Source organism: Lolium rigidum, chromosome 2 (assembly GCF_022539505.1).
Source record: "Lolium rigidum isolate FL_2022 chromosome 2, APGP_CSIRO_Lrig_0.1, whole genome shotgun sequence".
In the NCBI taxonomy this organism is placed as follows: domain Eukaryota; kingdom Viridiplantae; phylum Streptophyta; class Magnoliopsida; order Poales; family Poaceae; genus Lolium; species Lolium rigidum.
This window is the reverse complement of record NC_061509.1, coordinates 250,535,143-250,607,231: the sequence shown is the minus strand read 5'-3', so window position 1 is coordinate 250,607,231 and position 72,089 is coordinate 250,535,143. Positions and strand designations below refer to the sequence as shown.

Genomic DNA, 72,089 nt, shown 5'->3' with positions numbered 1-72,089 from the left:
ATGGGATTGGCGGCGGCGGCGTCTGATACGTCCCAAACGTATCTATAATTTCTTATGTTCCATGCTACTTTTATGATGATACTCACATGTTTTATAAACACTTTATGTCATTATTATGCGTTTTCCGGAACTAACCTATTGACGAGATGCCGAAGTGCCAGTTCTCGTTTTCTGCTGTTTTTGGTTTCAGAAATCCTAGTAAGGAAATATTCTCGGAATTGGACGAAATCAACGCCCAGCATCTTAGAATTCCACGAAGCTTCCAGAACACCCGAGAGGAACCAGAGGGGGGCCAGAGGGCCACCAGACGCCAGGCCGGCGCGGCCAAGAGGGGGGCCACGCCCCCCTATTGTGTGGCTGCCTCGTCAGCCCTCTGACTCCGCCTCTTCGCCTATTTAAAGGTCCCTGACCTAAATCTTCGATACGGAAAAGCCACGATACGAGAAACCTTCCAGAGCCGCCGCCATCGCGAAGCCAAGATCTGGGGACGGAGTCTCCGTTCCGGCATGCCGCCGGGACGGGGAAGTGCCCGGAAGGCATCTCCATCGACACCACCGCCATCTTCATCAACGCTGCTGTCTCCCATGAGGAGGGAGTAGTTCTCCATCGAGGCTAAGGGCTGTACCGGTAGCTATGTGGTTAATCTCTCTCCTATGTACTTCAATACAATGATCTCATGAGCTGTCTTACATGATTGAGATCCATATGATGAGCTTTGTAATCTAGATGTCGTTATTCTATTCAAGTGGATTTTACTTATGTGATCTCCGGAGACTCCTTGTCCCACGTGTGTAAAGGTGACAGTGTGTGCGCCGTGTGGGTCTCTTAGGCTATATTTCACAGAATACTTATTCACTCGAGTTATGATTTGAGTTGGATGTCTCTATGAAATTGTGGTGTGTTAGTACCTCCTATGAATGCTCAAAGTGACAGCGTGGGGTGTTCATTAGTACTTGAGAATACATCTTTAAGGTTTGCCTACATGATGAATTAGAGTTCGTTATCTTGCCAGAGAGTAATTCGGAATAGCATAGTGAAGTGCTTATTTATATTCCATTATGATTGCAATGTTGAGAGTGTCCACTAGTGAAAGTATGATCCCTAGGCCTTGTTTCCAAATACTACAATCATCGCTTGTTTACTGTTTTACTGCATCTTTACTTCCTGCAATATTACTACCATCAACTGCACGCCAGACAAGCACTTTTACTGCGCCGTTACTATTGCTCATATACATCCATACAACTTGTATTTCACTATCTCTTCGCCGAACTAGTGCACATATACATCTGACAAGTGTATTAGGTGTGTTGGGGACACAAGAGACTTCTTGTATCGTGATTGCAGGGTTTCTTGAGAGGGATATCTTTGACCTCTTCCTCCCTGAGTTCGATAAACCTTGGGTGATCCACTTAAGGGAAACTTGCTGCTGTTCTACAAACTTCTGCTCTTGGAGGCCCAACACTGTCTACAGGAATAGAAGCGTGCGTAGACATCAAGCACTTTTCTGGCGCAGTTGCCGGGGAGGAAAGGTAAAAGGCACTCATACTCCGGTACCAGGTAACTAAGTACTTTTCTGTTGCCGTTGTGTGTGTGCTCGAAGCTATTTCCTTTAGATCCTGCAATTGCATCTTTTTGTTTCTTGTTAAACACTAGTAAGGCATAATGGAAAACATCTCGTAGAGCTTTTTATACTATTTCCTGAGTCAAGACATGAATGGTTCAATGCGAAAATTAAAAAACCTATGGAATCTTATTTGCATGCTAGTAGCAATGATATTAGTATGAACGCTTTGAACACCATTGTTGCTAATGATATAGAAAATTCTAAGCTTGGGGAGGTCGGTTTTGATGAAAATGATCTCTTTAGTCCCTCAGGTATTGAGGAGAAAGTTTATGTTGATTATGATATGCCTCCCATATATGATGATTATAATGATAGTGGTCTTTTGGTGCCGCCTACTATGGAGAGTAAATTTTATTATGATTATACTATGCCTCCTACACTTGATGAGAATAATAATGATAGCTACTTTGTTGAATTTGCTCCCACTACAACTAATAAAATTGATTATGCTTATGTGGAGAGTAATGATACTTTTATGCATGTGAATAAGAATGCTTTACGTGATACTTATATTGTTGAGTTTGTTCATGATGCCTCTGAAAGTTATTATGAGAGAGGAAAATATGGTTGTAGAAATTTTGATGTTACTAAAACACCTCTCTATATGCTGAAATTTTTGAAGTTACACTGGTTTTATCTTCCTATGCTTGTTACTTTGCTCTTCATGAACTTGTTTATTTACAAGATTCCTATGCATAGGAAGCATGTTAGACTTAAATGTGTTTTGAATTTTCTTTTTGATGCTCTCTTTTGCTTCAACTCTTATTTTTTGGGAGTGCATCATTAAAATTGCTGAGCCCATCTTAATGGCTATAAAGAAAGCACTTCTTGGGAGATAACCCATGTGTTTATTTTACTACAGTACTTTTGTTTTATATTTGAGTCTTGGAAGTTGTTACTACTATAGCAACCTCTCCTTATCTTTATTTTATTGCATTGTTGTGCCAAGTAAAGTCTATGATAGCAAGGTTCATACTAGATTTGGATTACTGCGCAGAAACAGATTTCTTGCTGTCACGAATTTGGGCAGGGTTCTCTGTAGGTAACTCAGAAAAATCTGCCAATTTACGTGCGTGATCCTCAGATATGTACGCAACTTTCATTCAATTTGAGCATTTTCATCTGAGCAAGTCCAGTGCCTCTAAAAAATTCGTCTTTACGGACTGTTCTGTTTTGACAGATTCTGCCTTTTATTTCGCATTGCCTCTTTTGCTGTGTTGGATGGATTTCTTTTATTCCAGTGTTAGGAATGATTGTGTCACCTCTGAACATGTGAATTTTTGATTATGCACTAACCCTCTAATGAGTTTGTTTTAAGTTTGGTGTGGAGGAAGTTTTCAAGGGTCAAGAGAGGAGGATGATATACTATGATCAAGAAGAGTGAAAAGTCTAAGCTTGGGGATGCCCCCGTGGTTCATCCCTGCGTATTTCAAGAAGACTCAAGTGTCTAAGCTTGGGGATGCCCAAGGCATCCCCTTCTTCATCGATAACTTATCAGGTTTCTTCTCTTGAAACTATATTTTTATTCGGTCACATCTTATGTACTTTACTTGGAGCGTCTGTTTGCTTTTGTTTTTGTTTATGTTTGAATAAATTCATGCTTGTGTGGGAGAGAGACACGCTCCGATGTTGCGTATGAACACATGTGTTCTTAGCTTTACTTTTAATGTTCATGGCGAAGGTTGAAACTGCTTCGTTCATTGTTATATGGTTGGAAACAGAAAATGCTGCATGTGGTAATTGGTATAATGTCTTGAATAATTTGATACTTGGCAATTGTTGTGCTCATATGGATCATGTTTAAGCTCTTGCATCATGTACTTTGTACCCATTAATGAAGAACTACATAGAGCTTGTTAAAATTTGGTTTGCATGATTGGTCTCTTTAAGTCTAGATATTTTCTGGTTGAGGTGTTTGAACAACAAGGAGACGATATAAAGTCTTATAATGCTTACAATATGTTCATATGTGAGTCTTGCTGCACCGTTTTATACTTGAGTTTGCTTCAAACAACCTTGCTAGCCTAGCCTTGTACTGAGAGGAATACTTCTCGTGCATCCAAATCCTTGAGCCAAAAACTATGCCATTTGTGTCCACCATACCTACCTACCACATGGTATTTCTCTGCCATTCCAAGCAAATACCTCATTTGCTACCTTTAAACAATTCAAAAGCTATTATCTCTTATTTGTGTCAATGTTTTATAGCTCATGAGGAAGTATGTTGTGTTTATCTTTCGATCTTGTCATTTACTTTTGATAGACTTTCACAATGGACTAGTGGCATATCCGCTTATCCAATAATTTTGCAAAAAGAGCTGGCAATGGGGTTCTCAGCCCCAATTAATTAACTTGCATTAATAATTCTCTTCACATGTTTTGCTCTGATTCATCAGTAAGCAACTTAATTTTGCAAATAGACACTCCTTCATGGTATGTGATTGTTGGAAGGCACCCGAGGATTCGGTTAGCCATGGCTTGAGAAAGCAAAGGTTGGGAGGAGTGTCATCTAAAAAATAAAAATATATAAACTAAACTAAAGTACATGTGTAAACAAAGAGAAGAGGGATGATCTACCTTGCTGGTAGTAGAGTACCCGCTACCATTCGTTGACAACAACAAACACCTCTCAAAACTTTACTTTTATGCTCTTTATATGATTTCAAAACTTGAAAAGCTCTAGCACATGATTTAATCCCTGCTTCCCTCTGCGAAGGGCCATTCTTTTACTTTATGTTGAGTCAGTTCACCCACTTCTTTCTATCTTAGAAGCAAACACTTGTGTCAACTGTGCATTGATTCTTACATGTTTACCTATTGCAGTTGTTATATTGCTTTATGTTGACAACTATCCATGAGATATACATGTTACAAGTTGAAAGCAATTGCTGAAACTTAATCATCCTTTGTGTTGCTTCAATGCCTTCTACTAAGAATTTATTGCTTATGAGTTAACTCTTATGCAAGACTTATTGATGCTTGTCTTGAAAGTACTATTCATGAAAAGTCTTTGCTATATGATTCAGTTGTTTAGACATTGTCTTTACCATTGCTATGAATCGCTGCATTCATCTCATATGATTTACAATAATGTTGATCAAGATTATGATAGCATGTCACTTAAGAAATTATCTTTGTTATCGTTTACCTACTCGAGGGCGAGTAGGAACTAAGCTTGGGGATGCTTGATACGTCCCAAACGTATCTATAATTTCTTATGTTACATGCTACTTTTATGATGATACTCACATGTTTTATACACACTTTATGTCATTATTATGCGTTTTCCGGAACTAACCTATTGACGAGATGCCGAAGTGCCGGTTCTGTTTTCTGCTGTTTTTGGTTTCTGAAATCCTAGTAAGGAAATATTCTCGGAATTGGACGAAATCAACGCCCAGCATCTTAGAATTTCACGAAGCTTCCAGAACACCCGAGAGGAACCAGAGGGGGGCCACAGGGCCACCAGACGCCAGGTCGGCGCGGCCAAGAGGGGGGCCGCGCCCCCCTATTGTGTGGCTGCCTCGTCAGCCCTCCGACTCCGCCTCTTCGCCTATTTAAAGGTCCCTGACCTAAATCTTCGATACGGAAAAGCCACGGTACGAGAAACCTTCCAGAGCCGCCGCCATCGCGAAGCCAAGATCTGGGGGACAGGAGTCTCTGTTCCGGCACGCCGCCGGGACGGGGAAGTGCCCCGGAAGGCATCTCCATCGACACCACCGCCATCTTCATCAACGCTGCTGTCTCCCAAGAGGAGGGAGTAGTTCTCCATCGAGGCTAAGGGCATGTACCGGTAGCTATGTGGTTAATCTCTCTCCTATGTACTTCAATACAATGATCTCATGAGCTGCCTTACATGATTGAGATCCATATGATGAGCTTTGTAATCTAGATGTCGTTATGCTATTCAAGTGGATTTTACTTATGTGATCTCCGGAGACTCCTTGTCCCACGTGTGTAAAGGTGACGAGTGTGTGCACCGTGTGGGTCTCTTAGGCTATATTTCACAGAATACTTATTCACTGAGTTATGATTTGAGTTGGATGTCTCTATGAAATTGTGGTGTGTTAGTACCTCCTATGAATGCTCAAAGTGACAGCGTGGGGTGTTCATTAGTACTTGAGAATACATCTTTAAGGTTTGCCTACATGATGAATTAGAGTTCGTTATCTTGCCAGAGAGTAATTCGGAATAGCATAGTGAAGTGCTTATTTATATTCCATTATGATTGCAATGTTGAGAGTGTCCACTAGTGAAAGTATGATCCCTAGGCCTTGTTTCCAAATACCGCAATCATCGCTTGTTTCTTGTTTTTCTGCATCTTTACTTCCGCAATATTACTACCATCAAGCGCACGCCGGCAAGCACTTTTACGGCGCCGTTACTCTTGCTCATATACATCCATACAACTTGTATTTCACTATCTCTTCGCCGAACTAGTGCACCTATACATCTAACAAGTGTATTAGGTGTGTTGGGGACACAAGAGACTTCTTGTATCGTGATTGCAGGGTTGCTTGAGAGGGATATCTTTGATCTCTTCCTCCCTGAGTTCGATAAACCTTGGGTGATCCACTTAAGGGAAACTTGCTGCTGTTCTACAAACCTCTGCTATTCGAGGCCCAACACTGTCTACAGGAATAGAAGCGTGCGTAGACATCAGCGTCTCTGGAACTTTTTCCGTATCGTGGCTCTCGGTAATAGGGTTTTCGCGACGGAGAGTTTAAGTAGGCGGAAGGGCAGGGTCGGTGGAGGCACGAGGGGCCCACACCATAGGGTGGCGCGGGCCCCACCCTGGCCGCGCGGCCCTGTGGTCTGGGCGCCTCGTCGCCCCACCTCGTATGCTCTTCGGTCTTCTGGAAGCTCCGTGGAAAAATAAGACCCTGAGCGTTGATTTCGTCCAATTCCGAGAATATTTCCTTTGTAGGATTTCTGAAACCAAAAACAGCAGAAAACAGCAACTAGCGATTCGGCATCTCGTTAATAGGTTAGTGCCGGAAAATGCATAATAATGATGTAAAGTATGTATAAAACATGTGAGTATTGTCATAAAAATAGCATGGAACATAAGAAATTATGGATACGTTTGAGACGTATCAAGCATCCGCAAGCTTAGTTCCTACTCGCCCTCGAGTAGGTAAACGATAACAAGGATAATTTCTGAAGTGATATGCTATCATAATCTTGATGAATACTATTGTAAAGCATATGAAGTGAATGAAGTGATTCGAAGCAATGGTAAAGACAATGATTAAACAACTGAATCATATAACAAAGACTTTTCATGAATAGTACTTTCAAGACAAGCATCAATAAGACTTGCATAGGAGTTAACTCATAAAGCAATAAATTCTTAGTAGAAAGTTTTGAAGCAACACAAAGGAAGATATAAGTTTCAGCGGTTGCTTTCAACTTCAACATGTATATCTCACGGATAATTGTCAACACAAAGTAATATGATGAATGCAAATAAGCAAGTATGTAGGAATCAATGCACACAGTTCACACAAGTGTTTCCTTCTAAGATAGAAAGAAGTAGGTGAACTGACTCAACATAAAGTAGAAGAATGGCCCTTCGCAGAGGAAGCATGGATTACTATTTTTGTGCTAGAGCTTTTATTTTGAAAACATAGAAACAATTTTGTCAACGGTAGTAATAATTCATATGTGTTATGCATAAGACATCTTATAAGTTGCAAGCCTCATGCATAGAATACCAATAGTGCTCGCACCTTGTCCTAATTAGCTTGGATTTACATGGATTATCATTGCATAACATATGTTTCAACCAAGTGTCACAAAGGGGTACCTCTATACCGCCTGTACAAAGGTCTAAGGAGAAAGTTCACATTGGATTTCTCGCTTTTGATTATTCTCAACTTAGACATCCATACCGGGACAACATAGAAAACAGATAATGGACTCCTCTTTAATGCATAAGCATTTAACAACAGATAATATTCTCATAAGAGATTGAGGATTAGTGTCCAAACTGAAACTTTCACCATGATTCATGGCTTTAGTTAGCGGCCCAATGTTCTTCTCTAACAATATGCATACTCAAATCATTTGATCATGATAAATCGCCCTTACTTCAGACAAGACGAACATGCATAGCAACTCACATGATATTCAACAAAGGTGTAAAAGTTGATGTCGTCCCCAGAAACATGGTTACCGCTCAACAAGTAACTTATAAGAAATAAGATACATAGCAACATATTCAATACCACAATAGTTTTTAAGGCTATTTTCCCATGAGCTATGTATTGCAAAGACAAGGAATGAAATTTTAAAGGTAGCACTCAAGTAATTTACTTTGGAATGGCAGAGAAATACCACATAGTAGGAGGTATGGTGGACACAAATGGCATAGTTTTTGGCTCAAGGATTTGGATGCACGAGAAGAATTCCCTCTCAGTACAAGGCTTTGGGCTAGCGAGGTTGTTTGAAGCAAACACAAGTATGAACCGGTACAGTAAAACTTACATAAGAACATATTGCAAGCATTATAAGACTCTACACTGTCTTCCTTGTTGTTCAAACACTTCACCAGAAAATATCTAGACTCTAGAGAGACCAATCATGCAAACCAAACTTCAACAAGCTCTATGGTAGTTCTTCATTAATAGGTACAAAGTACATGATGCAAGAGCTTAAACATGATCTATTTGAGCACAACAATTGCCAAGTATCAAATTATTCAAGACAATATACCAATTACCACATGAAGCATTTTATGTTTCCAACCATATAACAATGAACGAAGCAGTTTCAACCTTCGCCATGAACATTAAAAGTAACACTAAGAACACCAGTGTTCATATGAAACAGCGGAGCGTGTCTCTCTCCCACAAAAAGAATGCTAGGATCCGAGTTTATTCAAACATAAACAAAAATAAAAACAAACAGACGCTCCAAGTAAAGCACATAAGATGTGACTGAATAAAAATATAGTTTCACTAGAGGTGACCTGATAAGTTGTCGATGAAGAAGGGGATGCCTTGGGCATCCCCAAGCTTAGATGCTTGAGTCTTCTTGAAATATGCAGGGATGAACCACGAGGGCATCCCCAAGCTTAGACTTTTCACTCTTCTTGATCATATTGTATCATCCTCCTCTCTTGATCCTTGAAAACTTCCTCCACACCAAACTCGAAACAAACTCATTAGAGGGTTAGTTCATAATCAAAAATTCACATGTTCAGAGATGAAATAATCATTCTTAACACTTCTGGACATTGCACAGAGCTACTGAAAGTTAATGGAACAAACAAATCCATCAAACATAGCAAAACATGCAATGCGAAATAAAAGGAAGAATCTGTCAAAACAGAACAGTTCGTAAAGACGAATTTTTCTGGGGCACTTAACTTGCTCAGATGAAAAAGCTCAAATTGAATGAAAGTTGCGTACATATCTGAGGATCATGCACGTAAATTGGTAGATTTTTCTGAGTTACCTACAGACGGGGCTGCTCAATTTCGTGACAGTAAGAAATCTATTTCTGCGCAGTAATTCAAATCTAGTATCAACCTTACTATCAAAGACTTTACTTGGCACAACAATGCAATAAAATAAAGATAAGGAGAGGTTGCTACAGTAGTAACAACTTCCAAGACTCAAATATAAAACAAAAGTGCAGAAGTAAAATAATGGGTTGTCTCCCATAAGCGCTTTTCTTTAACGCCTTTCAGCTAGGCACAGAAGGTGTGAATCAAGTATTGTAGAGAGATGAAGCATCAACATCATAATTTGTTCTAATAATAGAATCAAAAGGTAATTTCATTCTCTTTCTAGGGAAGTGTTCCATACCTTTCTTAAGAGGAAATTGATACTTAATATTCCCTTCCTTCATATCAATAATAGCACCAACAGTTCGAAGAAAAGGTCTTCCTAAAATAATGGGACAAGATGCATTGCATTCAATATCCAAGACAACAAAATCAACGGGGACAAGGTTATTACTAACCGTAATGCGAAAATTATCAATCCACCCCAAAGGTTTCTTTGTAGAATTATCATCAAGATTAACATCCAAATAACAATTTTTCAATGGTGGCAAGTCAAGCATATTATAGATTTTCTTAGGCATAACAGAAATACTTGCACCAAGATCACATAAAGCATTACAATCAAAATCATTGACCTTCGTCTTAATGATGGGCTCCCAACCATCTTCCAACTTCCTAGGAATAGAAGTTTCAAGTTTTAATTTCTCTTCTCTAGCTTTAATGAGAGCATTTGTAATATGTTTTGTAAAGGCCAAATTTATAGCACTAGCATTAGGACTTCTAGCAAGTTTTTGTAAGAACTTAATAACTTCAGAGATATGACAATCATCAAAATCTAAACCATTATGATCTACAGCAATGGGATCATTGTCCCAATATTTTGAAAAATTTCAGCAGTTTTATCACAAACAGTTTCAGCAGTTTTAGCAATTTCAGGCAGTTTTGCACGCTTTGCATTAGGAGTAGAAACATTGCCAACACCAATTATTTTACCATTGATAGTAGGAGGTTTAGCAACATGTGAAGTATCAACATTACTAGTAGTGGTAATAGTCCAAACTTTAGCTACATTATTCTCTTTAGCTAGTTTTTCTTCTCTTTCCCACCTAGCATGCAATTCAGCCATCAATCTAATATTTTCATTAATTCGAACTTGGATGGCGTTTGTTGTAGCAAATGACTTAATATCTTTATCTTCATTAGGCATAACTTTCAATTTTAAAAGATCAACATCAGCAGCAAGACTATCAACCTTAGAAGCAAGAATATCAATTTTACCAAGCTTTTCCTCAATAGATTTGTTAAAAGCAGTTTGTGTACTAATAAATTCTTTAAGCATGACCTCAAGACCAGAGGGTACACTTCTACTATTGTTGTAAGAATTACCATAAGAATTACCATAACCATTACTATTATTAGAAGGATATGGCCTATAGTTGTTACCAGAATTATTCCTATAAGCATTGTTGTTGAAATTATTACTTTTAATGAAGTTCATATCAACATTCTCTTCTTGAGCAACCAATGAAGCTAAAGAAACATTATTTGGATCAACATTAGATCTACCATTCACAAGCATAGACATAATAGCATCAATCTTATCACTCAAGGAGGAGGTTTCTTCAACAGAATTTACCTTCTTACCTTGTGGAGTCCTTTCCAGTGTGCCATTCGGAGTAATTAATCATCATATTATCAAGAAGCTTTGTTGCCGCCCCCAAAGTAATGGACATAAAAGTACCTCCAGTAGATTGAATCCAATAGGTTCCGCGAAGAAAAATTCGATCCTGCATAAAAGGTTTGGATGATCATCCAAGTAGTTAGTCCATGGGTAGGGCAATTCTTTACCAAAGATTTCATTCTTTCCCATGCTTGGGCAACATGTTCATTATCCAATTGCTTAAAATTCATAATGCTACTTCTCAAAGATATAATTTTAGCGGGAGGATAATATCTACCAATGAAAGCATCTTTACATTTAGTCCATGAATCAATACTATTCTTAGGCAAAGATAGCAACCAATCTTTAGCTCTTCCTCTTAAGGAGAAAGGAAACAATTTTAGTTTTATAATGTCTCCATCTATATCCTTATACTTTTGCATTTCACAAAGTTCAACAAAATTATTAAGATGGGCGACGACATCAGAACTAACACCAGAAAATTGCTCTCTCATAACAAGATTTAGTAAAGCAGATTTAATTTCATAGAATTCTGATGTAGTAGCAGGTGGAGCAATAGGTGTGCATAGGAAATCATTATTATTTGTGCTAGTGAAATCATACAACTTAGTATTCTCAGGAGTACCCATTTTAGCAGTAATAAAAAACAAGTAAAGCAAACTAAATAAAGTAAAGTAAATGCAAGTAACTAAATTTTTTTGTGTGTTTTTGATATAACAACGCAAACAAGACAGTAAATAAAAGTAAGCAAGTAACTAAATTTTTTGTGTTTTTCTGATATAAAGAAATCAAATAAAACAGAAAATAAAATAAAGTAAAGCAAGACAATAACAAAGTAAAGAGATTGGAAGTGAGAGACTCCCCTTGCAGCGTGTCTTGATCTCCCCGGCAACGGCGCCAGAAAAGAGCTTGATAACGCGTGAAGCACACGTTCGTTGGGAACTCCAAGAGGAAGGTGTGATGCGTGCAGCAGCAAGTTTTCCCTCAGTAAGAAACCAACATTATCGAACCAGTAGGAGTCAAGGGCCACGTGAAGGTCATTGGTGATGGAGTGTAGTGCGGCGCAACACTAGGGATTCCGGCGCCAACGTGGAACCTGCACAACACAATTAAAATACTTTGTTCCAACGTAACAGTGAGGTTGTCAATCTCACCGGCTTGCTGTAAACAAAGGATTAAATGTATAGTGTGGAAGATGATGTTTGTTTGCGAAGAACAGTAGAGAACAATGATTACAGTAGATTGTATTCAGATGTAAAAGAATGGACCGGGGTCCACGGTTCACTAGTGGTGTCTCTCCCATAAGATAAATAGCATGTTGGGTGAACAAATTACGGTTGGGCAATTGACAAATAGAGATGCATACATATCATGATGATTACTATGAGATTTAATCAGGGCATTACGACAAAGTACATAGACCGCTATCCAGACATGCATCTATGCCTAAAAAGTCCACCTTCGGGTTAGCATCCGCACCCCTTCCGGTATTAAGTTGCAAACAACGAGACAATTGCATTAAGTATGGTGCATAATGTAATCAACACAAATATCCTTAGACAAAGCATTGATGTTTTATCCCTAGTGGCAACAAGCACATCCACAACCTTAGAACTTTCCGTCACGTCGTCCCGAGATTCAATGGAGGCATGAACCCACTATCGAGCATAAATACTCCCTCTTGGAGTTACAAGTATCAACTTGGCCAAAGCCTCTACTAGCAACGGAGAGCATGCAAGAACATAAACAACACATATATGATAGATTGATAATCAACTTGACATAGTATTCAATATTCATCGGATCCCAACAAACACAACATGTAGCATTACAAATAGATGATCTTGATCACGATAGGCAGCTCACAGGATCTAACATGATAGCACAATGAGGAGAAGACAACCATCTAGCTATCGCTATGGACCCATAGTCCAAGGATGAACTACTCACGCATCAATCCGGAGGCGAGCATGATGATGTAGAGCCCTCCGGTGATGATTCCCCTCTCCGACGGGAGTGCGGAGGCGATCTCCGAATCCCCCGAGATGGGATTGGCGGCGGCGGCGTCTGCGGAACTTTTCCGTATCGTGGCTCTCGGTAATAGGGTTTTCGCGACGGAGAGTTTAAGTAGGCGGAAGGGCAGGGTCGGTGGAGGCACGAGGGCCCCACACCATAGGGCGGCGTGGGCCCCACCACGGCCGCGCGGCCACGTGGTGCGGGCGCCTCGTCGCCCCACCTCGTATGCTCTTCGGTCTTACGGAAGCTCCGTGGAAAAATAAGACCACGGGCGTTGATTTCGTCCAATTCCGAGAATATTTCCTTTGTAGGATTTACGAAACCAAAAACAGCAGAAAACAGAAGCGGCGCTTCGGCATCTCGTTAATAGGTTAGTGCCAGAAAATGCATAATAATGATGTAAAGTATGTATAAAACATGTGAGTATTGTCATAAAACTAGCATGGAACATAAGAAATTATGGATACGTTTGAGACGTATCAACTGCTAATGGAGGTGTTTGGCATGCTTCAAGGGTAAACCCTAATCCGGTATAATCATGCATGTTGCGTTCGTTAGCTTGGCAGATTAGTTAATGAAATAGGTACCGGTAGAAAATATTTGTGTAGTTAGTCGTCGTTGGTATTTTTATTTATTTACAAGGGTAGGTGCTAGTTTTTTTAACGAGTCTCTAATTTGTATAGGTGAGCAGATATGTTAGAGTAAAATTCGTTGTTTATTTCGGTAACGGTACAGTCCGAACAACTCCGATGGGAGCTGATCTAAACGAGTTTCTGTATGAGGAGTTGCATTTGTCAAACCAAAAAACATGACGAATTTCTCAGTTGAAGGAGTGGTTGACCGTGAAACCATTTGCATAGGTGCGGGGGGGGGGGGGGACTGCAACACAAAAAGTAACATTAAATCACATTTTCCAGAATTTATCACTCTACTTTCCCTGCTTAAATAAAATTATGTCAAAACATACCAGCGGTCTGGTGGACGACGAAGCTGAACTTCGGGGTGAATCATGATCATAGTTCGCACACATGAAAAAATTCATGTCAAACTGATTAGAGAAATCATCCACCTGCTTAACCTTCGCAAGCCGCCCGCACCAACACCGCTTCGCTCTCACATCCGGAGGCAAACTTCCATCCTTAGCCTTTAATCTGGAAACACGACGGTGTGAAGGGTTGGAGGGAAATGAAGGAAAAAATCTGGAAAAAATTTGGGGTTTCCAAACCCGATTTAATTAAATCGGGCTAGCCTTAGCCTATTCTTTAATATAAGGTTCCTAAACCCCGTTTCCTTCTTTTTCTTTTCTTTCTTTTTCCCTCGGCACGGCAAAACAATGACTAGGGTTTCGCTACCCCAATTTCAAAATTTCGGTGTCATATGCCCCGAATTTCTAGTACTCGGGGTAGGCTGCCCCGATATTTAAAAATCGGGTTCAAGGAACCCGACGGTGTTGTAAAAAGTGAAAAAGAGTATTATTTCTAGAATTAATAAAAAAGTGTTATTTTAAAAAAAGAGCCCTATCAACTGATGCATTTAGACATTGTGGTGGGGCCCACCGAACAGCCCCCGTACCTCATGCAACAGCAGCATGACAGCAAAACTTGTCCAACCAACACCTTTCCTGGCTCTCCTCTCTCCTGTTCCCCTCCCTCCTTATTTGAATCAACCACACTCCACTCCACACTGCCCCACCCCACGCCACCGTACCTCACTCGCCCTGTGCAGTGCTTCCCAAAACCGCGCTGCCTTTGCCCCTGCTTCGCTCGCAGCGCCGCCGCCGCCACCACCGAGAACTCCGTACCTAGGGTTGCCTCCGCTAACCGCGGCGATGGAGGGCGAGGTCACCGCAGCGGCGGCGGCGGCGAGGAACCCGAGGTGCTACCTCGACGTGAGCATCGGCGGCGACTTGGAGGGGCGCCTCGTGGTGGACCTCTACGCCTCCGTGGTGCCGCGCACGGCGGAGAACTTCCGCGCGCTCTGCACCGGCGAGAAAGGCGTCAGCGCCGCCACCGGCGCGCGGCTCCACTACAAGGTCCCCCCTTTCCCTTCCCTGCTGGGTTCCCCTGTGCTGCTGTGCTCTTTGGTACCGGTAGATGTTCTAGGTTCCGCTTCTGTCGGGCGCGATTGTGTTTAGTTGAGCAAGGCCCCCTTCCTGTTAATTCGATTTCGAACACTGTCAGATAACATGTGCTTTTGCGCATAGATAGGTCCGCATCGGATCATCTGGTTCTACTTTCTGCAATTTCGAGTATAGGATGTTTTATCGGTCGAACTCTAGTTCGATCTGTGGCAAAGATGAGTCCTTTGCAGGCCTGTTGCTTTGATTGGGCAAAGTTTGCTCTGGCTGTCTTTGTTACCGCTAGTGCTATCTTCAGTGTGCATAACTAGTGGTGCTTGTAATGTTCCAATTAGTCTTTTTTTACTTGCTTAGGTGTACTACTAGTAACATGCTTCATGTGCTAGTGCCTACTACTGGTGCTGGCCCTCCTTCCATTTTGGTGCCATGTCATTGCGCATTAGCAGGGCGTCCTACTTCTGTTGCTGGTCCCTTGCAGAGTTGCAGTACTTGCTCAAAGTTGGAAGCACCATACTTTGTAAAAATAATGCTGCATTTGATTTTATGGCCAACTGGCTATATGGTTGGCAATGTACTACGAAAAGGAATCCTGATATGTTTAATAAAAATGTTTTCATATGGAGTTCATTAGGCAGAGAAATTACCATGTGGTGTTTCTAACTTTCAACATATGACAAGGCTCACGAACTGCATATATAGTCGTGGTTTCTTGCACTTTTTTCTTCGTAGCCTATAGTCGTGGTTTCTTGAAGCAGTATCTGTCAGAACCAAGTATGCCTAGCTTTACGGTGCATGTTATTGTTATTTGGGCTTCAATGGTTCAAATCTAGGACAAACTGGGTGGTTGCAAAAGAATCTGATGTGGTCAATGTCGATTAACTATTCTCTGGGGATAGTTTCATATTGGTAAATATGTCAACGTGCTTAAGTGAGACCTGGCATTTAAAATCTTAGGGTCTTCAACTTCAACCATGAATTGGGATGATGATATGTGGAAGCACATAACTGGTTCAGAGCATTAGTGCACCAGTGATAAACCTTCCACTTAAACTGTTTTTTTAGAGGTTCGCCTTAACTGTTAGAGCGGCAGAGATCCAACTGTGCATAATGGCACTTTTGTACTTTGTACTTCGTAGCGGCATAGACTCGGACATCTTGGATATCCTTTAGTGTCCATTTTCTTCATACAAAAGACAAGATTGCTCCGCTTTCATAGGCGGCCACTTAGTTGTTTTCCATTTTCTAGTAAGAATGGTTGTGAATGTTAATGCTCAGAGTTACCCTGCCCCTAACCGTTGGATATAATTGTAATGACCAAGATGAGCCTTGTTATATAGACTAGAGTTGGTTATTCTTCAGCCTGGGTGACGGTGATTTTGATGTCAACTGCGGGATCTTTAATCTTCAAGTACTCATATTTTTGTGTAACTTTACTCTTCAGGGATCATGCTTTCATCGTATCGTCAAGGGTTTTATGGTGCAAGGTGGAGATATAACTGCTGGCGATGGAACTGGGGGCGAGTCTATATATGGATTGAACTTTGAGGATGAGAATTTTGTTCTGAAGCACGAGAGGAAAGGGGTGTTATCAATGGCCAATTCTGGCCCCAACACAAATGGATCTCAGTTTTTCATTACTACCACCCGAACTCCACACCTTGACGGGAAACATGTGGTTTTTGGGAGGGTTGTAAAAGGACTGGGGGTGGTTCGCGCAATGGAGCATATTTCTACTGGGGAAGCTGACCTTCCAACATCTGATATCGTTATTGTTGATTGTGGGGAACTGCCAGAAGGTGCAGATAACGGAGTTGTGAATTTCTTCAAAGATGGTGACATGTATCCTGATTGGCCAATTGACCTCGATGAAAAGCCTGCAGACGTTTTGTGGTGGATTAATGCTGTGGATTCTGCAAAGTCTTTTGGAAATGAAAACTTCAAGGTTCGAAATGCTTAATGACTGCACTTTTTTGCTTAAATTTCTTTGGTTCACATGAGGAAGGTTTCATTGCTGTTGGGTAAACTGCATCTGTAATATAACTGCCAAGTCTTTAGCTAAAGCCTAGATGCTCAATCATCCTATGTTATGCATATACTAAATAGTACCTAACTTACTTCCTATTTGGAACTTACAACTGAAGTTTCTGCCTCTGTACAGAAACAGGATTACAAGGCTGCACTCAGAAAGTACAGAAAAGCTATGCGGTATTTAGATATTTGCTGGGAGAAAGAAGAGATAGATCAAGGTAGCTGTTTTTTCGGTCCTTTTTGCTGTTTACTTTTGTTAATTCCTCGATGTGGTACTTTGGGATAGAGGTACAATTTACTTGCTAATCCTAAGAACCAACTAATGTGCAGAGAACAGCTCAGCGCTGCGGAAAACAAAGTCAATTATACTCACCAATAGTTCTGTAAGTTTCACATCCTGCCAACTTGTTGATGGAAAGATCACAACTGTCTCCCCTCTATAGTATAACATTTCAAGAACTTTATTTTAGCACATCATCAGTGTTTCCTCATCTGGATGTACCGTTCTTTTTCCTTGCAAAAATAATTGTCTCTTACTAGTATATGGAAGTCACTTATAACTTCTTCAGGCATGCAAACTGAAGTTGGGAGATTTGGAGGGTGCTTTATTAGATGCAGACTTTGCGCTGCGTGAAACGGAGGGCAACGCAAAAGCTTTTTTCCGTCAAGGACAGGTTAGTGTTGTGTAATATTATCCATGAACCATACGCACATGTTTTGATAACATTTTGATTAGCGAAGCTTACCTGTTCCCTCATGAATTCTAGACCGATATGCTCAAATTACTTGCATTTATGTGCAAATTAAACTGTCTCATTTGCATGTGTACATTGTTGTGTGCATCTTAATTTATATGTTGGACATGAAGATGTGCATTCGTGCCACTTGAGCATCCTTTTATGTGCATGCGTACTACATTCTACAACTTACATACTACTAAGCATGGTACAGTATGATTTGTAGTCTTTGTCATGTGGTGCTGGGAATATTATTTCCTATCGCCTTTTTGTCACCTTCCAACTTGGCTTGTCAGTAACAAGGTATTGGGGTGCAGGCACGCATGGCACTCAACAATATTGATGGTGCACTTGAGAGCTTCAAGTTTGCCCTGGATTTGGAGCCCAACGATGGTTTGTATACCTATTGCCCCCTGATTGACTATTAGTAAAAGAATCCTCATTTGCAACTGTGAATGCTGATTTCTGCACTGCTGATCCTCAGGAGGAATTAAACGGGAGGTGGCTGCTGCAAAGAAAAAGGTTAGTTCATTATGGTCATGAATCTTGGACAAATGGGTGTTTATGCAAGATGTTGCTGACTTGCCATCTGCGATTACCCCAGGTTACTGGCAGGCGCGATCTGGAGCGTAAGGCATTTTCCAAGATGTTCGAGACTTCAGGAAGTTCAGAGAAAATTGACGAAGTATATTTTCTAATGCCTCATTCATCACCATTTAAATTCTTTGGTTTAGACCTTTGAGCATAAAATTAATAGATAGTAAACCATTTGGCTGTCAAATGCTGATGTTGTCAAACATGCACCAGATTCTTTCCGTTTGTGGGTAACTGATGATCTTTTCGTTGCTGCTGTAGGATAAGAACTTATCCCCCTAGTGCAACTTTTCTTAGTTTCACATACTGGGAGCTGCCAGCTTAAGTTTCAGGTGATTCTTAATTTACTGCCATTGTTTCATCGGGTTTTTAGTTTCTCTGTGTTCTGACATCATGGTTTATCTAATGCAGGTATACTGAGGGAGTTTTTTTGACTTTTTTCATGGCAGAAAGTGCCGGTGGACTACTGAGAACAGCAGGGGCGCTCCTGAAGCTTCTGTGTTCTAGTGTAGAGCAGGTCACAATGACGTCGAAAGAAATGTCTTTCACAGACTGAACTCTATAGACGTCTCTGCTAATTAACAATTTCTCTTGACTGAACATTTTTTGGTCGAGAATTAATGGAACATTGTTGACAACATGAAATGTCTTTTAGCATGCCGTTTGCCTATTTTTGTGCGTTGCCCTTGTTGAACTGTACCAACTTAACGACACTACATAATTCAGTGACTTACTCCTACTGTAACATTATAAGAGTTAGCTAAAGTCAAGGTAGGTTGCAAGGTTCATAGTCAGACACGGTCCAAATCCAGACTGGGCATAGTTGGGTATGAACGTGAATTTTGTTCGTCTCATGTTTGGACGGCATGGTCTTCAACTAGTTCTGGAAACAAATCTATGCAAATGACTTTGAAGTATGTATTCTAAATATATAGGTAGTCGAAGTTTCATTATACCATGTGCTGATGCACAACACATTAGCTTGTCAATAACCAGGTGGAGCAGACCAAAATCCTAGCGGGTGGCAAAAAACATCACCACCCAGTGAACTAGTTCATGCAGAATGACACAGATTCAGATTTAGCTCATAGTAGGTCGCACATAATCATATGTGAGTAATCAGAACATGTTACCACGCTATTCAAAATTTCCACAGAAGTGGGACCAGAAACAGAGACAAACGCAGTAGTACAACTCTATTAGCCAAAACGTAACACTTTCTCAGAACATCCTCAGACTGCGAAAACTTTACACACGGTAGGCTACCTATGTTGTCTATGCATTGTAGTTGTCCAACCCCAGGTCTCTCAACGCATCTGTGGCAGCAGATTTGCAGCTTCCATGTATTGCCTTGGCTTTCCTGATAAGCTTCTCCACTCCTTCCTTAAGCAAGATGGTCCTGCAGTGGTACAACAAGTGTCGAGATGCAGAAACATGAGTAAAAGAAGAGCCCCAAATGATGCTGAATATAGAGTAGTAGTCCATCAATTAATAACTGCATATATGATTATAGGACTGAAAACATACCTGTTTTCAGGGTTTCTGACAACGAGATTACGGATCATAAGACATGCTTGCTTCTGAGTCAGGGCAGAGGAGGGGAACTTTTGCATTGTCTGTATGGCCAGAGTACCATAGCCTAAACTGATCGCAAGTGCTGCATGTTCTGGTGACCGCAGTGTCAGGGCTTGCACCAGAGACATTACCTACACATTCAGTTTGCTCATTACAGGATATGAAAGTAGCTCTCAGATAGTATACAGATTCTTCAGTATTGCACATTTATGTGTATTACCTCCTGTATTACTGATGGGTCTTCAGAAAATCTGGACGTCAACTTCAAGAACTTATCAAAACCACCTTGCTGGATAATACTGGCCTTGTTTGCGTCACTTCCAGCAAGCTTCAAGCAGAAACAATGTGATAAGAGTTTGACTTAATGAAAGTATAATTTTCCTCTTCTGAATTCATGTGGTACAATAATGTTGCACTGATGTATACCTTAGACAACAAAGAGCAGCAAGATTTTGCTATAACTTTGTTCTTCTGTACGCCAGCCTCATCGATGCACTGAAGAAGTACATCAATCCCACCATTTTCTGATATGGACCGGCATATTTCTTCCTGTGGTCAGACAAGAAATAAAGATGGTGATGTTCTCCTTAGGTAGAGCTCATAAGCATGAATTGTGCTTTCTTTATTATCATAATTCCACCGAGGAAATAAGTTTTGATACAAAGAACTAAAAACATAACCAAAATTGAAGGAAGTTTATGAACATCAAGCTTTTTGTGTATGCTAAGTTGCCTGGAGCCCTGGAATTCATATTCAATTGGCCAGATAAATTACAGGTTAAACTGATGTAAAAAAAATTATCCCAGAAAAAATGAAGCTTGACTACTGGCAAAAAATTATAAAATAGTCAAGATATTAATTATCATTTCTGGGATGTGTGCATAATGATAGTTTATGCTTACATTAACAGCGATCGCCTTCAAAGCAGCACAAGCTGATGGTAAACTGGATGGAGCAACTTGTTCACGGAGTGCGATAACAAGAACTTCTGCAATGCCAATCTCTGCAAATTTCCGTGAATATCCAAATACCTGCATCAGAAGTCTATCAAATTCGCATGTTTGGATCAAAACTCCATTCATACAAGAAGGCTTAATTCCTTAACTGATATATTATCAATGTACAAGATTTTGTGATTAAATGATATGCAGAATACATTAATCATCAAATCGTGTGTACTGGGTGATATAAGCAAACTACCGTGTAAACTTGCAAGCAAGACGCAGCATGGGGCATATGCTGTTGACATTGTGAAAACAGAATTCAAAACAGAAAACCCCGAGATACCAAATTGGCTATACTATTTATGTGAACAATCTTTCTAGTATCCAAACACCACCAGAAGTTTATGTCGATATTGTAACAGCTAAATTTAGTCTTGTATGCATCTCATACACACAAAAGAGTATTATAGCTCAAACTAATTTCCACATATGGATATTCATCCAGCAAACTACTTTTCATGCCAACACAATTCATGAATAAGTTGATCGTTACAATCAAACTGCGTGATAAATGTGGAAGCTAAAATGATGCACTTGCTAATGTAAAATAAGATCAAGTCTTCACACAATTCTACATGCATATAGAACATACTTGAGAAGCCACCACTCGGTTATCGTCAGGTGTCAGCAGAACACGTATGGCATCATACAAGCTTTGCACTTTACTGTTTGATTTGTCCCTCATAACCTGAAGAATGAGTTCATCGACCTTGAGGTCCATAAAGGCATCTTTCACAACTTCATTGCCAGCAGATGCAGCTGCCACGACACTGAAACCACCATCCAGTATGTCTGTACTTCCCAAGGCCCCTTTCAAGATACCCATGACAATCTTGGGCCCCTGGCTTTGCCTGAACTTTTCAGTGCCTCCAACATCTGCAAATTGAGTTCATGCCCAAATGTCAGAAACAGACTAGACACTGTTTTTGACACATATCCTTTTGCAAGAACATTGACAAGGAGCACAGCAACATACCCCGGATCAGGGAGCTCAGCGCCTTCAAGCCCGAAGCAAGCAGCCTCTCCTGCGTGACCCCAGCCGACGCGCACAGGGCGAGGAGCGCCTCCACTCCGCCATTCCGGGCAGCCACGGCCGCATTCTCCGCCTCCTCGCCGGAGCAGAGCCCGCGCAACTCGTCGAGCGAAGAGACCAAACTGTCCAGATCTTCCCCCGGTCTGCCGCTGGCACTGGCGGTGGCGGAGGCCTTCAGTTCGTCCAGCACCCGCATCACCGGGTTCGCCTCCTCCGCCGCGGCCTCCCCGGGCACGCGCTTGATGATCCCTGCAGGAGGCAGCGGGAGGCTCGGTTAACCACTGAGGCGTGAGTTGGAGAGATTTGAGATCTGGAGGAAGACGAAGAGGGGTCCGTGGGTGGGTACCGGCGAGGTCGGCGCCCTGGAGGGTGAGAGCCTCGACGGCGTCGGCGAGCGCCTCGTCGGGGTCCATGCCGAGGTCCTCCACGTTCTCCCGGACCATGTCGTCGAAGGCCTCCTGCGAGATCGCGATCGCCATTTCGTCGTCGAAGCCTGGGCGCCGAGCGAATTGGAACGAGGGGGAAAAAGGCTTTGGTGGGGGTTTTCCAACTGTTCCGTTTTCCCTTTCGTGATGTACGGCCGAGGGGAGGTTTCAATTTCGAATTTAGTGCAGACGCGGATTTGAATTTAGTGGATCTTCTTTTCATTTGGGACTCTTGGTTAACTCAAAACTAGGAACGGCCAGAACTATAAGATTTTGTCTCGTGATTCACATCAACATCTATCACCCCTACTGTACTTCATCAGTTTTATGACTAAATTAAAGCTCGTATTCACTAAAGAAAACTTGTAAGAATTTATCTCTACAGGAAAGAGAGCTTTATTGATCTCTCAAAATATAAGGTCTTATGCAATCAATTGTTTATAACCTCCAACACAGAGAAAATTACGGCGTCTACAAGAAAATCAAAACCACCATGTTTACTACTCCCTCCGGTGCTAAATATAAGCCATATAGTTTTTGGCACGGAAATTAAGAAACACACTTTTGGGAAAATTTACACCTTGTTTGGTTAGGATTAACCCTAGGAAATTAACGTGAGCTAATAGAGGACTTTGCATAAGCTAAGAAAACATAATCGAATCACTAAAAATATTTTCCATATAAGTGGAGCAACGTAGTAAACCTTATATTATGGATTTTTTCTCAAAACACTATATGGCTTATATTTAGGACCATAGGGAGTAGCTAACATAACATAGCTATGTCATGTTTCCGCAACAAGAAAAAAAACATAGCTAGGTCATGAGCCATCCAATTTATTATTATTTAAAACAGGGGCAAAAGTTTTGCCATAATCTATTTATTAAGACTACTCATAGTGCAAGTAACTTCACTAGTAACAAAGTGTTCAACGCAACAAATTTGCTTATGTGGCAATGATTAATGAGGAGAGAAGATGACGAAGTAACATAGCTAGTTACTCTAACATCACACTTTTCAAAATACAATGAGTCTACAAGTTAATAAATGAAGATTTCTATGATAGTACTATGATGTTACTAACCACTATGAAGTAGTAACATTGCATGTTACTACTCTACGTTACTTCCCACTATAACTAGCCTAAGAAGAAATTTTACAAAACGTAAAAGTTCTCTTGTTAGTATTACAAAGATTACTCTTCCGGAATCATTTCGTCCAACCGGTTAGCACCAGCTAGAATCCATAAACGCCCAATGCTAGAGTTTTTCATAACAAGCAAGGTCCATCCAATTTAAGCTCTCATGAAACCTCAACAACTCCAACTGATGTGATACGCTTGACAATTTCCTTAGTGAAAGTGTATCTAGTGCCGCCCTCTTTTTTGGATGAATAATGAGAACCAATTAAGGAACTAATGATTATATTGAGTGTGTCACGTGACAGTACCATAAAAGTGGTTTACCCGTAGGGATCTCATACCCCTCAAAATGATGTCAACATGTGCGGCTATGAAGTGAAGACTTAGATAAGTATGTCAAGACTTAGGAGCCGACGCTGAAGAATCATGGTAGTTTTTTTTAGTATTATAAGAGGGGAGTTAACTCTATTAAAAGGAAATGAAACTTTATTGCGTGCTTAGACATGATCATTCTTTCTGGAACAGTCCGTCTGGAAATCTATACAATATGCATAACGCATAACGACATCAAGAACTACATTGAACATGTAATGTGTCTAGTGAAAGACGAGAAAAGCTTTATAGTCATGAATTGTGTATGGAACTCATAGGGAGAGCTTGGCTACATTTCTGAATACTTGTTACATGTTTGCGCTAGTTTTTGTTGTTTTTGATGTGGAAATCGTCTTTCTCTGCCCTGGGCCATGTATTTCCTTCATTTTTATTCTTATATTTATGAATACTACATGTTCTATTAATATGAATAGAATAGATTATATTAATATGTATATTAAAATTGTACATAGATTTAAAAATTATACATACAAATAAAGTAAGGCATACTAAATTAGAAAAAGGAATGGCGATTTGCATGATAAACAAGGAGGGATAGGGATCTATTCTAAGTACAACGTGTGTTGATCATAATGCTTCTATGTATGGTGATTGCTATTCTAAAGAGTTAGAGATTCTTGTTTTTCCAGTGAACCTCAAGATTTTTGTTGCTTCCACTTCCATGCACATAACCTTGATGAAGCACCATAACTAGTGACTGTCGTGATGCTTCAGGTGAATGGAATATTTAAACCAACTGCTATATTCTTGGGTGTATCCGTAAATAGTGGCCGACCCCCACGCAATGGGGTTGGTGACTTTGAGTTAAATTTTAAATCTGATAAGTTTTCCTCTCTCTTGAATTCTTGAGCAATCCTTGGAGAAAAAAGAGTCAGGTGAGTTGAGCACAAAGTAATAACATGCTCTAGCCTCGGAGATTCGATACTTGCTATAGGAGATTTGATATCTCCTAGTCGGCTAAACAACGTTGTTGAGCATCCAATTTGTGGATTGGCCAGAACAAGTTTGTGAAGGTTTGATAATCAACTTAAGATCAACTCACAGAGATCAAGCTAAATTATGTGGAACTTGACCTAGTGGAGAAGAAGGATAAGTACGAGGACCTTAGTGCACATGTGCATAGCCTCTCCATACGAGAATATGCAGAACCCGTGTCAACAACTTGTCGAAAATTACATTCATCTTGGTAGTTATCCTTTGTAGTTCATACTTGGTTCTTATTTATTGTTATTCTTGCTTGTTGTACTAATTTATCTACTTCCTCCGATTCTTATTAATTGACTTTAATATGGATGTATCTAGAACTAAAATGTATCTAGATACATCCATATTAGAGTCAATTAATATGAACCGGAGGGAGTATTCTAAAGCATCAATAATTGTTATGTTTACTTCAGATCATGTTCCGTGTTGCTTCACAATCGGTTGCCTTAGATCCAATTTGTTCTCTTTTGTTATGAAGCATGAGTAGATCACTTGAACATATGCTTATCAGTTTATTTGGAAGTATATTTTTTTATAAAATCATATTCATCCCTCTAGTCATCGTATCTTGATCTTTTACTAAGTATTTATCTAAAAACAATTCTTCTGGTAGTATAGGACTGCTTGACTAAAACCACAACTTCAGATAAAATGGATGTGAATCATGATGCATGTAAAATGCATACATGAACTTTGCATTATATTACTTATATTTCAATAATATTTGCATCATATAAGGGTTATATCATTGTTTTATATTGATTTTGGGGATATTTCACAGTTTCCCTATTTTTCTGGAATTAACCATGCACTGTCAGAAAACCCCTTTTTCTATATTTTGATGTTTTAGGGACTCAAACGACATCCAAATCACCTGAGATTTTACGAGGATCGGTTTTTGAAAGGAAGAAGAAGTACGAGCCAAGGAAGCGCAAAAAAGGAAGTACGAGGACCAAAAGGGGTAGGCCCACGCGGCCAGATTCCTTGGCCGCGTGTGTAGGGATTCGTAGCATAGAAACAAAAATATTCCTACCGCAAGAACGAATAACAAGTCAAGATCTAATCTAGTAGATGGTAGCAATGAGGTGAAGATCAACATACCCTCAAAGATCGCTAAGCGTTAACGAGATAAATCTTGTGGTGGATGTAGTCGATAACTTGCCGCTTGCAAAAGCGCGTAGAAGATCTTGACGGTGCCACAATCGGGCAGCACCTCCGCACTCGGTCACACGTACGGTGTTGATGACGACGTCCTTCTCCCCGTTCCAGCGGCCAGCGGATGTAGTAGATCCTCCTCGGAATCCTGCCAGCACGACGGCATGGTGACGGTGGTGGTGGAGATCTCCGGCAGGGCTTCACCGTAAGCACTGCGGGAGAAGAAGGAGGAGGGAGTAGCTAGGGTTTGGGAGAGGGGGGGTGCTTGGGTGCCGGCCTTGGTGCCCCTTGGGTGGTGCGGCTGGCTTGATGTGGTCAGACCCCTCCCCTCTCCTCCTCTTTATATAGGTGGAACCCCTAGGGTTGCCCCAAAACCACTTTGGAGTCCAACTCCAAAACTTACCATAATGGGGAAACCTAGGTCAAGTGGGATTGCTCCCTTTCCTTGCTTCTTGGTCGGCCAACTAGGTGGTGGACTCCACCTTCCCACTTGGTGGGTTGGCTAGGGCTGGTGGGTGTGTGAGGGGGAACGTATGCATTAGATGGAGTAACGGAGGGTGGCTAGTGCGGTGAAAGTGACAGAAATTCCACGGTTCACTCGGGTGTTTACCTTACTTTGTTACCTCACTAGGGATAAAGAGAATACCATGCTACCGGGGATGTGGGGTGACCTTGCCACTTCTCCATGACTAGATCTAGCATGTTGTTATTTTAACTTCATCTCATAGAACTTAATGCTATACTCTGATTTATCTTAATTACTAGGGTTTTATAATTTAGTTCGCATCTTGGTGGAGTATAAGAGAGATTAATCACAAAAGATCTCTATGTTAGGACGTGATGCCCATATAACTACTCCCTCTGGACGCTTTTAATCGACGCGGGCCTTAGTTGACTATGTGCATGGTGCTAGTTGATTCCTGCGTCGATTAAAACAGAACTGAGGTAGTAGTAACTTGTCATTAAACCTTTATGTTCAATCATATATGTCAATTCTAGTGTTCCATTGTCTACCACTTTATAAAAGAGAGAGTGCATTTGTGAAACTATGAACCCCAGCCAATTTTTAATCATAAGAAACACCTTTCCAACACTTTATACACACTTTTTATTTTCAGCCATTTAAAAATCCGAAAATACAAAAACACTTTTATTTCTTGCATTCACAATATAAAACCCAAAAATATCATCCATTATTGTTTTCACCATCCTTGCATATTTATTTACCATCATTTGCATATCAAGTTGTTTTCTGGAGCTGTGCAAGTAGAGAGATCTATCCCACTAGTTCCACACACCACACTGTTTTCTAGCACCGTTGCATTACCATCCATATCATTGCATATTTATTTCTTGTTTGCATTTATTATCTTTTCACATCTTTGCTCACACCTTGTGTTTGACAACCACTTGGTGAGGTTGAGGGCACAAAATATTTTGCTTTGTTTTGCAGGTCTCATAAGAGAAGGATAAGAAGATAAACCCTTAACACACAGTTCCCTGGGAGTTCCATATTACCCTCGAGTCACCCTCATGGGGAAAACACGTCTTCCACATCTCCAAACTCTCAACTTGGAGCTCAAACTAAGCGTATACACTCTACGCCCATCAAGACTATTTTCTGATGCCGTTGCCGAGTGATGTGGGCATAACCCTTCGGATACCCGACATTGCGATACTCGATACAGATTGTCAAGATGGAGCAGCACAAGGACTCGACAAGCTGGACCTGCACGCGCCTCAACTTGGACTACAAGGAAAGAAGACTCCAATACGAATCCTACTAGGACTCTTTGTAAGGGTATATTGCCCCTATGTGTGGTTTTGGTAATTAATGACAACCCCTATGGACTAATGTTTTCATTGAGTTTATATGAAGGAATATTCCATAGGTACTACTTGTACTCCATATGTTGGATTCAAGTATGGATGCCATGAAGATAAAAGATATACCTTGTGTATTGGCATCAAGATCATCGGTCTGAAGATATATATGTAATATGATCAAGAAGAAGAAATGAAGATGGAGTTCTGATGCGCGTAAATGTACACGTCCGTTGGGAACCCCAAGAGGAAGGTATGATGCGCACAGTGGCAAGTTTTCCCTCAGAAAGAAACCAAGGTTTAATCGAACCAGGAGGAGCCAAGAAGCACGTTGAAGGTTGATGGTGGCGAAATGTGATGCGGCGCAACAACGAGGATTCCGGCGCCAACGTGGAACCCGCACAACACAACCAAAGTACTTTGCCCCAACGAAACAAGGTGAGGTTGTCAATCTCACCGGCTTGCTGTAACAAAGGATTAACCGTATTGTGTGGAAGATGATTGTTTGCAAGAAAACAAGTAAAACAAGTATTGCGATAGATTGTATGCGATGTAAAGAATAGGACCGGGGTCCACAGCTCACTAGAGGTGTCTCTCCCATAAGATAAAAGCATGTTGGGTGAACAAATTACAGTCGGGCAATTGACAAATAGAGAAGGGCATAACAATGCATGTACATAATATGATAAATATAGTGAGATTTAATTGGGCATTACGACAAAGTACATAGACCGCCATCCAACTGCATCTATGCCTAAAAAGTCCACCTTCAGGCTATCATCCGAACCCCATTCAGTATTAAGTTGCAAAGCAACAGACAATTGCATTAAGTATGGTGCGTAATGTAATCAACAACTACATCCTTAGACATAGCATCCATGTTTTATCCCTAGTGGCAACAACACAACACAACCTTAGAACCTACCGTCACGATCCCAGTGTCAATGAAGGCATGAACCCACTATCGAGCATAAATACTCCCTCTTGGAGTTAAGAGCAAAAACTTGGCCGAGCCTCTACTAATAACGGAGAGCATGCAAGATCATAAACAACACATAAACAATAGATTGATAATCACCATAACATAGTATTCTCTATCCATCGGATCCCGACAAACACAACATATAGTATTACGGATAGATGATCTTGATCATGTTAGGCAGCTCACAAGATCCAACAATGAAGCACAATTAGGAGAAGACGACCATCTAGCTACCGCTATGGACCCATAGTCCAGGGGTGAACTACTCACTCATCACTCCGGAGGCGATCATGGCGATGAAGAGTCCTCCGGGAGATGAATCCCCTCTCCGGCAGAGGTGCCGGAGGCGATCTCCTGAATCCCCCGAGATGGGATTCGCGGCGGCGGCGTCTCTGGAAGGTTTTCCGTATCGTGGCTCTCGGTACTGGGGGTTTCGCGACGGAGGCTATAAGTAGGCGAAAGGGCAGGTCAAGAGGCGGCACGAGGGGCCCAGGGGACAGGGCCGCGCGGCCGTGGCCCGGGCCGCGCCGCTCGTCATCCGGCCACCTCGTGGCCCCACTTCGACTCCCCTTCGGTCTTCCGGAAGCTTCGTGCAAAAATAGGACCCCGGGCGTTGATTTCGTCCAATTCCGAGAATATTTCGTTACTAGGATTTCGCAAACCAAAAACAGCAGAAAACAAGAATCGGCTCTTCGGCATCTTGTTAATAGGTTAGTTCCAGAAAATGCGTAAATACGACATATAATGTGCATAAAACATGTAGGTATCATCAATAAAGTAGCATGGAACATAAGAAATTATCGATACGTTGGAGACGTATCAAGTTCTTATGTGGAACTCAACATTAGCCATGCTCTATCTTAAGTGAGTATGAGAAGATACAAGGTGGATTTGGGCAAGTTCAAGATGTGCATCTCAAGTGGATCACATACTTGAAGCTTGCCGTCCATGTGGCGATAATGGACATGTGAATATGTGCATCAATGGAGTTTTCCCATCATGGTGTATGGGGAGCATTTGTGAGTCTTCACGAAACAACAATGATCAAGTGAGGCATTCCGGCTTGAGTGGAGCTTGAAGAGTTATCATCAAGATCAAGCGGGATGCGCAAGGCAAAGGTATGACCTTGATAGGTTTTCCTTTTACAGGTCTCAAGGTGGTTGTTGGGAGACCGGATTATAGGATAGATAGCCGCACTATCAAGAGGGGCTTTCGGTTGGGTAACTTGATCGCATCGTCTTAGGGAGCTCAATCCTTTGCATACTTTGCATATCCCTATTGCTTCTTGGTGTTTCTCTGTGAGAGGTTCTTGAGCTTGTTGCTAGCTTTACAACAAGACCAAGTTCATCAAAAACGGAATCCGCATGCATCTTCTATTGCGTTTTCGAGTTTGGACGTCTTCACCGTTTCTTCACGGTGGGAGACTCCCTCTCTAAAAACATCTAAAAATATCCTGTGAGGAGTCTCCATATTTGTCGTTTTTGTTGGGGTTCTATTCGTCGTTATGTTTCCAACAAAATTGGTTTCATGTCAATCGGGGTCCGGACACAAAAGTTATCACAGTTTTAGTAAAACATGTTTTCCAGCTCACCCGGTCAGGGACCCGGTCGGACCTGCTGATACGTCTCCAACGTATCGATAATTTCTTATGTTCCATGCTACTTTATTGATGATACCTACATGTTTTATGCACATTATATGTCATATTTATGCATTTTCTGGAACTAACCTATTAACGAGATGCCGAAGAGCCAGTTGCTGTTTTCTGCTGTTTTTGGTTTCAGAAATCCTAGTAAGGAAATATTCTCGGAATTGGACGAAACTTTCGCCCAGGGTCCTATTTTTGCACGAAGCTTCCAGAAGACCGAAGAGATAACGAAGTGGGGCCACGAGGCAGCCGAGGCCAGGGCGGCGCGGCCCAAGCCCCGGCCGCGCCGACCTGCCGTCTGGGCCCCTCGTGTGGCCCCCGCGTTGACCTTCCGCCTACTTAAAGCCTCCGTCGCGAAACCCCCAGTACCGAGAGCCACGATACGGAAAACCTTCCGGAGACGCCGCCGCCGCGAATCCCATCTCGGGGATTCAGGAGATCGCCTCCGGCACCCTGCCGGAGAGGGGATTCATCTCCCGGAGGACTCTACACCGCCATGGTCGCCTCCGGAGTGATGAGTGAGTAGTTCACCCCTGGACCATGGGTCCATAGCAGTAGCTAGATGGTCGTCTTCTCCTTGTTGTGCTTCATTGTTGGATCTTGTGAGCTGCCTAACATGATCAAGATCATCTATCTGTAATACTATATGTTGTGTTTGTCGAGATCCGATGGATAGAGAGTACTATGATTATGGTGATTATCAATCTATTGTTTATGTGTTGTTTATGATCTTGCATGCTCTCCGTTATTAGTAGAGGCTCGGCCAAGTTTTTACTCTTAACTCCAAGAGGGAGTATTTATGCTCGATAGTGGGTTCATGCCTCCATTAACATCGGGACAAGTGACGTAAAGTTCTAAGGTTGTGGATGTGTTGTTGCCACTAGGGATAAAACATTGATTCTATGTCTAATGATATAGTTGTTGATTACATTACGCACCATACTTAATGCAATTGTCTCGTTGCTTAGCAACTTAATACCGAATGGGGTTCGGATGATAACCTCGAAGGTGGACTTTTTAGGCATAGATGCAGTTGGATGGCGGTCTATGTACTTTGTCGTAATGCCCAATTAAATCTCACTATATTTATCATATCATGTATATGCATTGTTATGCCTTTCTCTATTTGTCAATTGCCCGACCGTAATTTGTTCACCCAACATGCTTTATCTTATGGGAGAGACACCTCTAGTGAACTGTGGACCCCGGTCCTATTCTTTACATAGCATACAATCTACCGCAATTGTGTTTACTATTTTCTTTGCAAACATCTTCCACTCGATACGCTTAATCCTTTGTTACGAGCAAGCCGGTGAGATTGACAACCTCACTGCTTCGTTGGGGCAAAGTACTTTGGTTTTGTTGTGCAGATTCCACGTTGGCGCAGGAATCCTCGGTGTTGCGCCGCATCACATTTCGCGACCATCAACCTTCAACGTGCTTCTTGGCTCCTACTGGTTCGATTAAACCTTGGTTTCTTTCTAAGGGAAAACTTGCTACTGTGCGCATCATACCTTCCTCTTGGGGTTCCCAACGAACGTGTGAGTTACACGCCATCACCTGCCCATGCGCCGGCCGGTTCCGGTCTGCCGCCCGGTCAGCCGACCTACAGACCGGCGGGCCCGGCGGGCCGTCCGGTCGACCGGTCGCCAACAGGAGGAGCTCCTGGACGACGCAAAGTGACCCCGGTCGGGGTTCGGCCTGCCGACCGGTTTGGACCGGCTGGTCCGGTCTGTGGCCCGGTCTGACCGGGTCCTGGACCGGACGGCCCGGCCTCAGGCCCGGTTGACCGGCCTCCTCGATGGTTGACTCAGCCCAACTTTTCCCCAACGGTTATATTCTCTCTTGGGCTATAAATAGCCCTTCTTCCACCTTGGGCTGAGTCAGTTCTTCCATTCTCTCTCCTCCATTGTTGCCTTTGAAGAACTTGCCCTCTCTCTTGATTCCCCCATGATTCTTGCTCATTCTTGAGGGATCTAAGAGAGAAGATCTAGATCTACAATCTCCACCAATCCATTTCTCCTCTAAGTGAGGGGAACTCTTGGAATCTAGATCTTGGAGTCTTTTGTTGACTTTCCCCATTGTTCTTCCTCTCCAATCTCATCTTAGCATTTGTTGCTTGGGTGGGATTTGAGAGTGAAGGACTTGAACACCTCTAGTGTTCTTGCTTTGCATCATTGCATAGTGTTGAGCTCTCCACCACGATTAGTTCGAGTGAGAGACCGTGAGCTTGTTACTCTTGGAGGGAAACCTCCTAGTTGGCTTGGCGGTTGGTGCTCCGGTGATCTCTTCAAGAAGATTGTGAAGAGGCACGGGCTTCTCCTTCGTGGAGCTTGTGAAGTGGTTGTGGAGCTTGCCATCTCCGGAGCGGAGGAAAAGCTAACCATAAGGAAAGGGCCATTATCCTTCGTGGGTGTGGTTCGGAGAATAGGGTGAGCCTTCGTGGCGCGGGGAATCCTTCGTGGGACTTCCACTCCTCCAAACGTGACGTACCTTGTTGCAAAGCAAGGGAAAACACGGGAATACATCCTCGTCTCCGCGTGCCTCGGTTATTTCTATACCCGAGCTCTCTTTCCTTGTGATAGCCATCGTGCTTGACGTACATATATCTTGCTATCACTTGTGCTACATATATCTTGTGCCTATCTTGCTTAGCTCTAGTTGCCATTGTTACACTTAGTTGAGCTTAGAATATTTAGGGTTTGTGCTTGTAAACTAAACATTGGTTTAATTCCGCATTCTTACAAGACAAATCCGCAAGAGTTTGTAATTGCCTATTCACCCCCCTCTAGGCGACATCTCGATCTTTCACTCTTGTAAACCCTAACTTGGCTGATTTATACAGCTAGGCAGGGGCATCCCTTAGGACACACATTCAGAAACATAAATCATAGAGGCGACACGCCTAGACACCACAACTCGCAGATTAGAACTAGACTAGATCCAACAACTCCGCCTATGGCGGCCCCCTGTACACGTATATTCATATAGTGGATTGCTAGCAGGACGTAGCGATCCTCCACCGCGGGGACGTGAACCTGGGTACGTTGTGCCTTCTCTCGCTCCCGGAACTTCCATCGTCGCCTTTCTCTAAAACCCAAACCCCTGCTTATGAATTAAAATGCTTATGTTATTGCCTGTTATGGGAATAGTTGGTTAAAAAGCTCTCACGAACTTGATGCACAATTTACTTTTCTTTGCACTTAATAAACTTGAACCATTGTGATTAAAATTATGAAGTTGTGTGCCTGACAAGAATGTTGGTTGGAAGTTATCTCATATGTGCTATTACATGGCAAGCTTTCAACATTGCTCTTAATTATATTTAGTTGATATCATGTACTTTTGTCTATGGATGCCTAACATTGAGTGAAATAATTGTGGAAACTTGGTAAGTTTGAGGAGTGAGTGCAAATGTCTAGAGAGACCAGGGGCGGAGCTACACCCCGGGCAAACAGGGCCATGGCCCGGGGCGTTGTATATTTTCTAGCAGGTTACCTATTCTGATTTTAAGTTTGGCCCCAGCTGTACTCCAGCACTTTCAATTCCCAATTTGTCTGCCCAATACGAGCGAATTAGCAGAACTGCTAACGAGCGAATCCAACTAGCAAAGCCTCGAACACTCGTTTCTGCCTAGGCGCCTCGCTAGCTCGGTCCCTTGGTCTCCTCTGTCGCTGTGCAGGGCGTGAGCTTCGCCGGGGAGCTCCTTCTAAAAAAACAGTATGTTCATATTTGCAATCATGCCAAAAAAAACTTGCTATTACATTGGGTTTTAGTGTTTTTTGTGTTTAATTTTTGGCCCGGGTCTTACTCTAATCCTGGCTCCGCCACTGAGAGAGACGCCAGGGTGGCTAACCCAAGCCATGCGAGATGCATGGTGGAAATTTACTTACACGCAATAGTGGACTCGTAGTGATGCACTTTACAATAAAAAGCTATACCCTTGGTAAATAAAAAGAGTGCTGAGATTGTTCATTGTGTTTGTTTGTCTTTTCATTTTGACATGGTCTTGTTCCATGTCCTAGGACAAGAGGTACCCTAGTTGACGCTCTTGATGATGCTATTATTACTTGCAATGACTTTAACTTGAACTTGCTTTGTGGCTCGAGTTGAGTAGCCAGTTGGAGAGGTATTTGTTTTCACGAGACATGAGGCATTCAACCTATACTTTTTGTCAAGCACATTACTCATATTTGCTTTCAATTTCAACTTAACCATTCAAGATGCTATGATAGGGGTGATGAGAGCTCCCCACCAATGAATACCACATTGCAAACATTAACTTAAGTTGAAGCATTTGGAAGCTAGATGAGACTTATTCATGTTTTACCTCTACTTATTTATCTATCTTTCCAAAGTGTACACCTTTTATATTCATATTTGTATAAGAATACTCTATGACCATTATATGATGTCTTTTATTTTTCATTATGCATTCATTTGGTCCATATTACTTTCTCCTGTGTCACACTATGTGAATTATCATTGAACATCCTTACATTGAATATTTGATATCACTTCATAAACTATCTTGTATATTGCTACTCATTTGAGATTGAATCATTTGACTTTATGTAGCAATAGTAATCATAATCATCTTTAATATCCATTTATTGTATTAAGATGCAAAGTCAATGTTAGTTTTATCACCTTCATACTCGAGGACGAGTATGGCTTAAACTTGGGGATGTTGATGCATGTAAAATGCATACATGACATTGTATTACTTATATTTTAATCGTATTTGCATCATATAAGGGTTATATCATTGTTTTATATTGATCTTGGGGATATTTCACAATTTCTCTATTTTTCTGGAATTAACAATGCAATGTCAGAAAACCCTTTTTTCTATATTTTGATATCTTAGGGACTCAAACGACGTCCAAATCACCTGAGATTTTACGACGTCCAAAGGAGTACGAGCCAAGGAAGCGCAAAAAAAGAAGTCCGAGGACCAAAAGGGGTAGGCCCACGTGGCCAGATTCCTTGGCCGCGTGGGGTGCCCCATCCTGGCCCTCGAGCCTTCGATGCCGCCCGTTTTCATCTCCGTGCCTCTGTCTTGACCTAAAAACGTTTATAAAAATACTCCTAGATGCCTTTCCGAAGAGAGCACCGCAAAAACACAGAAACACAAAAATAGAGACCTGGAGCTGCGGATTAGGGGGAAACTCCGGCGGGGCGCTGCCGGCATGGTCTCCACCTCCTCCAACGAATCCACCATCGTCACCATGATGAAGAGGGAGTAGTCCACCCCTAGAATATGTGTTTGTGGAAGTAACTTATGTATCTCTCCTCTCTTTGAGCTTCACTAATTAGCACTATATGAGCTGCTAAACATGATTACGGTCATCTATGTAATACCTTTGTGGTGGATCTTTTTATGAGTTAATATATGTTTGAGATTGCAATAGTTTTGTTTCAGTTATGAAAGTAGATGCATATTATGTACCCCGTTCTTGTTTACTTGTTCGGATCAAACTTGTGTATGAGGGCGTGTGAGGGGGAACATATGCATTAGATTGAGTAACGGGGGGTGGCTAGTGCGGTGAAAGTGGCAGAAATTCCGCGATCCACTCGGGTGTGTACCTTACTTTGTTACCTCGCTAGGGAATAGGGATAAAGAGAATACCATGCTATCGGGGATGTGGCGTGACCTTGCCACTTCTTCATAAATAGATCTAGCATGTTCTTATTTTAACTTCATGTCAAAGAACTTAATGCTATACTCTGATTTATCTTAATTACTAGGGTGTTATGATTTAGTTCGCATCTTGGTGGAGTATAAGAGAGATTAATACACAAACGATCTCTATGTTAGGACGTGATGCCCATATAACTAGTAACTTGTCATGAAACCTTTATGTTGCAATCATATATGTCAATTCTAGTGTTCCATTGTCTACCACTTTATAAAAGAGAGAGTGCATTTGTGAAACTATGAACCCCCAGTCCATTTTTAATCAGAAGAAACATCTTTCCAACACTTTATACACACTTTTTATTTTCAGCCATTTAAAAACCCGAAAATACAAGAACACTTTTATTTCTTGCATTCACAATATAAAACCCAAAAATATCATCCATTGTTGTTTCCACCATCCTTGCATATTTATTTACCATCATTTGCATATCAAGTTATTTTTTTTGGAGCTGTGCAAGTAGAGAGATCTATCCCACTAGTTCCACACACCATACTGTTTTCTAGCACCGTTGCATTACCATCCATATCATTGTATATTTATTTCTTGTTTGCATTTATTATCGTTTCACATCTTTGCTCACACCTTGTGCTTGACAACCACTTGGCGAGGTTGAGGGCACAAAACATTTTGCTTTGTTTTGCAGGTCTCATAAGAGAAGGATAAGAAGGTAAACCCTTAACACACAGTTCCCCGAGAGTTCGATATTACCCTCGAGTCACCCTCGTCGGGAAAACACGTCTTCCACATCTACAAACTCTGCACTTGGAGCTCAACCTAAGCGTATACACTCTACGCCCATCAAATCACTATATGAATTTGCTTAGGGAAATGAATTTCGTTCATGATGAATAATTCTACTATGAAAACCCTGAGAGAATATGATATGGAGGGAGCTTAGGAAATGATGAACACAAACCGAAAAGTTGTTCCATAACCCCAAGGGAACACTCAAATGCTAAACAAACCAACATGGGGCGTGCGTGTGGCAGAGAAACAAGATTGCGAATACGTGACTGATAGTCCTTCAACTTGTTGTATAATAATCCCAGAAGAAGAAAAACATTGAAATTTAGATAGCTTCTTCATAAAAGTTCAAATATATAACCACGAAGAGTTCCTTTAATGCTTTACCTACTATTCGACTACATTCCATATGGCAAGAACTGTACGTATGCATATCCATTTTTGCATTATATAATATGTTTGACTCACACATTGTATATCGCAATCATGGCCATGTTATTCATGGCCCTAATTCATCTAGGAGTCAATCACATTTGAAGGATGTGGACAAACAAGATGATCATGATGAAGCTATGTGGACTCTGTTCAACATAAGTATGTGGGGGCAAGAACCCTAGGAAAAAAAGAGTTTGCATGATTTACTTGTCATGGAACATTATAGGTATTCTATTACATGCAGGAAAACTTCTATCATATAAACTTGAAGTAATATAATACACATGTTGTAGGTTTCATAAAACAAAAAAAGAGTCTCCTACAACATCTATCTGAAATCCTTGGTAGGAAATAATATGTTTGAGTGAAAAATCACTTCCATCAAAAGGTTATGCGTCGAGATTTTTTGTTTGGATAGATTTGGAAAATTTAAAAGTTATTTGACATGCTTTTAAAACAAATTTTCTCACACAATAATAGTGAGATCATTATCTTTCTATCCTTAGTGATGTGATCCAAAAAGGTTCCAACAAAGCAAGGGTTCAAACCTTTTTTATCACTCACTTCATCTAATTCACATAATTTAGTCTATTTAATCTCATAATAAATGGACCATGATCAGACTCAAGAACGAAAATCAAATACATATAATCATGGTAGGACTCCGGTCACCTCCCAAGTCATGGTCGCGAGAGTAAAAGGAGAGGGGAGAAATGTTATGTGTTTTTTCTCACATGTGCACCTCATAAACTCCATGTAATTCTATTAATTGCATCCAATCAACACAATCTTATTTTGTCGGCCTTTAGGAAAAACATGTTTTAGATTCATGCATATTAGAACCCTCTAGTGAGATATTAATAAATACTAAAATATAAAAGAAATATAAACAAATTGTAATATATTTAATGGCGCATGTTGTTCAGTGGATGGAGTTGATTTTTCCATCTTGTATGCTTTCTTTTGTTTACATTTAAATGGAACACTTCTCGTCAATGACTAGACTATATATTCCAAAATTACATTTTTTTTTGAAATTATAGTTACTCTTCATCATTGGTGTATTCTGTATGATAGATATTTGAGTTATAGAAAATAATATTTGATATTTAGTATTACCATTGCAATTACATATTAAATTTTATTAGATACAATGTAAAATACTGTTAAAATTATGTGGTAATGTGTATTAGAAAAAACTATTAGTTTAGAGAGAATAAGATGTAAAGAAGTAAAAAAACTAGTGTAAATGTATGAGAAGCGCATAGCCATGGACACAAATTCTAAAGGAGGGGCGGCGGTGTAATATCCCGGATTTATTAAATATATTCCTTACAAATAAAAAAAGATAATTCACCAGGTTTGACTTTCTAACTCTACATCACATGAAAAATCTAAGACCGTGATTGAGTTTGTCTCTTTGGGCTGATCGAAGTTGTCTATAAAATTGTTCAATTCCAAGGTTGGACATACCTTGTAGAATTTAGTAAATCTGGGCCTTTAGATTTTATTTAACATGTAAACTAAAACCTCTCCGGACTGAAGAAAAAAAATAATCAAGCCCACACCAGCCGGATATCCCTATACTCACCAGATGCCCCTGTCCTAGTGCGCCCGCCGTGCCGCCGCCGCAGCAAAGACCGCCAATCGGCCTCGCCACCGTTCGAGTACGAATCCTGCGTTGCCGGCCGGAGCCTGGACGGAGTCTCCTCAACGCTATCCCGAAGGCCACCCCACACCAGAGGTGCTGCTTCTACATCGGTAGGTTTGCTTCCTCTAGCCGGACATGCAGTTCTTTTTCCCTCCAGCTAGCTAGCTAGCGATTGATCTGTTTCGAAGTGAGAACCACTAGTACATGAAAATTCTGCTTCAGTTTGACGTCTTATATGATTTTATCCAGTGGTCAGAGGGCATATCCTGATATCTGAATCAAAGAAATCTGATACATACCAAGACCTTGTAGCCTCATTAATTCCCGATGGTTTCTCTTTATGAATTTGAGTATAACTCCATAATACAAAGTTCTATTTATTCTTGTCGCTAGTTGATCCTGGTAATTTTGCACATGATGGCATCTGATGGTAATCTCATCTAAGAATTTTGAGTATACGCGCACTAAGCTTTGAAGCAGTCAAATCAGTAGCAGTTTTAGAAATAATAATATGTGCATGCGTCCTGATGGTTGACTTGATAGAACAGAAAGCGCCAGAACCATACGGTTTAGAAGCATCATGTTATGTTATCATGGTACATTTATAGCTTTTTCCTAAGGGCGGTTTTATACACAGGTTCTGACGATTTCCAGTGACAAAATTAGTTCTTCTGTTGACCGTTGCGGTTAAGGCAAGTGCATGACGAACCTCGCCTTTTTATGATTGCTTGTGTTACTTGTTATGCTTCCCGGGTGCTTTGTTCTTGTTTGGAATTTCTCCGATATGACATTTTCATTTTGAACTTCAGACGTTGCAGGGTGGTAAATTTCGAGCCAACGCTGCGGCAGGTTGGTAAGTCCGAGCCAACACGCTAGTAAACTCTGAGCTAGCGCTGCCAAAATCAATAGTCCAGTTTTAATTCAAATTTCATGTTTTGGACTGAAATTTCTAATGGTTCATTGACTAATGTTCTTACGGTTTTATATTGTACTTGCTGAGTATTTATGTACTTATTTTTGCATTTATTTGGTTTTCAGGTACTAACAACATGCATGGGAGGGAGTAGTTCACTGCCACTACAACTCACACTTCTACCCTACATATCATAGACGTTCACACCCCCAGTTTTTAGGTTGGCATTAGTGCTTTATAACACTGTTGGAGTCCTGTGCACGTTTTTGCGAGCCTTACGTTGCTCTAGATTTAGTGCCCGTGTAATGAAATGGTCATACTACATTATTTGAACTGCATGGATGGTTATTTATGGCATCGGTATTGAAGACGTAATATATTTTGCGTTGTCTGTCGTGATATTCTTATAAACAAAGGATATGCTGCCGAATTTTACAACGGTTGTTGGTTTTCATAGTATTTTGAGAAGTGTGGTAGCACTGCCAGGTAGAAAGAAATCTGGGGTGTTACAGGCGGCACACATAAAAATCTTCATATCTTTTACTTTCAATAGTTAGTAAATTGATTCTATCGGTTCGCAACATACTTCCTCACTCTAATAAGATATCCTTTTAAATTTTAATTTTATAAAACAGGTCATTTATATAAATTTTCTAGTTATTTCTAAATGTATTTACTTTGTGGATTTTTCTTCCAAATCTTCATTTTATAAGTTGTTTTAAATAGTTCCGCTTTCTTAGAAATATTTCCTTCACATATTGTCGTCGTGGTGAACAAACAGATGCCATAGGATGGCTTATCTTGGGGCCGAATGGACGCTAGAGGATTCGGGGGAGGGTTTATGACTAGATGGGATGAACTTCCGGATGGTTTCCTCAAGAACTTGGCCAAGGCCAGAGGTTGAAGAAGAAAGACACAAGGAAGAACTCGCTCTAGATCACCATCTTCATTGATCTCCACAGGTTACAGGTTTGAGCTTACAAGGTTTCTCTCTCTCTACCTTCCGTTGTTTCGCGCCCGTGAAGGAGGCTGCCCCCTCTCCTTATATAGGGGAGAGGGTGGCTTACAGGGCAAGAAACCCTAAAGGCATCTTTGACTAGACAAACTACTTTACAAAGATACTTTACAAAGCTACTTTAATCATAGATGACTCCGGGGTCTTCTTTAAACAGGGAGGCTGACGTCCTCCGGCTTCTTTGGCCGTCATCCTCCTCTTTATCTTCAGGCCTTCGTTTAAAGCCACTTTGCTTAGCTCATCCTTGTCTTCTAGCTCTGAAGAGAATCTTTGACTGGTCCTGCCGACATGCTCTCTCTTCCGGTCTCCGGCATCCTTTCTATCCGGTCCCGGTATACCCCTCTTGGGGATACCGGCTTAGCTTACTTAGCCAAATTCCTATCTTTGAGCTCCGGTATAAATATTAAACCGGTATCTTGATGGATAAGACCATCCGATTTGGCATGCCTTTGGCATACCGGGGGTCATCCCCCCAACACATATTTGATTTTAAAATTTGTGAATAAGTTTGTTCCTTGTTCAAATACTTAGTATGCATGTGCACCGCATGATCACTTTTGCTATTAGTAAACAATACCAATAATGTGCCTCAAGGCTAGTCATCATGCTCTAATGTCACAAGACAACCCTCATCATAGATCTTCATAGAGTGATTGCCGTGATTACAAATATCCATGCAAGTCTCAACCAAAAAATTCATTTTTTATTTGCAATTTCGTGCTAAATTTCAAGAGCTCGGAGAAACATGATTACCCATATTGATTACTTGGTATCGAGCACATATATTTTCACAAATTCCTTCAAATTCAACGGCCCACAACAAATATATGGATGGTTTCTCATTCTACAATCTTTCATAATAAGTTTTAAAGAAAACCCAACTAGTTAGTACAAATGCGTCCCAACATTGAAATTCACGAATGACTAAACTATCGCTCTATGTGCTTCGAACCCTAAGAAACTATTAGCATAGTCTTGATTATCATATTTATTTTACAATTTAGTGTGGCCGGTAAAATAATTCAACTAGAAGCTGGACCTGCCCCTCGAACGGCATGATCTATAGGCTATAGTTTGCCCAAACATAGTGTCTTTTTGTTTTTGTTGTTTTGCACTATATGTTGGTTGATAGTGAAAATAATGTCTTTGTGCAAGAAAATATTGATTTTGTGTTCCCCTTCATATCTTTCTTTAAGGAGCTCATTAAAAAAGATACTAAACCTATGATCATCCATTGCCACATCCTTTCTGGCCAACACTGCTTCGTCCCCTAAATGAAACTACACCTAGTAAATCAAGATGTACGCATGCAAAATCTCATGTATTTCCATATAGACATGCCAACTAGCTGTGTCAGGGTTCTAAAGGTTTGCTTCAACAATAAAAAGTGAATTGAAATTTTGTTAGTTTCCATTAATTAGTATTACTATTAGAAAATAAACAAATTTACATTACCTAAATGGCGTGTGGTATCAAGCTGCCGAGGCGGTGGAGTCAAGATCGTGGCTTCCACACGAGAAGCGGGTCGGCGGATGGAACTACGGCGGTTGCATCCATGCCATCACAACCGAGGATATAAGATGTTCCATGTGTGATTGTTTTTTAGAAGGACTGAATAACAAGGAAGAATGTTTCAGATAACCACTAACAAATGTGTTGGGTCGAAAGTTTCAATTTTCTTAACTAATATAGGTATTGTACGAGTATGAAGTTTGAAGCTGTTAAGCTTCATGCACTAGCCAGTTGAACCAAAAATCCGAACTGATGGAAAGGGCTAGGCAATCTACTTATACACTTCACAACACCCCCACTCGCGTGTGACGGGAGAAGAGAAAGTCAACACGTGAAAGAAGAAGAGCACACCGAAACAGGGCATCAACGGTGGCTAAAGAGGGGGGGCAACAGCAATTTTTAGGCTTAATTGCTAAAACCATGTGAAAGCCAGGATTTGAACTCGAGACCTAATGCTCTGATACCATATTAAGCTTCATGCACTAGCCAGTTGAACCAAAAATCCGAACTGATGGAAAGGGCTAGGCAATCTACTTATACACTTTACAACAGAAGCATCATTTCGAGACCATGAGATCACCATCATATTGGCTAGAAATGTCGAATGTAAAATAGTTATTCTAAAACAGTTTCATTTCGTCCCAACCAAAAAGATTATTGAAAAATAAAACATACGAGGAACTAGCGCGAAGCCCTAAAAGGGTGCCCTTTTTAACGAAAAAAAATACACGGTTCAATTTCTTTACTAACAGTTGTAGTACCATGAAATCTGCTGCGGCTGCTGACCGAGACTGAGGCCAACATTCCCAGAGCAGAGCAGAGCGGAACAGAGCAGAGACCAGAGCACTCGATGCATTTCGCTTTCGTCTCCAAAAGAAGAGAAAGCCATCGTTACATCGACCGTGACTCTCTCCGATCGAAGCCAAAGGCAAAAGCAAAAGCTTCCTTCCATCCATCCATGGAGTTGCCCTCTCTACCTAGCAAGCTAGTGAAGTACTCCTACTCATCATCATTGTTGCAGGGCAGAGCAGAGAATACATCATCCCTTCCCAATTCCTCACTCGCTCACTCAACTAACTAGATACCTACCTCGATCGATCCAATGGCGGCTCACGTCCTATCCTTGCTGCTCACATTGCTCTGTCTCCATCACCTCGCCATGGCCTTGGACTTGGAGCAACAGGCCGCCATCCTCGTCGCCATCAAGAACTCATTCTCTCCTCCGCCGCCAGCTCTACACGCCACCTGGACGCTCGCCAACCACGCCGCCATATGCCACTCCTGGCCGGCCGTCACCTGCGACAACCTCAACAACAACCGCAGCGCCGTCGTCTCACTCGACCTCTCTGCCCACAACCTGTCTGGCATGCTCTCCCCTGCCATCGCCGGCCTCACCGCTCTCCGACACCTCGACCTCTCCTCCAACTCCCTCTCCGGCGAGCTTCCCGCGTCCCTCGCTGCTCTCCACAGCCTCCGCCACGTCAACCTCTCCAACAACCAGTTCAACGGCACACTACAGCGACTCGACCTCGCGGCCATGTCCTCCCTCCGCGTGCTCGACCTCTACGACAACGACCTCGCCGGCCCGCTCCCCCGGACATTGCCGTACGAGACGCTCGTCCACCTCGACCTCGGCGGTAACTTCTTCTCCGGCATTATTCCCGGCACCAGCTTCGGCCGGTTACAGGCCGTCGAGTTCCTATCACTCGCTGGCAACAGCCTCACCGGCGCCATCCCGCCCGAGCTCGGCCGCCTCGCCGCCCTGAAACAGCTCTTCCTCGGCTACTTCAACCAGTTCGACGGCGGCATCCCGCCGGAGCTCGGGCGCCTCGCAAACCTCGTCCACCTCGACCTCGCAAATTGCGGCCTGACCGGCGGGATCCCGCCGGCGCTGGGCAGCCTCGCGAGGCTCGACACGCTGTACCTGCAGACGAACCAGCTCAATGGCACCATTCCACCGGAGCTCGGCAACCTCACCGCGCTCCGCTTCCTCGACGTCTCCAACAACGCGCTCACGGGGGAAGTCCCGCCGGAGCTCGCCGCGCTGCGGGAGCTCAGGCTGGTCAACATGTTCATCAACCGCTTCCGGGACAGCGTCCCGGGGTTCCTCGGCGAGCTCGAGCACCTCGAGGTGCTCAAGCTGTGGCAGAACAACTTCACGGGCGCCATCCCGGCGGCGCTCGGCCGCGCTGCACCGCTCCGGGAGGTGGACCTTTCGACGAACCGGCTGACGGGCGAGGTACCGCGGTGGCTGTGCGCGCAGGGGCAGCTCCAGATCCTCATCCTCCTCGACAACTTCCTATTCGGCACCGTGCCGGACGGGCTCGGCGCGTGCACGACGCTCACGCGGGTGCGCCTTGGCCAGAACTACCTCACCGGCGAGCTCCCACGCGGTTTCCTCTACCTGCCGGCGCTCACCACCGTCGAGCTGCAGAGCAACTACCTCACGGGCCACATTCCTTCGCCCGCACCAGCGACGGCGATGACGAACAAAAGTAACGTTCTGTCGTTGCTGAACCTGTCGAGCAACAGGTTCAACGGCTCGCTGCCAGCGTCCATCGGCAGCTTCTCGTCGCTGCAGACGCTTCTCCTCGGCGGCAACCGTCTAGCCGGTGTGATCCCAAAACAGGTCGGTCGGCTCAAGCGGCTGCTGAAGCTGGACATGAGCGGCAACAACCTCACCGGCTCGGTCCCCGACGAGATCAGCGAGTGCGTGTCGCTGACATACCTGGACCTGAGCGCGAACCAGCTCTCCGGCGCCGTCCCGGGCGTGGCGCTGGCGCGGATTAAGGTGCTCAACTACCTGAACGTGTCATGGAACCGGCTCGACGGCGCCGTGCCGCCGGAGATGGGCGGGATGAAGAGCCTCACCGTGGCCGACTTCTCCCACAACGACTTGTCCGGGCGCGTGCCGCGGGACGGGCAGTTCGCCTACCTGAACGCCACGTCGTTCGCTGGCAACCCGCGGCTGTGCGGGATGGACGCGTCCAGCCCCTGTGACCTGACAACGTCTGGCCCACAGCTCTGGCCGGACGGCGGTGGCGGCGAGGCGGCAACGAAGGTGTCATCCGTGTGGGGCGCGCGACTGAAGCTCGCGGCGGCGCTGGGGCTGCTGGCGTGCTCGGTGGCGTTCGCGGCGGCCGCGGTGGCGACGACGCGGTCGGCGATGCAGAGGAGGCGGCTGAGGCAGGCGAGCGGCGGGTGGCGGATGACGGCGTTCCAGAAGGTGTCGTTCGGGTGGAGCGACGTGGTGGGGTGCGTGAAGGAGAACAGCGTGGTGGGGCGCGGCGGCGCCGGGGTGGTGTACCGCGGGACGATGCCCGGCGGGGAGCTCGTGGCGGTGAAGCGGATCGCGGCGGGCGTGGACGGCGACGACGACGACGGCGGGTTTTCGGCGGAGGTGCGGACGCTCGGCAAGATTCGGCACCGGCACATCGTGCGGCTGCTGGCCTTCTGCTGCTCCGACGCAGGCGGCAAGGGCAGGGGCAAGAGCAGGAGGAGCAACCTGCTGGTGTACGAGTACATGGTGAACGGCAGCCTGGGCGACATGCTGCACGGCGGCGACGGCGAGGCCAGGACAATGACGTGGGCGACGCGGGTGCGGGTGGCGACGGAGGCGGCCATGGGGCTGTGCTACCTGCACCATGACTGCTCGCCGCCGATCCTGCACCGGGACGTCAAGTCCAACAACATCCTCCTCGATGCTGCAATGGAGGCGCACGTCGCCGACTTTGGGCTCGCCAAGTACCTCCGCCACGGCGGCAACGGCGCCGCGTCGGAGTGCATGTCCGCCATCGCCGGATCGTACGGATACATCGCGCCAGGTACGTCGATTCTCTACTGTTCGATCTGTGTCACTATGAACATGCACAACACCAATGCTCACTTCACAGTTAAATTTGCCTCGTGACACAAAAACGCAACTGATCTTTAGGCGTGCACGTACGATGATCGTTTCGTGTGCTGCATGTACATTCAAAACGTCCCATCTCGTAGTAGTTTTTTTTTTTTTTTTTTTTTTTTGCTTTCGTCTCATAGTAATAGATACGCTCGCGTTGGCATGACTGCAGCCAGGGTCAGATACTAGGTAGACTGTATCTTACATAGACCAATCATTCTTTTTCTGTCTCTTTTGCATGCTGTGGTCTGGTATGTTGGTCGAAATTTTTTTGATGCAACGCTGCATGGCGATATGTGAGGAAAGAGACAAGGAAAGAAAGATCTGACGATGACTAGACCTACTCGCGACTGTATCCCTCAAACGAAGAGCTCCTCTGCATGCCATGTCCACCTCGGCCTTCAAAAATTAAAATACTACTAGCTCACTAGTGCATACATGCATGAACTCTTTGGAGAAATTGCCTTTTCTGTTTTGACCACGCTAAACATGAGGCTTTTTTTTTTTTGCGAATTCACTGAACATGAGTCCGATGATAGCTACTAACAATAGTATTTATTTGATTTCATTCCGGGAATTTTTAAAGAAGTTATGTAGAATTAAATCTCTGAATTTTTTAATCCAGAAGAACATTGATTCACAAGCTTATATTTTATAGGAAATAATCTCAGAAGAATCTTGTAGTGTAAGGAAAATAGCATTAGGTTAGACTTTATGGAAAACATCTGCACCACAATTAAAGGATTTTTTATATTTTTATAGGATTTAAATAGACATGGCATACCAATTCAGGTTTTCTATTCTTGCCTATATTCTACCCGATGAATACAAGGAGCTCTTATTTATGTATAATGTTTTGCAAGTAGTTCTAAGTCGACTGAAAATTAAGTTAAAACTAGACGACTCCATGACTATTGGATTTGCATTTTGATTTATGTGCACCCCATAATTGCACATGAAGTTTTAACTGCGCATGGGGTTGCAATTGCTGACAATATTCTCTACACGCACATAAGTTGCCCTTAAAATATAACAATATTCTCTTACTGATAATTAACTTAATTCTAGATCAACAGAGAATTAGGCACGTCCTTATAATCATCATCCGTTGTCGTGTACATCGACGACAGGCATCATGCATATATGCATGCTTGCTAACGATCGTGATCTTACACATGCGTATCTTCATGTATGCATATGTTAATCACCTAGAAATTACCAGCATGCATGCGTGCAGATCAAAAGGAATCGATCATCCGGGTCCCAATGTGCTTTACTCACAATTCACAAAGATCAACTTTAGTTACTACTGTATGCTTTAGGTAGCTACACTTTAAATTTACTTTGTGGACTGATCCTAACAGATGTGTGACCGGCCGGCTGATGACAGCACACAGCTAGCTTTGAATCTTTGATAAATTTGCTTTCGAATCCATGAATGCTAAAAAGAACACACAACTACAGATAAACACCGACTACTCCATCAGCTATAGCTTAATAGCTAGCATGCTCTCCATGTACGCACATCTACTGCTTAATCTGAATACATACAGATTTACTGTACCAGTGCTGACGTGAAAACGTATGGCGATATATGCAGAGTACGCGTACACGCTGAAGGTGGACGAGAAGAGCGACGTGTACAGCTTCGGGGTGGTGGTGCTGGAGCTGGTGACGGGGCAGCGGCCGGTGGGGCCGCACCTCGGCGAGGAGGGCGGCACGGACCTGGTGCAGTGGGTGCGCGCCCGCGTCGGCGTCGACCACGCCGGCGTGGCCGGGATCCTGGACCCGCGGCTGCGCGGCGACGTGCCGGCGTGGGAGGCGGCGCAGGTGCTGCTGGTGGGGCTGCTGTGCGTGCAGGAGCAGAGCGTGGAGCGGCCCACCATGCGCGACGTCGTCCACATGCTCCAGCAGGCGCGGCAGCCACAGCAGCACGCTCCTCGAGGCGGCGGACCAGCGCCCCCGATTCCTGGCGGTGTCCGGCAGGACGACGGCGATACGACAGACGAGGCTGCCGGAGACAGTTGGCCGGAGAGGAGGAGGACCGTGATCCCTTGATGTGACGTGTGATGGAGACCGTACGTCACCTTGCCAGCCGATGTCGCCCGGGCCGTAGTTTCAGCTTGCATGCGTGCTTGTCCCCTGTGCTGACTCGACCTCACTCTCGGACACCATGCTTGCTCAGCTCAGGATGACAGATTAACAGATACAGAGGAATGCATGACCAGTAGCTACCAAGCTACTCGAACGATCAAAGCTGCCAGGGGTCAGATCAGGACATCTTTGTGTACAAATCTTGCTGCCTGTTCTTCCCTGATTTCTGAGAACTATAGCAATTGTATGCATGCAAATGCACGCCGTTGATTTGTCTTGTGCGTATTGTCACGAATACTTGCATCCAAATTTCTCGACACTTTGTAGTTTCCAATAAAAACTCAAACAAATTATTGAGTAAAAAAAGAACGATATGAGTACCTGGAAATATGGTCCCAGATAATCCGATTTTAGCGCACTGCCATGAACAATCTTGACAAACGAATCAATATATATTCCCTCCGTCCTTACGCGTATCTCTAGGTCGTAATTTTGACAATTAATACAAGATATATATTATAAAATACTAGTAATATACTTTGTGGTAACTTGTGTGCAAATATCCTGGATTGGGTGGAGGTGGCGATGTGGGACCAACAGAATCCTGCCGGACGCGGTTTGGCGGAGAACCCGAGGGAGAGATGGTGGGGCTGGTGGCAGGTGGGGTGGGGCTGGCGTCAGGTGTGGTGGGATCGGCGGCAGGTGGGGATCGGTGCGGAGTGGGTGCGCCAGGCGAGGAGGATGCGGCCGCGGCAAGCCGAATTTTTGGCAAAAAGGAACACCTCTACGAGTGAATTGTCAAAAAAGACCACCTCCGAGTGAAATTGCCAAAAAAAGACCACCAGCGTCGTAGCGGCAAGCACCCCCAAGCGACACGTGGCACTGCCGGCACGGGTGGTGGCGACACGTACTATTCACGCACCAACAAGCGACACGTGGCACTTGCCGCCACCACAGCCTGTGGCGGCAGGTAACACGTGTCGTTTGGCGAGCTTGCCACCACGGCTTAGGTGATCTTTTTTGTCAATTTCACTCGGAGGTGGTCCTTTTTGACAATTCACTCGTGGAGGTGGTACTTTTTGCCAAAAATTCGCGGGCCAGGTACGCGAGGTGGCGTAGCCAGAATGGGTGTTCGATTCGTTAAGGTAGGTGGGCAGGGGATAATCATTGGCAACGATGAGGGGCGGATCCCGATGGAGATTGCCCTGTATGCGAGCGGATCTGGTGTGGAGGAGGGCTGTGTGGCCTCGGCTGTGGGGGGGGGTGCGTAAGGAAAAATGGCTTCGTTGAACACAACGTGATTGGAGATGTGGACTTTTCATGTGGTGAGATCAAAGCAGCGATAGCCTTTTTGTTCGAGGATAGCCGATGAAAATGCAGCGAGTTGAGCGTGGCGCAAGATTGTGGCTAGCGGTGGAGGCTACGTTAGGAAAACAGAGGCAGCCGAAAGTTCTAAGGTGATCGTATGTGGGTTGAGTGCCATATAGGAGATAGTGAGGGGTGAGGTGATGGATGGCGCGGAACGGATGGACATTGCGGAGATGGTTTGCAGTGTAGAGGGCTTCGACCCAAAACGTGGGAGGTAAAGTGGCTTGAAAGAGAAGCATACGAACAATGTCGTTTGTGGTACGAATGAGGCGTTCGACGCGGCCATTTTGAACAGAGGTGTATGGGCATGAGAGGCGTAGGGATATGCCGTTAGAGGAGAAGAAGACACGGCGAAGGTCAGCTGTGAGAAACTCGTCACCATTGTCACACTGCATACAACGGATGATGGTGTGGAATTGTGTTTTGATGAACATGAAAAAGCGTTGTAACGTAGAACATGTATCAGATTTGTCATGTAATGGAAAAACCCATGAATAGTGAGAAAAATCGTCAAGAATCACAAGGTAATATTTGTAACCGGAAAAACTGACAATTGGTGAGGTCCACATATCACAATGGATTAAATCAAATGGGGACAAGGCGCGCGAATAAGATAGGGAAAATGGGAGCCGGGTTTGTTTACCGAGTTGACATGAATCGCAAAAACTAATGCGAGAGCTATTTTTATTACATGATGAGAGAAAAACTAGAGGTAGATGGGAGAGGGCTGCATTGCTAGGGTGACCAAGCCGCCGATGCCACAGGTCGCCGGAGACGGTGAGAGCCAAAGGTGGTGAGGTGTTGGAATCGCCATGGAAGGGATACAAGTCCCCGGAGCTATTGGAACGCATAAGGATTCTCCGGGTAGCCAAGTCCTTCACAGAGAAGCCAAAAGGGTCAAACTCCACAGAAACAGAATTGTCACGAGAGAATCTACGGGTACTAATGAGGTTTTTGACTATGTAAGGTGAGACTAGAACATTGTTAAGGTGGAATGGTCGAGTGGTGAGTTCAACTGTACCAGTGGCAACTATAGGAAGACTAGAACCATTTCCAACGATGATACCTTGAGAATTAGACTCTAAAATGGAATGAGACGAGGTCAATGTACCTGAGCTGCTGGTGACATGGGACGAATCCATGACCCAATCACCTCAGTAGGCGTGGAAGGCAGATCCGTAGCTAGGCGCGTGCTGGTACATGGCGTTGTAGTCCCACGGTGGTGCCTTGGTGATGTCGATCGGCGGAGTAGATGGAGCCTAGTGGTGGGCGGGCACGGTGTTCAGGACAGGGTATGCCTGAGTTGGCATGCCGGGGCGCGATCCGAGCAAGCCGTGGGCGTTTGGAGGGATCTAGGGCGCGCATGGAGGTGGGACGGGCATGCTGGCGGGCGCGAAGTAGCCCCACCATGGTTGTTGGCCACCGCCGCGCCTGTGAGAAGTGTCGCCATACCCACGTCCACCTCTAGGCTGGCCACGACCACGGCCAGGAGCGCCAGCAGGGAACGGAGGAGTGCCAGCAGGGAACGGAGGAGTGCCACCAGGGAACGGAGGAGCGCCGCCACCGGGCTGGCCGCGCCCACGCCCTTGGTACCCCAGGATGGGGTTTTCGCCCTTGTAATTGGGGCTGACGCCGAACGGACAAGGTTGCCCGCCAGTAGGGTTTGGCTGGCCGCCATGGGCCGCCAGGGCTGAGCGGCGGCCGACGACTGGGCAACCATGACCTGAGAGGCGATCTACCGTTGGTCAGGGTCGACAGAGACCTCGGCGCGCTGAAGACGTGCGCATGCGTCGGCGAAGGAGGGCAGGGGATCAGCGTTCGTGAGGATCTCGCTCTAGAGCCGAAAGCGCTTGCCGAGCCCGTCGAGGAACGCGGCCGTGAGATCGTTGTCGGAGACGGGGCGGCCGATCGCGGCCAGGTCATCGGCGAGGCCTGGAGCTTGCTAGCGTAGTCGGAGACGGAGAGATCGCCGCGCGGGCAGTTGTGGAAGGCCTTGCTGAGGTAGAGGTACCGGGAGGCACTTTTGTCGAGGAAGAACTGGTGGAGACGAGACCAGGTGGTGCAGGCCCGGACGTCGCTGCCCTGAACCAGCCGATGAAGATCGTCGCTCAGTGTGGCTAAGAACTAGAAGGAAATATGAATGTCGACGGCCTGCCAGGTGTCGTCGGGAGCCACCGGAGCGGCGCCGGCAGTGATGTGATCTAGAGCCTTGTACATGGTGAGTAGGGAAGTGATGATCTGACGCCACTTTGAATAGTTGGTGCCGGAAGTAGTGACTTCGAAATTGATGTAGTTGGGGATGTGTATGCCGAGAATTGGGTGGGGGAAAGAAGGGTAGGGCATGTGCATGGGCACATGGCCAGTCATAGCGCCAACGTTGGTAGCTACGTCGAGGGAATCGGAGAGGCCGGCGAGGTTAAACTCGTCTGAGGTGTGCGGCGTTGCCGGAGCGCAAGGCATCACGGGCCGGTGTTGCATGGGAGTTATGAGGCTAGAATCGACGGGATTGATCGGAGGAACGACGGAGAAAGTGAGGGAAGGAGTCGTGGCCGAGGAGGAGGGAGAAGTTTCCGCGATTGTTGAGCCTAAGCTCTGATACCAAGATGGAGATTTAAGTTGTTGAGTTGTATTGCATATCGGGGATACAGTTGAATACAGGGAAGAGGAGAACGTGGCAGGGGCGTGCGCAGACGCATGCACGGCACAAGAATCGGTCTCCCGATGATGAGGGACTACAGTTACACAGCTAAACCACAACGGTACAGTTTCAGGTTTCAACAACCCAAACCTTAACATCACGATCATGCTACAAACAACGCCCCGCAAATTAATAAACGGACACATCATTACCTCCCGGATGCAGATAAGTTTCAGTTCACCCCTCTTACAGCTCAAGCTGCATTTCCCTGCCAGTAGAGGACGGAATAACGCTCAGATGGTTGATTTAACATGTTGTCTTGGGAAACTGGAAAATCAGAGGGGCAAACATACCTTAGGTTTGGACTTGTTGGGTTTGGCATCACTAGCTTGTTTGCTATCAAGAGGCCGCTTGAAAGGAAGGAAATCTATTCCATCCATGTATGGTTGCAGTACCTTTGGCACTTCAACACCATCCTCCTTCTGATAGTTCTCCAGAATACAGCAAAGCGTCCTCTCAGTTGCAGTCAGGGTAGAATTCAACATGTGAACAAACTGCTTGGATTGCTTATCATTCTGTGATTTGTACAAACATAAGTGGTGACAACTGATCAGACTTTGATAGACATAGGCACAAGTAAGTAAATCAGAGTGTTGTGTCATCTAGCGGTATCCATTTTAAACAATATCCTACCTTTTTCTGGCCATAGCCTATTCCAAGTCTCCTTGCCTGATAATCTGTGCAATTTGAACAGGACACCAATTCTCTGAAGGTTTTTGACGCAGGGAACCATGCTTCCAAATCATACTTTTTAGCTGCAGCATCATTAAGAGCACCAGAGACAATCGAAACTACTTGATATGGTAGGCCAATCTGTAAGATGAACATTTATACAAATTTTTAGACATGTAAGTAACACATAGTCAAGCATATAAACATGGTGTTAAGGTTTGCAAAGCTTTGGATAGGTACCTCCTTATAAAAATCTTCTGAATTTTTTATCATCTCCTCATGCATTTCCCATGATTCATTGTCATTTGGACTTGTGACACAGAACTGTTCGATCTTTTCAAATTGATGGACTCTGAAGATGCCGGCTGTATCCCTCCCATGTGAACCAGCTTCTTTCCGGAAGCAGGTGGAAAACCCAGAATATCTAAATGGGCAAAGTTTCTTATCAACTTACTAGTGCATACTGACTAAAAACAAGCTACCTAAAGTTATGCATTGCTCACCTAATCGGTAAATCACCAGGATAAATTCGATCAGCTAGATGATAAGCACATAGCGGTTGCTCAGATGTAGCTATGAGATACTTATCCTCACCATCACCTGTTACCTGCCAAATGAAAATAATGGTCATGAGCATATTATGACATATGTAAATATGTTGGATCAAATTATACAGTTGAGTGTCATTAGTTCAAATCAAAACAGATAGCCAGTGTACTAACAGTAGTCACAATATAAATACCTTAATCTGAGAACAATTACTGGTCTATATAACAGAATGCTAATTTAATGAAACTGGGTAATTCTTAACACACAATTGCAAACAGAGAACAAGAGAATATGTTAACATGCCCTGAGAAAGCATTGGAACATGGCCTAATATTCCAATACACAAACAAATGAAAGTACAGCTGCTCAACATAACAATATGCAAGAAGGGGTGATCTTCGGACTTACCTTGTAGAGCTCCTCGTCAAACTGGGCCAACTGGGCACATTTGCCCATAATTTCCTTTCTCATGAAAAAGGGAGGTTGTATTGGTGTGAAGCCTCTTCTTCTCAGGAATGCTAGCCCAAAATTTATCAGCGCCTGGTTCAGGAGAACACCGTCGCCCTTCAAGAAGTAACCTCTTCCACCAGCTACATCAGCACCTGCAAACATTGAGTGGGCAATGAAGTAGTTGATGGTACCTTAAACTTAGTAGAGCAACAGAATATGGAAATAACCATGGGTTCCACATATCAAATAACTCCAGGGAGCTTGTGCTATCATGGGGAAAAAGAGAAGGTTACTAAGTTTAAATATACATGCAAATATAAAAAGGTTGCCGCTATTCTGCTGGTAAATTTGATGATCTGGGATTCCATACAACGGTGCAGAGGAATTCACGGATAATCGATCTATCAATCCCATCCTATATATGTAACAAGGTGATTTACCAACTTCCTTAAGCATATATGAGATGACTGCAACAGGGACGAAAATGCAGCACTGTCCTCTATCAATTATATCAAGGAAAAGGAAGAAAAAACATGGGCACCAAAGACTGTAGATTAATAAAAAGCAGTACTCGCTAGGATATATATAGAAACAAACAAACACAGCAAAGAGTATAAAAGATTCAGAATTTAAGCAGGTGTGTCTTTCCTCCAGCTATTAACATTGCCTTCTACTCCCTCAGTCCCTAAATACATGGCGTACAAATTTAGTAAGAAAATTCAATGATTTCTAAGGTTGAACAAATATATTGTGAATATCAAAAACTAAAATATTGAGTAAATACATTATGAAAACATATCTTATGGTGTCAATGATTTCTAAGTTTGAACAAATATATTGAAATGAATATCAACAATTAAAATATTGAGTAAATACATTATGAAAACATATCTTATGGTGGATCTAGTGATATTGATTTGGCATCGTAATTTTTCGTATTTATGTATATACACTTGCTCAAACTTACAAAGCATTGACTTCTTTACTACATTTATAGGGCACATACTGGGAACGGAGAGAGTATACATGTAGATTTCTCAATGTAAGCAGCTTGCTTGAACTGCAAGGGGTTTTTTCTTATGACTAGCTAGATATCCAAGTTTTACAACGGATCTAGTAATAACATAAATCCTATCATGTGGCACATCAATCTCAAATCTATGGAAACAAAGCTGGCATGGAACCACACACACACCAAGGAAGTTACTTTTGATGCAGGGGGTGGGAAAGCTTGCACTGGCCCAACAACTGTCCGTCAATCTGGGAGCTTGCCCTACTGCCTGTCGACACTACTGTCTCAAGTCTCATACTCATATACACAAGGCCAAAGACTTTGCAGGGCAACAATATTCTTTCGCAATTGCATATTTATAAGAGCTAATACCGCTTAGTAGACAAACTATCACCACCAACTCCAATATTTATAGGAGTAAAGATAAAAGATAATAGAGCAAATAAGATCTGACCTACCAGATGCTGAGAACAAATCAGCAACAGACACTGAAGCCAACTTGCTAATACAAAAAACTCAACAGAGCTAGCTGAAATCAGAAATTTTAGTTGCTGATACCACGACTCTGTTAAAACCAGAAATTTCAGTCAAATACACAGAATACTACTCTGGGTCAAGTGTCTAACATAAGACAAATCGCCAAAACAGCTATGAAGCAAAGCATGCCCCAGCATTGTGCGCATACGCCCATAAAAAAAATAGAACCGTGCTGATTATTTAAAAGTCTATTAAAGACGACCTATATTTATAGGTTGCTATTCCCCCTAAGTTCCGAACAAAGGTTGTTGTGTTACAGAGAGACATAACAAAATCACAGAAGGCCATTCTAGAATGACAACCAGAACACCAAAAGAAGTAATTTATTACTAGTATAACAATAGTCGGCAGGCAAAGGAAAATGCATTCCAACTTTGAATCAAACTTGAACGAAGCTAATCCAAGCATAACGAGAAAGCTTATTCAACCAACAGAGGATTGTTTTTGAGCATTTACCCTTCTCCAAAGATACAATGTCAAGCATTATGCAAAGATCTACGTGGTTCTTCAAGTCCCCCTCTAGTCTCCTCTCTCCCCATGTCCGCACAATCGCATTGTTTGCCTGTGAGAAAGAACTATTAGACCGCTTGAGGTGCCTTCACATATGTTCTGTGAAGCAAAGCGCGCGGGCACAGTTTACATATGTATCACTGGACTTAGTGAATTAACCATCCAGAATAAGCATACAGGAAAATTCAACCTAACTAAGACATAATGTAGACATGTAGTGATGTTTCTTGTATTACTATAGTATCCTAAATTGCAGTAGAAACTGTGGCAGCAGAGACAGGAGAACTAGACGAGGTAAAATTGTCGCTAGTAGTTCCAAAAAAGAAAATTTACTGCAAAAACTCATATCTTTCACAAAGTTACCAATCAAACCAATATTCCGTTGGTTTATCTGTAGAACCACCGACCACAAACTGCAAAATTTGCACTTTCAACATACCTCGTCTTTGCTGACGGGTACAGAGTCATGGACGATGTTGCCAATGGTGGCGAGCTTGGCATCCAGGGCGGTCTTGGCCTCCTGTACCTCCGTTTTCATGGCGGCCAACGCGCCCTTAATCTCTTCCGTGCTCTGTATCAGAGCCGTCGCATCCTGGTTTTCCTGCAAAGCGACATGCCCACCGTCACATACAAATCCAGAGCTCCCGGAAAACGCAGGACTAAATCAAAGCAAATCCACGCGAAACTTACGGCCTTGAGCTTGCCGATCTCCTTGTTGGTCTTGTTGAGCTCCCGACTGATCTTGTCGACATCCACCTGCCCTGCAGGGATAACCAATCCTGGGAGTCAGGGGCCGCGGAACCCGAGGGCTTTGGGGAGGTCGCGAGAGGACATCTTACTCTGGCGCCACGCCAAGTCGAGGGCGATCACCTCGTCGACGAGCTCGACGGACTCGAAGCGGCTGCGTTGCGAGTTGCGGACAAGCTCAGGGTCGCCGTGCTTGTCCCGGTCCGTGCGGAAGAGGTCGATGTCGAGCATCTTCGCACGCGACGGCGGATAGGGGTCGGGGCGGACGTCGAGGGAGGCAGGCCGTCGCTGCGCGGACGGCGAGGACGGTGGTGCGGGGTACGACGAGGCGGCGAGGAGGCCCTGTCCTGTGCGGGAGTGCGGCGGGTGGGGTTTTCCGTTTTCGGTGCCAACTCTTGGTCTTGGGGGCAAAAAAATAACGTGACCTAAGGCCGGTGCCAATGCATCACCCCACTATAGCCCCGTCACGTCAGTTTTTTCCTCACTCTCACCCCACTTTCATCCCACCTTGTCAATGCATGGGCTATAGTGAGAGCTCTCACTTCTCTCTCCTCCACATCACCATTTCCTTTTCATATTAAGTTATTTCACTCGAATTTTTGTAGACATTTAAAATAATGCAAGAAAATTATTTTATTCAACTAAAAATGTTACCGATTACATAATAATTAATAAAAATACAAATTATGTTTCTTGTTTTTCTAAATAGCCTATATGACAAGTGTGTACTTGTGTTTGTATTTTGAACTGAAAGAGTAAAAAAAAGGAAAGAAAATAAAAGAAGGAAAGAAAATAAAATAAAAACTGAGATTTAAAGAATAAAAGAAGGAAAGAAAATAAAATAAAAATAAAAACCGACCAGGTCGTCTCCTACCTCCTATCGCCCCCACTCTCGCCCGCGTCGCCGGCGCCCGCCGCCCGCCTCTCGCCTCTCTCCCGCCTCGCTCACGCCGCCAACGCGGGCGGTAGCCGGGCAGCAGTGGGCGCTACCGCCGGGCGCCCCAGCCAGCGCCTGCCGCTACCGTCCCGCCCCACTCCCGCCCGCCTCCCGCCCCGCCACGGGCGATAGCGCCCCCGCTATCGACCGCGTTGGCACCAGCCTAACGTACTCCCTTCACCATCAGTTTCCTTTTTTAGTTTTCTCAAAAAAAAAGTTTCCTTTTTTAGCTTTAGTTAAAATCAAACTCTCTGTAAAAGTTTGACTACATAATTAGGAAAAACTAGATCGATCATCTCAATCCTTAAACTGAATTTTCTGTTCATTACTGATCAATTAATGCTCCGTGTATATATATTCCTACTCACAGAAATAACACAACAAGAAACAATGGAATGTTCCAAGTCACTGTCCCTTACGAGTTGACGCAGAAAGAGATGTAATCAATTTGTCTATCACAGAAGACGAAATAAGGAAGTTGCTGCTGCAAATTTCCCAATACACAAGACAGAAAATTCATGCACATGCAACTCACAGCTACTCAGAAAGATGAATATTGCTGCTGCAGACAGGGCTGGACAAAAAGCTCGAAGATCGGCGAGTTAAATGAGTGCTCGTTTGCTCGACTCATTTGAGCTCGGCTCATTTTGTTAATGAGCCGAGCTGAGCATCAGTTTTTGCTCGTTAAGGTTAACGAGCTAAACAATCAAGCTGACTATGTTCGTGAGCTACTCGTTAAGATCGGTAACAAGCTAGGCTTCACCAGTTTTGCCTGCAAATCACTTTAGTTATCTCAAGTATTTGGCAGGAAGGGGCCAAACAAAATAGTGCTCTTTAACCATGCTTGAAACTCCTACATTAGGATCTAAAAACCTATGCTTCATCTCTTCCTCACTAGGCAATGCACACATGTTTGTTTTCCATTGCCTCCTTAACGATCCTTAACGAGCTGCTCGCGAGCGCTCGGAAGAACATAACGAGTCGAGCCGAACAATGATTTCAGCTCGTTATTCTTAACGAGCTTAACGATTCGAGCCTTAACGATCACGAGCTTAACGAGCCGAGCCTTAACGATCCGAGCAGCTCGTTAGTCCACCCCTAGCTGCAGATCTCTTGCAGAACTGTGAAGAAACACATCCAAAGTGTGTGTTTTCATTCTTCTGGTATTAGGACTCTCTGCTTCTCCTAACCACAAGAATTATTAGGACTTTCTTCTTTCTTCTAGATTTAACTTACCTTATCCAGCAACACTCACTACCCCCTGCCGGAACCGTCCCTTGCCATCGACCTTGCGTCCATGCCTTCTCATCGAGAAGGAGGCCGGCGGGAGAAGGTTGCAGGGTGCAGGCCGGGGGCGAGGAGAAGGTTGCCCGGCGGTGCCAACCTCCTTGAGGCGGACGCATGGGCGCAGGAGGTGAGCGGGCACCGACAACGAGAGGAGAGCTCAACGGAGTGACCAGCGGGAGAAGGTTGCAGGCGCGGCCGCCAGGGAGGAAGGAGATACTGGCTCGGTGATACCTTCGATCCGGATTACGGATTGTAGTATGATAAGCTTTTTCTCTAGAAGACCTAGGTTTAATCGAACCTTGGAAAGCACTGCTAAATGGTGTGAAGGAAACGTCTACAAGACTTGCTAGTGTAATTTATCTTCAGTTTATCGGACCTATCTAGTTTACTTTTAAGGGGGTTATATTCAATGATGGAAATAGGTCAAGGTTAAGGTTTCACCTGCACCTATGCATACATATATAACTGAAGCACATAAGTGTAACAAATAAAATAGAGATAAGAGATTTGTGAGTAGCACATCCGTAAATACTCTTGCCCCTAAAGCCAGAGGTGACAAGAGCCTAATGGTCCGATCACTGTCCTTACAGCCACAAGCAACATCAGTTATTAAGTAATAAATACAGACCAAAACCTTAAGCTACATGATTGTGCTATGATCCCGAACGAATCACTAAACATGTACCGTTACTTTCCCCTTTCTATCATTGAGGTTTCGCGGTAGCACGCGGTTCTCCACCCATCCCACATCTTCCCTTGATCGATTCGAATGATATGGGTACCTGCAGATCATCAAGACGAGGCAAAGAGACAAGGATACAAGATTGCAAAACTCCTATTCAATCCTTACACATACCATAAGATTAGATGCACATGAACGCTGCGAGGATTCACCCCAACCCGCAGCCCTTGGGGACTACTCACACATAATATCAAGATCAAATACAAAGATAGAAATCATTGTGCAAAATACTTAGATTGAAATCACAAGATTCTTACAATGGTTGTCAATTCTCAAGGATATCTCTATTACAATGGTGATGGCTATGGCTATGGAGGATATGGGAGATGGAATGGATGAACTATGGTGATGGATCTCCTTCGGTGTGGATGGTGGCTCTGTTTGGCGACGAATGACTCTTTTTTTAGCGTTGGTCCCTTCACGACTTTTATAGGGTTTGACGTCGGGAACGCAACCGCAAGTGGTACGGGCGGGGCTTGCCTGTACCGATGCCCGTTAAAACTCGAGGAACCGCCTTTCTAAGTGTAGTCAACTTTGCCATGTTCCTGGCGTGATTTTCTTCAGTAATTGCAGGTCCATTTTCCACTATGACGTGATTTCCTGCACAACATCCAAAAATAGAAGAGATTGCACATCTTTGCATTGATTAGGCATTAGTGGCAAGTTGAGAGGTAAACTTAGTCAATTTCTTGACTTAGCTAAGGGTTTAAACGTGAGAAAATATGGCGTATTTCACAGCCATCACTCGGCGACGCCACCCTCGTTGAGGCGGACCCATGGGCGCAGGATGCGAGTGGATACCGGCAGCGAGAGGCGAGCTCGAGTGAGTCCGGCGGTGGTAGGCAAGCTCGAGGGAGGCTGGCGATGAGAGGTGAGCTCGACGGAGGCGCGAGCTCGAGGGAGGCTGGCAATGAGAGGCGAGCTCGACGGAGGTCGGCGGCGCTAGGGCAGAAGGAGGCCCCTAGAGTGAAGCGTAGGAGGCCGCCGACCCGTCAGCGCAAGCGCTGGATGGGGAAGATGCGAACGATTGATCGAGAGTCGATGGTTTCGGGTTTAAAATACAAAGGTTTTAAATGTAAAAAAAACGTTTGAATTGCGGGCGTCTGGTAGCCTGGGCTCCCCTTGGCTTGCATGGGTGGCGCAAATAATAGGGTCCCTAGTGAGCATTCTCAAACTAGTTCATTGAGATCAATCGAGGTTTCCCGATCATGGACACACAAGTCATTGACAATGGAGTCATATAATTGAGTAAATGATATGATGGACACTCCCATATATAAGTATTGTAACGCGATGAAAGTAATATCAAGTTCAACTTTATGATGATCATGAAAGCGTAGTAACCTAATCCTTAGACCGTGAGATCATATCTAATCACTATCACTAGAGGTTGATTTGACTACATCAACCGTCACACCGTAACAGGATGATCATAAAGGTGTATCTAGGTATCTAATGGGATGGGTTGAGGCGTATGAATCAAGAGCGGGATTTGTTCATCCGTGTGACGTAAGATACTCTGGGCCCACTCTGTGAGATTATATCCAAGTTGCAACACATGACTAGGTCATGAGGATAGAATCGAACAGAACGAGTTGAATAGCCTTGTCGGTAACGAGATCGAACTAGCTAGGTATCGTGATACCGATGATCAAGTCTGCAAAAAGTGTCGGTATCAAAGTAACAAAGGTAATGGGATACAACGTATTGGTTCAAACGACGATCACATCATCGTAGAATACACGGGGGTCATTATTGTTCTCCAAAACACCCTGGTGATCATTGATCGGAGAGTGTCTCGATCATGTCTGCGTCAATCTCGAATCGTAGGGAAACACACTTAAGGGTTCAAAAAAATTAAAGATTGTTTTGGATTCATTGGAAATACCAGAGAATAGAGAAGAGAGAACCGGAAAGGGTTCCAGAAGAAACAGAAGGATGTTCGGAGTGATACGAGAGGTGTCTCGGATCATCGCGAATTAAATAATATATATTATATAGTAAATAATTGAAATCATATTAAATATATGCATTCATTTAATTAAAAAGGTGGATCCCACCTTAAATGGGCTTCTCCCCAAGGGGAGCCATTAAAGGGCCAACCGACCCCCCACATAGGCTTTTTTGGGGGCGGCTAGGGTTTTGTGTTAGGGGGGGCGCATGGGCCCTTGGTGGTCCAGCCGACCACCCCTTTTAGGGTTTGGGGTGCAGCCACATGTTGGAGATATGCCCAATAGGCAATAATAAAGTAGTTATTATTATATCTTTATGTTTATGATAAATGTTTGCATCCCATGCTATAATTGTATTAACCGGAAACATTAATAAATGCGTGTTTTGTAAACATAAAAGAGTTTCTAGTAAGCCTCTTGTTAAACTAGCTTGTTGATTAATAGATGATCATAGTTTCATGATCATGAACATTGGATGTTATTAATAACAAGGTCGTATCATTAGGTGAATGATGTGATGGACATACACCCATAGTAAGCGTAGCATATGATCAAGTCATTTAGTTCTTTGTGCTTCAAGCTTTAATATGCATAGTAACTTAATCCTTCGACCATGGATGCTTTGATGACACAAAACACTACTGCGTAAATGGGTTGTTATAAAGGTGGCATTAAGTGTTCGGAAAGTATAGGGTTGAGGCAATTGTATCAATAGTGGGATTTGTCCATCCTAATGACGAATAGATATACTCTGGGCCCTCTCGGTGGAATGACATCTAAGCATGTGACTAGTTCACAAGGGGTATCATATCACGGTACGAGTAAAGAGTACTTATCGGCAACGAGGTTGAACTAGTTATGGAGATACCGACGATCAAACTTCGGATAAGTAAAATATCGCGAGACAAAGGGAATTGTTATTTTATGTGAATGGTTCTTTCGATCACGAAGTCATCGTTGAATATGTAGGAGCTATTATGGATCTCCAGGTCCCACTATTAGTTATTGATCGAAGAGGAGTCTCGATCATGTCCACATAGTTCTTGAACCGTAGGGTGACACACTTAAGGTTTGATGTCGTTTTAAGTAGATATGAAATATGGAATAGAGTTCGAATGTTGTTCGGAGTCTTAGATGGATCCAGGACATCACGAGGAGTCCCGAAATGGTCCGGAGAATAAGATTCATATATAGGAAGTCACTTTCCAAATTGGAAATGATCCGGTGCATTTATGGAAGGCGCTAGAATATTCTAGAACCTTCTGGAATAAATCACTATGGAAGGTGGAGTCCCGGATGGACTCCACCAACCCTAACCAGCCAACCAAGAGGGAAGGTGGAGTCCATGGTGGACTCCACCACCTTGGCCGGCTAAGGGAGAAGGAAAGGGAGCAATCCCACTTCCCCTAGGTTTCACCCATATGGCAGTTTTTGGAGTTGGGCTTCAATATGGTTTTGGGGCAACCCTAGGAGGTTCCACCTATATAAAGAGAGTGAGAGGGGAGAGGGACGGCCACACCAAGAGCCGCACCACCCAAGGGCACCCAAGGCCGGCGTCCGAAGTGCCCCCTCTACCCAAACCCTAGCCACTCCCATTCTTCCTATTCTCCCGTGGTGCTTACGACGAAACGCTTCCGGAGATCTCCACCACCACCCTCACCACACCGTCGTGCTGGCGGGATTCCGAGGAGGATCTACTACATCCGCTGCCCGCTGGAACGGGGAGAAGAACGTCGTCATCAACACCGAACGTCTGATCGAGTGCGGAGGTGCAAGCGGCAAGTGATTGACTACATCAACCACGAGATTTATCTCGTTAACGCTTAGCGATCTTCAAGGGTATGATGATCTTCACCTCATTGCTACCATCTACTAGATTAGATCTTGGCTTGTTATTCGTTCTTGCGGTAGGAATTTTTTGTTTTCTATGCTACGAATCCCTACACCACCAACCCCTCCGCAGTCCCCCTATATAACGAGGAGGGATTTGTAGGAGGGAGCACACAATTTCCCCCTTGGGAAAAAAGAGAGCCCCCTTTGGGAGCCTCTCTTCCTCTCTCTTCTAGTTCTCTCTCCACCCGTGGTTCCTCGAAGAGCTGCGCATGGAGAGAGTATTCTACCTGGTACGCGGGAGCGTTGCCGGGATTTGGATCCAGAAGTTCTTCTTCCGCAACCTTAGCAGGATCTGAGGCCGGGCGCATCGTTGAGCATCGTATATGTGTGAAACTATGAGGTGTTGCACTTGCGGTACTTGATGTCTACGGGAGCTTCTATTCTTGTAGACAGTGTTGGGCCTCCAAGAGCAGAGGTTTGTAGAACAGCAGCAAGTTTCCCTTAAGTGGATTACCCAAGGTTTATCGAACTCAGGGAGGAAGAGGTCAAAGATATCCCTCTCAAGCAACCCTGTAATCACAAGCAAGAAGTCTCTTGTGTCCCCAACACACCAAATACACTTGTCAGGTGTATAGGTGCACTAGTTCGGCGAAGAGATAGTGAAATACAAGTAATATGGATGTATATGAGTGGTAATAGCAATCTGAATAAAATATGGCAGCGAGTAAACATGCAACAAAACAAGTAAACAAACGGAGATTCGATGCTTGGAAGCAAGGCCTAGGGATCCTGCTTTCACTAGTGGGTACTCTCAACAATGATCACATAATAGGACTACTCTACACTCTTTTGTTGGATGATGAACACCACTAACTCGTGTAGGATTACACGAACCCTCAATGCCGGAGTTAACAAGCTCCACAGTATTCGATATTCATGTTTAAGTAACCTTAGAGTGCAAGATAGATCAACATAATTACACCAAGAACTAACATAGCATGCACACTATCACCATCATGCATATGTAGGAGGAATAATACACATCAATACCATCATAGCAATAATTAACTTCATAATCTACAAGAGATCATAATCATAGCCTATGCCAAGTACTCACACGGTGCACACACTGTCACCATTACACACGTGGAGGAGGAATAGAGTACTTTAATAACATCACTAGAGTAGCACATAGATAATATTAAACTAGATCACATAAAGAGAGAGATGAACCACATAGCTACAGCGGAGCCCTCAGCCCCGGGGGTGAATTACTCCCTCCTCATCATGGAGACAGCGATGGCGGTGAAGATGGCGGTGGAGACGGCGGTGGAGATGACTCCGGGGGCAATTCCCCGTCCGGCAGGGTGCCGGAACAGAGACTTCTGTCCCCCGAATCTTGATTTCGCGATGGCGGCGGCTCTGGAAGGTTTTCTCGGGTCTCGTCTTCTCCGTCGGTGTTTTTAGGTCAGAGAGGATTAAATAGGCGAAGAGAGGGAGTCGGAGGGGCCACGGGCTGCCCACACCACAGGGGCGCCCCCCCGGGCCGCGCCGGGTGTGGTGTGGGGCCCCCCGGCTCCCCTCTCATCCTTCTCCGGTGCTCCGGAAGCTTCCGGGAAAATAGGAACCCGGGCGGTGATTTCGTCCGATTCCGAGAATATTTCGTTACTAGGATTTCGAAACCAAAAACAGCGTAAAACAGGAACCGGCACTTCGGCATCTTGTTAATAGGTTAGTTCCAGTAAAATGCGTAAATACGACATATAATGTGCATAAAACATGTAGGTATCATCAATAAAGTAGCATGGAACATAAGAAATTATCGATACGTTGGAGACGTATCGGCATCCCTAAGCTTAGTTCGCTCGTCCCGAGCGGGTAAAACGATAACAAAGATAATTTCTGAAGTGACATGCCATCATAACCTTGATCATACTATTGTAAAGCACATGAGATGAATGCAGAGATTCGAAGCAATGATGAAGATAATGAGTAAACAACTGAATCATATAACAAAGACTTTTCATGAATAATGCTTTCAAGACAAGCATCAATAAGTCTTGCATAAGAGTTAACTCATAAGCAATAAATTCTTAGTAGAAAGCTTTGAAACAACACAAAGGAAGATATAAGTTTCAGCGGTTGCTTTCAACTTTAACATGTATATCTCGTGGATAATTGTCAACACAAAGTAATATAACAAGTGCAATAGGTAAACATGTAAGAATCAATGCACACAGTTCACACAAGTGTTTGCTTCTAAGATAGAAAGAATAGGTAAACTCGACTCAACAATAAAGTAAAAGAATGGTCCTTCAAAGAGGAAAGCATCGATTGCTATATTTGTGCTAGAGCTTTGATTTTGAAAACATATAGAGAGCATAAAAGTAAAGTTTTGAGAGGTGTTTGTTGTTGTCAACGAATGGTAGCGGGTACTCTAACCCCTTGCCGTACAAACCTTCAAAGAGCGGCTCCCATTTTATTTTATTTTTGGGTGGCACTCCTTCCAACCTTTCTTTCACAAACCATGGCTAACCGAATCCTCGGGTGCCCGCCAACAATCTCATACCATGAAGGAGTGCCCTTTTATTTTAGTTTTATTATGATGACACTCCTCCCCACCTTTGCTTTCTCAAGCCATGGCTAACCGAATCCTTCGGTGCCGTCCAACAATCACATACCATGGAGGAGTGTCTATTTTTGTTAATTAATTTGGGACTCGGGAATCCCATTGCCAGCTCTTTTACAAAATTATTGGATAAGCGGATGAAGCCACTAGTCCATTGGTGAAAGTTGCCCAACAAGATTGAAAGATAAACACCACATACTTCATCATGAGCTATAAAACATTGACACAAATAAGAGGTAATAACTTTTGAATTCGTTTAAAGGTAGCACTCAAGCAATTTACTTTGGAATGGCGGAGAAATACCATGTAGTAGGTAGGTATGGTAGACACAAATGGCATGAATATTGGCTCAAGTATTTGGATGCATGAGAAGTATTCCCTCTCGATACAAGGTTTAGGCTAGCAAGGTTATTTGAAGCAAACTCAAGTATAAAATGGTGCAGCAAGACTCACATATGAACATATTGTAAGCATTATAAGACTTTACATTGTCTCCTTGTTGTTCAAACACCCCAACCAGTAAAATATCTAGACTTAGAGAGACCAATCATGCAAACCAAATTTTAACAAGCTCTATGTAATTATTCATTAATGGGTACTAGGTACATGATGCAAGAGCTTAAACAAGATCTATATGAGCACAACAATTGCCAAGTATCACATTATTCAAGACATTATACCAATTACTACATGTAGCATTTCCCGTTTCCAACCATATAACAATTAACGAAGCAGCTTTCAACCTTCGCCATGAAAATTAAAAGCTAAGAACACATGTGTTCATACGAACCAGCGGAGCGTGTCTCTCTCCCAAACAATCATTTATTTAAACAAAAACAAAAACAAAAACATACAGACGCTCCAAGTAAAGTACATAGGATGTGACCGAATAAAAATATAGTTTCAAGAGAAGAAACCTGATACTTTGTCGATGAAGAAGGGGATGCCTTGGGCATCCCCAAGCTTAGATGCTTGGGTCTTCTTAAAATATGCAGGGATGAACCACCGGGGCATCCCCAAGCTTAGACTTTTCATTCTTCTTGATCGTAGTATATCATCCTTCTCTCTTGACCCTTGAAAACTTCCTTCACACCAAACTTCAAGCAAACTCATTAGAGGGTTAGTGCATAATCAAAAATTCACATGTTCAGAGGTGACACAAACATTCTTTTCACTTCTGGACATTGCATAAAGCTACTGGACATTAATGGATCAAAAAAATTCATCCAACATAGCAAAAGAGTCAATGCGAAATAAAAGGCAGAATCTGTCAAAAACAGAACAGTCCGTAAAGACGAATTTAAAGATGGCACCAGACTTGCTCAAATGGAAAAACTCAAAACTAATGAAAGTTGCGTACATATCTGAGGATCACGCTCGTAAATTGGCAGATTTTTTCGAATTTTCTACAGAGAACTGTGCCCAGATTCGTGACAGACAGCAATGCTGTTTCTGCGCAGCGATCCCAAATATAACATCAACTTTGACATAGAAACTTTACTTGGCACAAAAACATGATAAGGAGAGGTTGCTACAGTAGTAAACAACTTCTAAGACACAAATATAAAACAAAGTACTGTAGCAAAATAACACATGGGTTATCTCCCAAGAAGTTCTTTCTTTATAGCCATTAAGATGGGCTCAGCAATTTTGGTGATGCACCCGCAAGAAATAGTATTTGAAGCAAAAGAGAGCTTCAAGAGGCAATTCAAAACACATTTAAGCCTAACATGCTTCCTATGCAGAAGAATCTTATACACAAATGAATTCATGAAGAGCAAAGTGACAAGCATAAGAGGATAAAACACGAGTAACTTAAAGATTCTCAACATAAAGAGAGGAAACTTAATATTATTAAGATGCATATAACCATATTTCCCTCTCTCATAATAACTTTCAGTAGCATCATTGATGAAATCCACAATATACCCGTCACTTAAAACATTCTTATCATGGTTCATATGCATAGAAGTATCATTAATTTTGGCATAAGACGAGTTATTCTCATTAATAGTAATTGGAGCAAGATTATTATCAAGAATTTGAACATGGTAAACAAGTTGCATACTAAGGGAATGGTTTTTGGCAAGCCCATCATAATTATGACAAGTTTCATAAGGATAATTGTAACATGTGTCATATACATCTCTATAGCAATTATCTAAACCAGAATATGTAATATCATCATTTTCACTAAAAGTAGAGGTCTCAAATACAGGATCTTCAAGCACAATATCCCCAAGCTTAGAGCTTTCAATATCATCGTTTAAGGGGACATAAATAATGCTATCATCATTACTTTCATAATCAGTACCAAAGAGATTTTCAATATCAAAGGCAGTATGTTCATCCAAATCATGATCACTAATATGGGTAAAGGGTATAGGAAGATCATCGTACTCAGATTCATTATCATAATAATCATTAGGCGCAACATACTTACAGTTACCTATTGTTACCTCATACATGCGGGGATATGCCATTGCCTCTTTCTCTTTATTTTCTTTCTTCTTCTTCTTCGTTCCCTTCTTCTTCTTCTTCTTTTCCTTCTCCTCGCTTCCTTCTTTAGGAGGAAGAGGCTTGAAGGGTGGCTTGTCCGCATAACCTGATTTACTTTTAGAAACAATAGAAGAAACTTGGGAGGATCCCTCCTTTTCATTAATTAATTGAAAACACACAGCGGTCCTATCATATTTTGGCAAGGTGTCATCTTCTAAAATATTCTCGTATGTAAGTATTTGTATGGCAATTATTAATGCAATAAGAAAGACAACCATGCAGGACATCATCAATATCAAGATCGTTAATATTTAACAAAGAAATTTTTCTTGATAACTCTTCACACTTCAAAAATAAGGTGAGTTCATCATGCTGATTAGGAATAATTTCATCATCACAATACAAATTTGCAGCACTCATGGGGTTTGAATTATCATTGGAGGAACATTGAAAATTAAAATGACCAACTCTATGGCAAAGTTCACAAATAAAAGGATAGAGGGCACACACTTTTTCTCCAAGATCATCTAGAGCTCTAGACCACTTTCTAGTTTTTTCATTCCTGTGATGGATACAATATTCATCTTCTATTTGATTAATTCCACAAGGTCTATGTATTCCACAAAAATTAACATGCTTATAGGAAAGAGCATTCTTAGGAGTTTGAGCACGCTTATTGCAATCATTAACAACAATTTCATTCTTCATGCAAGCGTCTTTAAAAGGTTCATGATACTTATCAAAATTCTTCCTAGGCAATTCAATGTGAGAAGCAAAAGTTTTATAAAGATTTGCAAGCAACTTGAGAGTCAAGACCATAAGTAGCACTCATATTTCGAAATTTACCACTATCCATGAAAGTTTCAATGCATTCATAATCATAATTTATACCGACTCTTTACCTTTGTCGTTCTCCCAATCTTCGGCGTTCTCCTTAATCCGATCAAGAAGGTCCCTTTTAAACTCTTCTTTATTGCTCGTGAATGATCCGGAACAAGTAGTATCCAAGCAAGGTCTTATCTTGAAAAGAAAGTCTTGCATAGAAATTATCAATGATGATATTACCCGGAAGCTCATGATTGGGGCATTTGAGCATTAAAGACTTCAATCTCTCCCATGCTTGGGCAATACTCTCTCCATCATGAGGCCGGAAATTATATATATGGTTTCGATCTTTGTGAATTTCACTTGGAGGATAGAACTTGGAATAAAATAGAGGCACAATATCCTTCCAATCAAGAGAGCGCCCGTCCTTCAGCAGTTTATACCAATGCGCCGCTTTACCAGACAGCGACATAGAGAATAGTTTCTTCTTCACTTCATCCATAGAGATACCCGCACACTTGAATAACCCGCATAATTCATGCAAAAACAGTAAATGATTTCCAGGATGGACAGTTCCATCCCCTTCATAGCGGTTATCCATAACACGTTTAATAATTTTCATAGGTATTTTATACGGAATACTTTCAGCAGGTGGATTTAAAATATCAGAAGCATCATTAGAGTTATCGCATATGGGAGATAAAGCATTATCGAGCAAAATATTTCTTCCAAAGCGGAGGAGCTAAAAAGATTAGTTTTATGTAAACTAGCTTCCCCAAGCTTAGACTTCTTCATAGCATTAGCAGTAATTGCATTCATACTAATAACATTGCTACTATCATGTAAATAAGGTTCCATAGGTTTTTTAATTTTCACATCAAACAATTCTAAATTAGGAAAAAGATTAAAAAGCTCACCAATTTTTTTGTTGTTTTCCATTATGCCTAACTAGTGAAAATAAAAACAAGAAACAAAAAGATGCAATTGCAGGATCTAAAGGAAATAGCTTCGAGTACACACACAATGGCGCCAGAAAAGTACTGTTACCTGGAACCGGAGTGTGAGTACCTTTTACCTTTCCTCCCCGGCAACGGCGCTGTAAAAGTGCTTGATGTCTACGGGAGCTTCTATTCTTGTAGACAAGTGTTGGGCCTCCAAGAGCAGAGGTTTGTAGAACAGCGAGCAAGTTTCCCTTAAGTGGATTACCCAAGGTTTATCGAACTCAGGGAGGAAGAGGTCAAAGATATCCCTCTCAAGCAACCCCGTAATCACAAGCAAGAAGTCTCTTGTGTCCCCAACACACCAAATACACTTGTCGGGTGTATAGGTGCACTAGTTCGGCGAAGAGATAGTGAAATACAAGTAATATGGATGTATATGAGTGGTAATAGCAATCTGAATAAAATATGGCAGCGAGTAAACATGCAACAAAACAGTAAACAAACGGAGATTCGATGCTTGGAAGCAAGGCCTAGGGATCCTGCTTTCACTAGTGGGTACTCTCAACAATGATCACATAATAGGACTACTCTACACTCTTTTGTTGGATGATGAACACCACTAACTGTGTAGGATTACACGAACCCTCAATGCCGGAGTTAACAAGCTCCACAGTATTCGATATTCATGTTTAAGTAACCTTAGAGTGCAAGATAGATCAACATAATTACACCAAGAACTAACATAGCATGCACACTATCACCATCATGCATATGTAGGAGGAATAATACACATCAATACCATCATAGCAATAATTAACTTCATAATCTACAAGAGATCATAATCATAGCCTATGCCAAGTACTCACACGGTGCACACACTCGTCACCATTACACACGTGGAGGAGGAATAGAGTACTTTAATAACATCACTAGAGTAGCACATAGATAATATTCAACTAGATCACATAAAGAGAGAGATGAACCACATAGCTACAGCGGAGCCCTCAGCCCCGGGGGTGAATTACTCCCTCCTCATCATGGAGACAGCGATGGCGGTGAAGATGGCGGTGGAGATGACTCCGGGGGCAATTCCCCGTCCGGCAGGGTGCCGGAACAGAGACTTCTGTCCCCCGAATCTTGATTTCGCGATGGCGGCGGCTCTGGAAGGTTTTCTCGGGTCTCGTCTTCTCCGTCGGTGTTTTTAGGTCAGAGAGGATTAAATAGGCGAAGAGAGGGAGTCGGAGGGGCCACGGGCTGCCCACACCACAGGGGGGCGCCCCCCCCCTGGGCCGCGCCGGGGTGTGGTGTGGGCCCCCCCTGGCTCCCCTCTCATCCTTCTCCGGTGCTCTGGAAGCTTCCGGGAAAAATAGGAACCTGGGCGGTGATTTCGTCCGATTCCGAGAATATTTCGTTACTAGGATTTCTGAAACCAAAAACAGCGTAAAACGAGAACCGGCACTTCGGCATCTTGTTAATAGGTTAGTTCCAGAAAATGCG

At 43.3% G+C, this 72,089-nt stretch overlaps 4 protein-coding genes across 4 annotated transcripts; 2 read left to right on the top strand and 2 right to left on the bottom strand.

Annotated features, from left to right (window-relative positions):
- Positions 1-14,665: 14,665 nt before the first annotated feature.
- LOC124688527 (peptidyl-prolyl cis-trans isomerase CYP40-like) lies at positions 14,666-18,918 on the top strand. Its single transcript, XM_047222196.1, has 10 exons — positions 14,666-14,869; positions 16,356-16,856; positions 17,073-17,160; positions 17,273-17,325; positions 17,512-17,616; positions 17,997-18,072; positions 18,164-18,201; positions 18,284-18,364; positions 18,535-18,605; positions 18,685-18,918. Exons 1-9 carry the CDS (start codon positions 14,666-14,668, stop codon positions 18,553-18,555), a joined length of 1,167 nt encoding a protein of 388 aa, XP_047078152.1. The 3' UTR covers positions 18,556-18,605; positions 18,685-18,918.
- Positions 18,919-19,385: 467 nt separating this feature from the next.
- Positions 19,386-22,364, bottom strand: LOC124688526 (armadillo repeat-containing protein 6). Its single transcript, XM_047222195.1, has 8 exons — positions 22,232-22,364; positions 21,829-22,134; positions 21,445-21,728; positions 20,751-20,879; positions 20,275-20,397; positions 20,069-20,176; positions 19,801-19,979; positions 19,386-19,672 (listed from the first exon to the last, which is right to left on the bottom strand). Exons 1-8 carry the CDS (start codon positions 22,362-22,364, stop codon positions 19,549-19,551), a joined length of 1,386 nt encoding a protein of 461 aa, XP_047078151.1. The 3' UTR covers positions 19,386-19,548.
- Positions 22,365-43,571: 21,207 nt separating this feature from the next.
- LOC124690759 (leucine-rich repeat receptor-like serine/threonine-protein kinase BAM3) lies at positions 43,572-48,368 on the top strand. Its single transcript, XM_047224101.1, has 2 exons — positions 43,572-46,236; positions 47,911-48,368. Exons 1-2 carry the CDS (start codon positions 43,572-43,574, stop codon positions 48,366-48,368), a joined length of 3,123 nt encoding a protein of 1,040 aa, XP_047080057.1.
- A 4,220-nt stretch (positions 48,369-52,588) lies between these two features.
- On the bottom strand, positions 52,589-57,178 carry LOC124688525 (serine--tRNA ligase-like). The gene is made up of 10 exons (XM_047222193.1): positions 57,040-57,178; positions 56,891-56,961; positions 56,640-56,801; positions 56,147-56,252; positions 54,100-54,293; positions 53,646-53,749; positions 53,383-53,566; positions 53,104-53,283; positions 52,764-52,985; positions 52,589-52,678 (listed from the first exon to the last, which is right to left on the bottom strand). The coding sequence occupies exons 1-10, from the start codon at positions 57,176-57,178 to the stop codon at positions 52,664-52,666; spliced, it is 1,377 nt and encodes a 458-aa protein (XP_047078149.1). The 3' UTR covers positions 52,589-52,663.
- Positions 57,179-72,089: the final 14,911 nt, after the last annotated feature.

Excerpts from the sequence above, each read along its gene's own strand:
- LOC124688527 (XM_047222196.1), top strand. The coding sequence starts at position 14,666 with ATGGAGGGCGAGGTCACCGCAGCGGCGGCGGCGGCGAGGAACCCGAGG. Across the intron at positions 16,857-17,072 it reads TTGGAAATGAAAACTTCAAG|AAACAGGATTACAAGGCTGC; the intron begins GTTCGAAATGCT and ends GCCTCTGTACAG. Across the intron at positions 18,365-18,534 it reads GTTCAGAGAAAATTGACGAA|GATAAGAACTTATCCCCCTA; the intron begins GTATATTTTCTA and ends TTGCTGCTGTAG.
- LOC124688526 (XM_047222195.1), bottom strand. The coding sequence starts at position 22,364 with ATGGCGATCGCGATCTCGCAGGAGGCCTTCGACGACATGGTCCGGGAG. Across the intron at positions 20,880-21,444 it reads ACCGAGTGGTGGCTTCTCAA|GTATTTGGATATTCACGGAA; the intron begins GTATGTTCTATA and ends CTTCTGATGCAG. Across the intron at positions 20,398-20,750 it reads TGAAGGCGATCGCTGTTAAT|GAAGAAATATGCCGGTCCAT; the intron begins GTAAGCATAAAC and ends GTCTGACCACAG.
- LOC124688525 (XM_047222193.1), bottom strand. The coding sequence starts at position 57,178 with ATGCTCGACATCGACCTCTTCCGCACGGACCGGGACAAGCACGGCGAC. Across the intron at positions 56,962-57,039 it reads CGACTTGGCGTGGCGCCAGA|GGCAGGTGGATGTCGACAAG; the intron begins GTAAGATGTCCT and ends TTATCCCTGCAG. Across the intron at positions 56,802-56,890 it reads AGATCGGCAAGCTCAAGGCC|GAAAACCAGGATGCGACGGC; the intron begins GTAAGTTTCGCG and ends GTCGCTTTGCAG.
- LOC124690759 (XM_047224101.1), top strand. The coding sequence starts at position 43,572 with ATGGCCTTGGACTTGGAGCAACAGGCCGCCATCCTCGTCGCCATCAAG. Across the intron at positions 46,237-47,910 it reads GTACGGATACATCGCGCCAG|AGTACGCGTACACGCTGAAG; the intron begins GTACGTCGATTC and ends CGATATATGCAG.